General features: G+C 37.1%; 1 protein-coding gene and 3 long non-coding RNA genes across 4 annotated transcripts; 3 read left to right on the top strand and 1 right to left on the bottom strand.

Annotated features, from left to right (window-relative positions):
• Window positions 1-16,852: 16,852 nt before the first annotated feature.
• Window positions 16,853-37,360, top strand: LOC149769519 (uncharacterized). Its single transcript, XR_016419129.1, has 3 exons — window positions 16,853-17,010; window positions 36,200-36,301; window positions 36,786-37,360. It is a non-coding gene; the product is annotated as an uncharacterized LOC149769519 (long non-coding RNA).
• Window positions 37,361-39,941: 2,581 nt separating this feature from the next.
• Window positions 39,942-56,504, top strand: LOC149769518 (uncharacterized). Its single transcript, XM_089949858.1, has 2 exons — window positions 39,942-40,044; window positions 49,591-56,504. Exons 1-2 carry the CDS (start codon window positions 39,942-39,944, stop codon window positions 56,196-56,198), a joined length of 6,711 nt encoding a protein of 2,236 aa, XP_089805984.1. The 3' UTR covers window positions 56,199-56,504.
• A 2,186-nt stretch (window positions 56,505-58,690) lies between these two features.
• On the bottom strand, window positions 58,691-60,663 carry LOC149769517 (uncharacterized). The gene is made up of 2 exons (XR_016419127.1): window positions 59,541-60,663; window positions 58,691-59,381 (listed from the first exon to the last, which is right to left on the bottom strand). It is a non-coding gene; the product is annotated as an uncharacterized LOC149769517 (long non-coding RNA).
• A 34-nt stretch (window positions 60,664-60,697) lies between these two features.
• On the top strand, window positions 60,698-62,711 carry LOC149769516 (uncharacterized). The gene is made up of 2 exons (XR_016419126.1): window positions 60,698-61,219; window positions 61,278-62,711. It is a non-coding gene; the product is annotated as an uncharacterized LOC149769516 (long non-coding RNA).
• The last annotated feature ends 9,378 nt before the right edge of the window (window positions 62,712-72,089 follow it).

Below are 72,089 nucleotides of genomic sequence, written 5' to 3'. Positions count from 1 at the left end.
GAATATCCACCATCTGTGCAGCATGAAATGAGGGATTTCTCATAGGAGGGAGAATAAACCATTAACTGGTGGAAGTCAGATCGTGACTTGTAAGTTTCAGCATTTCGTGACATTTCAATCGATGTGCGCAACCTCAGTTCTGACGCCAAAACTTCACTACCCGTCAACGCAATTAAACAGAGTTGAAAAGGCAGTTGCCGTCGCCAGTAGATAGCGAAGGTACACCGAAAGAAGACAAACCACACTTGTTCATGATTTCTTGTGCGTTTCGATCTATTTCCACAAAATCGGACGGGATGATCTGTTTTCCATACAACTGAAAGGACTCCAGGAACTGTCACTCTCTTGTTGCTGCGAAGCATAGACTGACAACACCGTAACACGACATCTGTGCTAAGCGGCATAATCCTTCAGTGTAGTTGTTAGTTGAAGTCCCCATCTCTAACGTGAAGCAGTTGTTACATACATATGGTACTTTATCGTTTTCATAAAAGATATTCAATTTTTCTGCAGATAACTGCTCACAATTGGAATGATTCCATCGTTTGCAAGAGTCGCAAAGTATGCAGTCAGACGTACAATTTAAACGACTTGAACCGCAGGGCCAAAATGCTGCTCTTTTTGTAGCGATAATATTGCGGTTTTTCGAAGCCATTTTAGATTTCGAATTCTAGATTGAACTGATAAATATTTTAGTATATGAACCGACAGGCAGATCAGATATGAACTGCAATAAAATTAATGACGTTTATATACACACCAGGTAAAGACATGTTTATAATGAATGTATCTGAGCTAAGTAAGCACTTTTACGCGCAAGCAAAACAAACAAAAGAAACACCTTTTATACTTATTAATTAATTGTGCGGCTCATTAATCAAGCGGATTAATGCCAGGATATCGTCCATTATGTCCCATTACGGCATCCTTTTTAGTTCCCCTTAATACATTAATTGGCTTAAACTCCCCAAGCGAGTATTCAATAACACTGTAGCCATTAAGAAGATTAAATTCACGAGCCTTACAATTTGCCAAACAAATCACCTTTGATTTGCTATACATCTTTAATTTTGGTACTGATTAATGTAGTCAAAGAAAGGCACACCTTTTGGTTCTCCTTTAATTAGTTATTTAATTGGCATAGGTTTTGTTAACACAATAAAATAATTAAAAGATTATAAATGTAGCGCCCTTCGGATCTAATTATTAAGCGGACCACTGTTTGTCAGAGAAAAATATTTTTTTGAAACAAAAATTTGTAACCGATTTTTTTTTTTTTAATTGTATAAATGTATACTGGTTAGGTGAGAGTGTTTAGGGAGAGTCTTGGTGGTAGTCTCGGGGTGTCTTGGGGTCTTTCCGTTGACCATGAGCGACAAAAGAAAAACTCTACTGATGATATTCTATTTTTATACAATGCATAGTTATACTGATTACATTTTTATTTTATTTTTTTAATTGTATAAATGTATACTGGTTAGGTGATAGTGTTTAGGGAGAGTCTTGGGGTGTCTTTGGGTGTCTTGGGGTGATTAGTCGCTCCCGCGCAAAGGGCATTTATAGGAGTTTTTTGTCGGCCCAAAATGTCTTTGCCGGTTTGAAACAAGACATTTTTGCCCACTCTCAAGAAAGCTTCTTTGGGCTTTTGTTTGTCGATGATAATATTTTGGAGAAATATTTTGCCTTGCGTCAGTGCAGCATCTTTCAAAGCGTGCAATCCTCGTGTTACCATCGGTTTCAAAACCGGAGCTACCGAACGAAATTCCAGTTTTAAAATAACTCCTAAACCACGTCCTCGCTGTCCAGCGACTCATCGGTACACTGGATACATGACTTACAAGTCGTTAGACAATCGTTTTCGAAAATGGAGATTCACCGTGACTTTCCCTTTTGGAGAATAGAATAGTTTGTCCCTGATTTCTTTTTATAGCAATGTTGACAGTGTCGAAATACGACTTACTGACAGGCAAATAATGAGGATGTACAAATTCGCGGTCAACGTGATAGATGTTTCCACCATCCTCGTCAGTGGTCGTGCCAGAATACACTTTGAAAGGAATGACAAGCAGTAACGTTACGGAGGTGTGTCCCACTACATTGTACTCCACCACATTGGAATACACAAATATCATATTGAGTCCTACGTTCAGTTCTACCGGGGATCCAAACGCCATGTAAAAATCCATATTGTTGTTGATCTTCGGGCTCAAATTCTCTGTTACCATCTGTGGATGTCCACCCAAAATTTCAAACAAACTCCGATTAAACCTGATGGACAACGTTTCGGTATCCTGAAATCTCATCATTAGGAGACGAGCCAATTTATGGTACTCAATCTTAACACTTTTTTGACTCTGTTCAGGGCTTTGCCAAACGCTGCCTCGAACCTGTCACCAGTTGTGTCCACCAAATGTTGACAGCTAAAATAATAGCCTGACGGAATTAACAACGTTTGGATGGTTGATTTTGGATTGGTTGTTGGCTTTGTGTCACCTGAAAACCCGATTTTAGTCAGCAATTTTCTTGCAATTGGACATTCAGAATTTCGTGCTGGAAAGTGTTCTGATTTTCAGTGATGTTTTTGATTTGTGTAGGGTAAATCATTTCGACCGAAGCCACTTCCCAATTGGTTTCTTAATCCACTTGGAAGGCCTGAGGTAATTTTGGCCGTGAAACAGCACAGTGTTATTGGGAAACACCTCCATGGAACTGTCACTGGGTAACATTAAGTAAAATTGGTTGTTGTTGTTCATAATTCCAGAGTTTTACTGCTGTCCGAGGGGTCACTCGAAGTCAGAGGAGTGTCTATAAGAGGATTAATTTGTTGTTGTTGGGGTGGTGATTGATATTGGACGCAAGGCTCCCGTTGTTCCCATTCGAGGAGTATTTCAGGGAAGGATCGGGAAGAAGGTAACCGATGCAACTGCTCAATAAAATGGTCCACGATTGTTTGTCTCCTTGTTGCAAACTCAAATTGGCAATGGCAGTACCGATGACACAATACACCACATATTGGCAGAAAAAGACGATTTGCATTTCAGGCAGACGTTTTCCACACCACACCAACAAGGTTTGTTGTTGTAGATCTTGCAGAGAAGAACTCGATGAAGGAGTAGACACTGCGATGGTAGCGGTAGCTGAGGCTGTGTTGAAGGGCATGATGGTCACTTCTTTTTGTACTCGAAGCGTCGATCCAAGAATCAAAACTGGGGCGAAATCCTTTCCAACGCACTTTCACTTCTTTGACACGGCGTTTTCCCAGTTTACGTGTTCTTCGTTCGAGAATGCTTTCGATAACGTACACTTATTTTTCTTTTTCAGTCACGCGTTGTAAGTCCGGCAAGTAAAACGTTCCTTTTACCACTTCCCTGTTCATGTCTTCCAACTTGGTTTTGCCAATGTGCACACAATCTCCTGCTGCCAACACTCCACCTTTCTCGGGGACAGACACCGTCGGGGACGTACCAAACAGGCGCTCAAAAGCGGTCACGTCGTTGTCGGGGGTCACTTCCTGGGGGGCACGTGCGATGCTCGGATGGTAAGGTTGGTTGGTTGTACGCTTGAACCAAGTGCGGTAAGACGTCGATGTACTTGGGAACGTGTTAATATGTAAAATGTTTCCTCTTGCGTTCTTTTAAAGTACGTTGAAAACGTTCCACAATGCATGCTTTGGTTTCGGGATTATCGGTGGTGAAAAAATGAATGTCACATTTCTATAATTCTTTTTGGAAAGCTTAGCTCAGAAATTAGGTGTATTTGTCGGTTTGCCATCGAAGAGGGTGACAACCGCTTTGTTTCAACACCAGTTTGAGGGCTCACACTAAATCATTGCTCGATTTGGAGGTCAATGGCACGACCCAGGCAAATTTGGAAAAGACGCTTATAACACAAAACAAATATTTGTAGCCACGATTGTAGTTGGCCAAATAAGAGACATCGGCTAAATCGGCTTACCGTTGATAATCGATGCCCTCCACTTGGGTGCGACTTCAGGAAAATTTCGTCGAAATAGTTTGTACTAAGTGTACGAGTGTACATGACACTTGAGTGAAACGGAGACTTTTCAGACGGGTTTTGTCAGCACGATACAATTTATGAACTCCTCCGTAACCTGCAGGATGGGATGGATTGTAATAAATGCTGGCTAACACCTACATTTTTAATAAGTCACCCACTCTTTGATGATGCTACTTTGGATGGGGCGAAATGGTGGTTTGGACATGGCATTACGTGTCCGATTTTCCACGGAGTAGAAGTTGAGGGTAGTGGTGGTGGCGGTGGGTGATAATGGGATGCCTTTGGTCTTCTTTTCTTTTTCGCTTCTGGTTTCCCTTCTTTTTGATTTCTGTCTAGGGAGGAGTGGACATCATCTTTTTAACCCAAACTTTAAGTTCTTCTTGTTGGGGAGTGGGGGAAGGGTTCAACAAGGACTCTGCAATCTTACTAGGAATGGGAGCTGCTGACGGTGTTTGAAAGACTTTTCTCGTACCTCTTCTTCCTCAGGCATTCGTGGGGCTGCCTCCAGTGTGCGTGCTGGTGGTGATGATATTTTTATCAAGGTCTTAAAACCTTTAAGAGTTTGCAGCGCTGTTTCGTCTAAAGCTTATTGGTGAACGAGTTGCAGTTGTTGCAATAGTTGACCGTACTTTTGCGATTTTTGTTTTGTTTTGGACAAATCGTTGCGATCCATCAACGACTGCAATTTTGTTGTAACTGAGACATCTCGGTCAAATGAGGATTGGGAGGCAAATACGGGGTCCGTTTATCTTGCAAACGATGGTATTCCATCCATCGTGTGTAAGGCACTAAAGCCAGTTTTTGTCCTTCCATTCGATTTCAATGGTCACGTCTGAGATCTTTAGATTCCAGGGGTCAATCTTTATTTTCCTGGAAGCATGGATAAAACACTTCCCAAGAGCTCCACGGTGTGTCCTACTATTCCTTTGACAAGATTTCCTAAGAGGTGTAAAAATCCTCCGTGTTGGAAAACGTCTTTTTCTTGCAACGGATGCATATTAACTTTTGAACCATTTGGCGAAGAACGTGACGATGTTTGGCTAAGCATTTTTTATGGTGTTTAGACAAAGGTATCGTGCCTATCAAGACATTCAAACAACATTCGCACAATGTATCATTGATGTATTTGGAGGCTGTTTGAATGAGGTTTTTTTTTCTAATGGGTTGAGAAGCTTTGGACAGGAGGGACAACATGTCTCCATGTTTGACTAACCGAGGAGGAAGTCCTTTCCTTTTCTTTCCTTTGGGGAGTGAAGAAGGATGTTCTCGGGGGAAGAAGACATCTTTGTCGGTTCCGAGGCACACACCAAACAATACATTGACGTCGATGACTTGGAACACGCCCTTTTATCTTTCATTGACTATCGCTTCGTCAAGAAGGTGACGATATGTTTGCCGAAATCGCCAAAGTATCCTCACCTTCGGTTGCTCCTCTTTTTCTTTGTGGGTTGACGTCGAGGTTTTAGCAACGGACTAAATCGGGACAGTTCTTGATTGGACAAATCCAATAAATTCTGTAACATGCCTGATCGCTCTTGGACTTTGATTTTGGGAGCAGTTACTTTGTGATCAGCTGAAACTGCGGCTAAAGAGGAAGGTGTCACCTATTGTGGAGAAGTTCTTGGAGATGCGGGTTTCCATTTCTTTTACCAAATGAGGAAGAACGGGTGTCAAAATGGGTTTGGCAGACGTCACCAGCAACGGAGAAGTGGAAGAACCTGAGGCTACTGGAGACGCGTTCACCCTCGCAGCATGTCGTGGTTTGCGAATGTAAGATTGCGTCCTGGCCGAAGTGCCTCTCTTTCGGGTAGAATATGTTTCTGGGGACTTTTCGTTTTCTAGCGAATTTTGTTTTTCCTTTTGTGCGGGCTTTTCTTTTCTGGGGCTGTGACCTGGTCTTGACACCGTTGCTTTTTTCTTTTGGGTTCATTTGTCTTTTTTAGAATGTTTTTTTTCTTGGGGAGGACTTTTGGGGTATTAGGATCCCATTTTAAGAGGGAGGGAATTATGAGAACTCCTAGAGAATGGTTACCTCCAGGTTTCAAAATGATTTGCTTTTTAGTTTGAGTATCGATGCGAGGGTCGCCAAATGCGTCTAGGCTACTTCGTTTCTCTCAAACAAGCGTTTGGTTTGATGAGGAATGTGAATGTTGCCTTGTAGTAATTGACGTGCTGTCACCGTAAACCATCGTAAGATTTCTTTGAGACTGGCTTCTTAGACACGAGCACATATTTATGATTTTTTTCCCGACTGATGCCGTACATGGCACGAATAAAATTGACGGGAAGACTTAAGGGACGCCATGTTGACGCTGTATGAGACCGGCCCAAAGTGTCCGAGTTTTTTTTTATTTTATTTTTTTTAAGTCGACGACGGGGACGTGTACACGACAGGGCCTTCATATTGGCACCATTAGTGGAACAAATGGGTACGAAATCGCAAATAATCGGGGTGGGTGGGTTTTAAATCCACGAGTAAATAGGCGTGTGGGGTTTGAGTGGCATGGTTGTACGCACGAGTCAGCCAAGGCGTTCCTATCTGTTTGGCTAAGACTTGCATTTGCGATTTATCTCTAGAGCTTTTAAACAAGACCACATAATGAGCATTGAGACTAATGGTGCTATGGGCTTTACTTTGTTGAAACAAATTTGGGGTGATATAAATGACATAATTACGATGATACAATTTGCGCGTAAACCACAAATTATTTTCGTCTTCGTCTTCTCCTAACTTGTCGAAAATAACCAGATGGGTTTTACTGTGGTCAGACAAGATCCCGTCGTCTTCACCAGAAATGCTTTCCACAAACAAGATGGAATCGCCTTGACTTTCTTGCAAGAGGCTGTACGCAGATTGCCACTCTTTGTAACACCACACGATCCAACGTTTGACAAATTCGGTTTTGTCTGAACCGCTGGGTCCGGCAATTGACATGCTAAAGGGATGGCGAAGATACAAGGCTTCCCAACTGGCACGATCTAAGTGTTCGTTGATGACTTTGAAAGTTGAGGAAGAGGAAGCAGAGACCAGAGAGGCTGCCATAGGTTTGACACGCACATGGTAGGACTAGTGGTAGTAGTAGTCATAGCAAAGTTCCCATGATGTAATGCTGAAGTCGTTACAGCAAGGTTCCCATAATGCTTTAATGCATCGCTGAAGTCACAGCGTACGGCATCACTCTCATCGCAATGTACAGCATCGCACTCCACTTGAGAATCGCCGAACTTGAATGATGCCTGTTTAAAAGTATTCATCTTTCTCACTTGGTCCTTGTAGTTGCAATCAACTATCGGTCTTGGATATTGTCCCTTTTTATATGCTGACCAATATCGACGTGTCCGTATGGCAAAGTGAAGTGGTTGGGAAGTGGCACTCGCTTCTGGTACACGATTTGATACACTTTTTGCAAAGGTCGACTGACGATTTGGTGTCTGGGTAAACGTACATTCTTGTGCAGTTCGTAGGTGTTCACTTCAAAGTTTTCATCCCGTCCAGACTGCAAAGCTTCTTTCAGCACACCAAAGTTCACCACTCGACTGGTGCGAAAATTGAGAGTCAATCCTTTCACTTTGTACTCCGTGTGCACTTCTCCTTGATTGTCCCGGTATTCGTAGCCGTATTTGTTAGGACCGCCACTAGCAAAACTTAGAATCTTTTCGTCGGGGTGCTCGTCCGTCCAGTCTACTAAACGGTCTCCTTCGATTTAGGGTAACAGTGACCCAGGAGATCGATATAGATTCAACTGTCCGTGTCAAAGTACAGGACGCGATCTCCTAACAGTTCTAAAACTTCGTGCAATTTCAAGCGACCATTGGCTGTCACGTAAGCCGCAATGATGACATTTCCTAATTCGTCGGCTTCTACCAAGTCCAGTTCTTCATCGGAATTGACTAAGACCAAGTCCTCACAAACGATGTTCACGTGTTTCATGTATTTTCTTTTGTCGTGAATCATCTGGAAGTAGCGGGAAGGTTCTGTCAAATACTCTGTCTTGGGTGATCTCGGTCGTTGTGCCATCGTACCCCACAAGCAATTTAACATCACTTTGGCAAACGATCGCCTTCCTTCGTTTTTCTCGATGTGGTCTAAAGTGATGCCTTCCTGCTCCCAATATTTCTCTATGAATTTATTTTGGTCTTCGGGAGTGTGCCACCAGGAAGGATTGCCATTGGCTTCTTGTCTCAGTTTCATAAAGGAATCCACGTAAACTGCGAAAATGCCTTTCTGAGTCTGGTCACACTTTTGATTATTTTTCTGTTTCGGGAAAGTGGTAAATTTCGTACACTTCTAACAGTTGGTATCCCAGGTCGAGAGCTTTAAAGAATTCCACACTAACTCACATTCCCGTCAAGGTACGTTCTTCCTGGGTGTTATGACATGGTCGGTCTTGGTTGCACATTTACAACACTTGGTATCCTTGCTGTTGTAACTTCAAGCGCGGCTGACAAGTGGCCTCATACAAGTCGTCCATGGTACGTTGTAAAAATTCATTTTTAGTGTCACGTTGAGGGTAGAAAAGGGGACGTTCGTGAAATAATCATCCCTTAACCTCGTGCACGATCTTGGGGTTTTCTAAGTCCCATCCATCTACTGACTACGTTCTGATGGTCTTTTCGCCTCCTCCGTTTCGGGCATATTGAATCTATTTATCTACCTTCTTGCAGCAGTAATGTAACCAGCGTAGGCATTCGGCTCAAAGGCATGGCCAAGAAACTCATCGAATCTGTAAACTGCACTTGACTCACTTGCATGGAAATGATTTTGGCTCCGTTCAAAGTCACTTTAGGACGTGCGCTACTTTGTTCCGTATAGTATCTCAAAAGAAATCTTGAGAAAGTAACGTTCGATGTCCTCTTGGCTCAAAGTTTCGTCGATGGTGTTTAAGATCCATTGGGCGAAATTGGCTAGCGTGTTTGGCCCCTGAAAGATTTTTTCACGTCCTCCAGGAATCTTGCTGCAGTGAGGCCAATGACTAAAGAAAGGCTCTAGGATACTTTTCTCGCACGCCCGATGAGCCACACAGAAGTTAAGAATGTGGCTAGTCTCTAACATGTATTCCAAATAAAATAGACGAAATTGCCTTTCTTTTGGTCATCTTCCTCTTCTTGTTTGGAATGGTATTTTTGAGTGTAGCATTCGTGTTTTAAGTCCACGATTTGGTGACAAATGTGACATTGTTTCTTTCCTCGACAAACGTGTGTCTTGGCACTATTGCTACGTATGCCTTGTCCACAAGTAAGGCACAATCCCATGAGTTGACAAGCACTTTTTTGCTGGGAATCTTGCGTCTTCAGATGTTATTGGTAACAGGTTGGACTGACAAAAGTGCGCTGACAAGCTGGGCAATGCACTCGTTCTTGTCCTTCGTCAAGACAGGGTTGAGAGGCCAAACATCCCTCACATCTGGATCCACAATGCTTGTGTTGCTCTCGATTGTTGTAGCCATAGTCACATTTCTGAGTAATAACCGTATCCCAGAAATGCTGAGATACTGGTGATAGTATCGAAATGTCCATCGTGATAATATACGTGAATGTATTTTCCGTCTTTGAAAATTTTGCCTCGAAACAACAAATGTTCACGCACTTCTTCAGGGTGCACATTCAAGGTGTAACATGGAGCAAAGACGTCTTGCAATTTTTGCATTTCAGGAATGACACAGGGTGTGTCTTTGGATAGCTCTGTCTGCTGTAACAGGAGTTCTGCTTCTCTTTGTTGTTTGGTTCGATTCGATCGTCGAATGATCTCCAAGTCGCTTTTCTATTCTACCGTATCGTTCTTGTCGGCATTCGTTCATCCCATGACGATGGCACGGACTAAACACATGTGGTCATGAGTGTTGTTAATTTGAATGAGGCTACGCTTAATGCTACGAAGTTTGTCCACCAATAACACCTTTTTGCGTCCTGTCTCTTGGGGAAGAGACCTGTGTGGGTCATGAACAGTGTCGCTTTTACGTCGGTGATGTGAAACTTGTCGTTGGATTGTTGCACGTGTTGAATCTTGTCGATGACTTTGGAAGATGTAAGCTCGACCCAAACGGGAAACTTCAAACTGTCGTGATGAATGTAAAGTCTCAAGCGATCGTTGAGGAGATATATGACGTTTCTGCCTCTTACTGTCTTCTTCTTTCTGCACGAAATGATGCGATCGTTTCATCTTGACGGCAAAAAGTCAAATGGTTACATTTTATACGCTATGGGCCATATATCCATGTCAGAATAGTGTCTTCCCTATATAAAGGGTCAGTGTCTTCCCTCCAAGTATTCATTTCACTCTCAAACCGAGCAAGAACAATGGAAGACCCCACACAGCTCGAATTTCTGATCAGAGTTTTGCGAGGTGTGATACGAAAGTATTCTTCAGACAAGCCGACGGACTAATCCCCCCTATTTCGAGATAAAAGTCAAGATACTTGCTATATGTGGAAGAAGAAAGGGCATTGGGCTACACAGTGTCCAGACCGTCAAAAAAGCAAGACAGATGCCAGAAGAGACAAAAGTCAAGATACCTGTTATCATTGTCAAGATTAAGGACATTGGTCTTTAGAATGCCCTAAAACAAACAGAAGCAAGAGGACAAGAGGGGTTCAGAACAGGAAGAAAAGGAACCCTCCCAAAAGGAAGAACTCAGACATGTCCAGAAAGAGAAAAAAGAGAAGAAAAGGAGAGGAGGAGGAAAAACCTGCGAAAGTAACGAAATTAAAAAACAAATAACAGAGACAGTGAACAAGCACACAGTAGAAGTCTATACACTTTTTAAAGTGTTGTGTTGTGAACTGGACTGTAAAACTTGTACCAGAATAGACCAGACATAAAATGTAAGCTTTGACTATTTAGAATAAGGACATACACTCACGCATTCACACACGTACATCATGGACAGAAAAGAGATTTTGAGTTTTAATTGATTTTGGTGAAATGAATACTAGCTCTTTTCGAGAGAAGTGGGTGGCGCTGAAAAGGACCGTTGGGTGTTTGTTTGTTTTTTTAAATAAGAAACTCCGGAACTTGGACGTAATCTGCTTTAACTGCCTTAAGCCTTTGCCACGGCCAAAGTCTACTTCTAGACCTGCTCCTGTCGATGATTTGATAGAAATCGCTAAGGGTGGCTATCTAAGGCGTAATACCAGGGTTGGGCTGTTTGGCTTAGGAAGGTCTTTTTCTCTTTGGTCGTATCAAAGAAGCCTGATTCATTTGTTTCAGACTCCTTAACTCTGATAAAATATCTAATAATACCGTCACCGTTTGATTTTCACTGTCCTCCTTCTCTCTTAGATCTTGTTTATTCTCTGCTGCTGCTTCTTATTCCTGTCGTTTCCTTCTTGCCTCTTCTTCTCGTTGTTTCTGTTGAAGGATAAAAGCTTGTTCTGCTTCTTTCTGCTGCTGTAAAAATGTCTCCAATTTTTCTTTATGTCTCTGTTTAAAATCCTCGACGTTTGGCAAGGAAGGAGAAGGCTGCAAAGGTACTGGAACAGGAACGAATGCTTGCGAAGAAGAAAGAAAATTGACTAAATCCAAATAATTTTCGGTCTCTTCTGGAAGTAAGGCTGTGTTGACTTTGGTAGCCGCTGATATACCATCGCTTCTCGCCTCCACAGCCTGTGTACCCCATTTAATCGTCTTCTTAGTTTCCGTCATGTTTGAAAACTTTGCCACATTGATTCACTGCGCACAGACGTTAGTGGATCAATATAAGGAACGTGACGTCACAGGCAGCTCTTTTTGGATTGAAAGACAGTCTCCGAACTGTGACTGAATTTTGTATCGCATATTGATATTGGTAAAAAAACTCAATCCGTTTCGATCCGTTCTTCCACTATAAATAAACGCAGTTCATTTCATTCCCTTCACCTGTTCTCGTCACAAGATATGGACTAACGTTGAATCATCTACCCTCATATCGTCGATGCTGTTCCGTACGGACTTGCGATACGAGCGTTTGGAAAAGAATTTCTGTGGAGAGACACGGCTGTATGAAGCGAGTCCTCATCTACGGGCCAGAAGTCAGAAGAAGTTTGAGGAAGAGAAGAAGACCTACGCGATGCCCTCTGTGTGAACGTAATGATGTTAACATAAAAACTAAAGGCACTTTTCAATGCCACTCCATTGCCTCCAAAAGATTTGCTGTCTTGCCTAAAACATTTTTTTTAGTGTTGTACATGTGTTTTCCATGTATTTACCTAAGATAGCACCTATTCAATTCAGGTCAGCCACTTGCTACATTGTTGCCAATAGCTGGTACCGTGACGTCACCCACCTGTTCCATTCCTATTCTTCTTATACAGTCCCAATACATTTTTTGTCCCTCTGTAGTCCCACCCATGTTAAATTCCCCTTGTCACTATACGTTCCCAGGGTGATCTGAAAAGTCTTGTCCCTATGCGTTCCCATGGTGTTTTTCCTTAATTGTTCTCATTTGCCCTACGGTATCCCCATGAACTACTCATGAACTACCTAATAATAGTTTTTGTTCCTGATTGGAAACAAGGACCTATTATATTAAAAACAATGTTTGATATAAAAATAATATCTGTCACGGTTCGAATGAAAATCTCATGTCTCTCCACCCCCATTAAATAGTGGGTCTTTAATGAGTTATTCCACATTGGATTCATAACACAACATCAACCTAGCTATTGTCAGTCAGTTAAGTAATCTGTGCAATGGTGTTTGAGCTCTGACCGACTCTTGATCTTGCGTTTTAATCACCTAGAAGACAGTCTACTTTATAAAAAAAACAACGGTCCGAAAATGTTTTTCATGAGCGTTTGGCACGAATGCAGGTTTAGGACACTGATCATGGTGATTTTTACCTCTCTTTCTCGTAACTAAGCTGACTGAAAATCATATTTTTCAAAATATGACCGTGTCGGGAGTGGGGTAGGGGATGGGGGTGTGGGAACTCGAGTTTCTCACGTGACACATTCTGTTATATCAGATAGTTTTAAAATTATATCAGAGAGTTTTCAAATTTAGGACATTTGTCAGGAGGATTATATACTCTTCGTTGAAGTCCAAATGTGTGCTGTATATTAGGGAAAAGTTTCAGAATGAAAATGAAACATAATGGTTCCCAATTTGTTTTCTCTGAGCATTCTGGCAGTTTAAATATACAAATTGTGTTAAATTTTCTATTTCCTTGTGAAAAGTAACCAAATATAAACATCTTAACTCACATGTCTATCCACATTGCTATTTTCAACATTTACTTTTAAAAAGTTGGTCAGTTTCAATCAAGCATGACCAAAAATGTTCCTCTTATCATGCTTTACCAAACGTGACGGTTGGTTCCTCTAGTAACGGTGTTGTTTCCTCAGCAACAAAAATCTATATCTGCATGGTTCCCTTATCAACAATATTTCCGTTTTAGCGGCTAAACGACTTAATTAAAACTTGGTAGGAATATTTCTTGTGACGTCATTAATAAAAACATTGATAGTTTTAAAGCTACATATGGTCTTAACAAATTTTGTTTGCCTTTCAGGGATTTATCCCATTTCATTTAGAATTTTTTTTCCTAACAATAAAGACAAATTACTTTGAAATCGGATGTCAAACAACTAGTGGAAAAAGATAAGAGATAAGCATGGGTATGGGGTTAAAATATATGCGAAAATTTTTAAAATAACAAGAAACTAAAAATTACAATGATTCAGATTTTCTGTTATTCATAGAATTTAAGAAATTAATTATTTTTTGTATCAAATAAAATTGTCTTTTACTGATAAATAAACTTTTTGTAAGACTTTCTCTTAAACAATACTTCATTTGTTTTGGAAATGTAATATGATTCTGCCAAATGGCTGGAAATTAGACTGAGATGGATTTCTTTCAACCCTTGGTACCTGGCTTATTGACGCCTTTGACATTTAGACCAATCTTCGGAACGTGAGTGATAATAGATCTGCTTGGGCCTCTTGTGTTTATTACGCTGGTTCCTAAGATTAAGGACATCATTCACTCCTCTAATTAGTAGTTGGAGGTCTAGAATAAAATAAAATAAAACAAAACTAAAGAGCAAACAAAAAGAAAATCTGATACCCGAGGCCACTTCTGACATACGGGTTATCTTGTTTCTTGCTTTTAAACTTATCAGTCCTTCGGTACTTCCCGGTGTAAGGAGTTCGGAAGTCGTCTGCTACTACGGCACATCTATGTGTACGGAAGTTACATGAATAACTGATGCCTTTTTCCTGTGTACGGATGTAGTCTGATTCAGTAAGAGAAGTGTCCGGAGTTATGAAATCACCAGCTTCCAATAAGGTGAGATATCAGAGGGAATGATATTCAATACTCTGGCGTAGAGAAGTCACCAAACCAAATAGAAAGCTTCACTTTCCCGACGTAAGAAGAGTGCGGTTTTCATCTTGCGCTAGTAGATCTCGAATTGAAAATAAGATCTCGTTCGTCTGAGTCGAGTTGTGCGAATAAAGACTCACGTAAAGGTCATACCATGCGACCAGTCATTTCCCTATGCTCAGTCACCAGGCACTTCATAGTGAATTAAATAACGTGGAAGCAACGATATGTGACTTGTGACAGTTATAGAAGGTCTGTCATTGATCACAGAATAATGGGCTCTGGTCCCCAGCCACTGGCCCTTGGACACTGGTTACCAGACGATGTCCAAGGCGAAATTACTAATGTCTGTTACCGCACGGACTACCAGATATTTGATGAGGATAACCAAGCAGCGATCGGCGATCACTTGACATGGTGCATGGTGTTCATTGTTCGGTCTTGGTCTTGGGTCCACTTTCCCGACGTAAGAAGAGTGCCGTGGACCTGGGTTCGAATCTCCGTGGAGTACGAATTAAAAATTATCTAACCTGTTTGATAGTATTATTTGTTTTAACTATTAATTCTGCCTACTATTATCAAACATTCTTCTATAGAACCCAGGGATCAAACTAAGATGTGCAATTTACGTTATCCCCTTGATCAGTTTCTACGCCAGCATGGGTTACGTAATAAGGTCACATACTCTTTTGGGGTGGGACAAAGTTTGGTAGCGCGGGTATATTGTGTTATAATTATCCTAATAATTCTAGTTCAGCTTTCTTTTTTAAAGTTAATATAAAAGTTTTACGAAGAGTTTTGCTTCGTAAACTCTAAGGTAATCCGTTTCTCAATTCCGAGAGAGAGAGAGAGAGAGAGAGAAGAAAGGAAGGAAGTTCAAGTCATTTGATGTAGTGTCACTCGATGATGAAGACGTGACTACATTCTTGGGGAATTGAAGGTACTCGGGATCGAACTGCAAAAGACAGAACCTGCTTGAGCTTCTGGCCCGCAAAACTTTATTGAAATACTCAACATATAAACTTACATTTCAATATCAAACTACAACAAGCTCAATTTACGGATATAAAAAATACATGTAAAACTACGATATTCTTTCACTTACCAACATCATACTTGTATAATATCTGCCGTTTAGAATGTAATACAGATAATTAAATATCGAATAAATTCACGATAGCAAAAGAATCTAAAATTCAATATTTCAGACTAATACCGTAATTGAAATATATTTTTCTGAATTTATTCTAAAATGTCAATATATTAAACTCTATTATTTAAGAGTATTTTATTTCTAAATTAACTATTACTGAGTATGAAGTTGGTAGCGAACGTTGCTTTTACTATAATCAATAATATAATTATAAGTAAATATGAGTTCTTCAAACAATTAAACTTTCCGATACATTATATTAAAGAATAGCAAAGAAATATTAAAAGTATCTAATGTTTAAACATACTGATGTTAAGTTAGCATCTTAACACTAAAAATTCTTATAACACTAAAAATTCTTATGACACTAAAAATTCTTATAACACTAAAAAGTCTTATACTATGAAAAACTGTACATAGACGGTTATCTTACCTGCAAAAGACAGAGCCTGCTTGAGCTTCTGGCCCGCAAAACTGATGTCGACCCGCGGCTGGGCTTAATATACCCGCTTTCTTAAGACAACGCCAAATATGGCGTGTTCTTTAGCTCTTGCGTTTGGCCAGAATCTCAAAGCGAGGTTTCGTAGTCTCTTACAGATTATTGTCTAGGTCTATGTACATTATTACGTAAGTACTCCTGCAAGATCAGCACATTTGCCCTCCATAAGAATTTTTGGAATCTGTCTAGTTCGCTATTTTTATAACCTGATGAATGTACTCTCTTTCTGCTGAGTCTGAGATACAAGTAATGTTTTGTATAAGACGGTTCGTACTTGATCATAATAGCGTAATCATTATTGAATAGTAGTATATAATTGTAACACGAATAAATGGATTAAATCTCAATATATTTTAGTAGAGGATTACTTTCAGTATGATTTATCAATTTACTTCTAATACAATTTAATCAAACTTACTCTTAACACAATTTAGAGGAATTTTCAATCTTGTTACTTGTACTGAAAAATTCTGTCCTAATAAAAGCATACTACTCTCAAGATTAAAGATTTTAACCTGTGTGGTATCGACCCTTAAAAAACACCTGAAAATGCCTGATGTCAGTAAACACTTTCCATAGCCTATAAATAGGACCAATGCAGTTGATGGGAAGCAATATCAGAATAGCTATCTCCTCTAGACCCTCGATAAGAGAAGGACACAAGTCAAAGGTTTTCTAAATGTAAACATTTCACTCCGCCAATCTGACTTGTATAGTTAACTCTTCTACCTTTGCAATAATATAGTACAACGTAAAATAGAAGAGGCCCTGAAGGGGTCTTTGATTTATTTTGCTCCCATTTGGCAAGATAATATATCTTACAAAGTCCATTTATATGTGACATTCAACTTATCGCAGCATATGATACGTATCGTCTTTGAAGGACCGGAAATTGGACATGTTTTTATTTCTTTAAACTGACCATATTCAACATTGCAATAACGTGACCTGAGGGAACAAACCAACTAAGGAGTTGATTTTTACCCTGCTTTTCCATACCGCCACTAAGTTTCCGACAAGACAATATTCATGGGTTAAGGTACGTTCAACTAAATTCTCGCGGAGGAGAGACAAATAACTCAAATACAGGCAAGAGACATTATATATTTGTCTGTATACTATAAAATACAGGTTAAAAATGATCTCCAACATACAAGACAACACGCATGCTTACAAATTTTGTAAAAAGAATCGCAAATAACAATAATTTTACAGTGCTTTGCGGGTAAAGAAGCGAAATCAAGTTGGTTACTTATTTCTTATTCCTTATTCCCGATTCAATAAGGAATAAGTAACCAGTTACCTATTCCCCCTTCAAATATTTTCACGTACATTTGAATACTTATTCCTTATTCACACAGATTTGTTTATATTTATTCATTATTCCCAATTCAGTGTGTAATTGGTTACTACTTAGTTAATGCAGATGCAAGCATTTTAGGGCATGCATTGGTGTAATTGTAACCCGATTGGAGAAATACGAGTGCAATATAAAGCTGAATATAGACAGATCAAGGACTATATGTAGGAATGGTTTAGGATATTGATAGGAATACCTGTTTTGTAATAAGATACAGGATTAATTAGTTGTGTTAGGTTTTGGGTCCTGTCTTGTGATGCATGGCGTTAAGTATTAGTATTCGGGTTCGAAAGCTTACTAATGACTCAGGTAAAAGGGAAACCACAAAAAACATAGAAGTGTGAAATTGGGGATTTCTCTTGTTGGTCGTCATGTCCTTAGAGGAGAATTATGTGCAGTATTTACCAGTTTAAGAAGCCTTCAGTTGACTTGAATATTGTCTAGAAGTCCTTGGAACTTGGGAACTTAGCATACTTGTAACCGATTTCCAGAAATTGGGGTTATAAAGGGGAGTTAAAGGCGGGTAAAGTACATGCCGCAAGAAGATTATATCTTACTTATACAGTTTGGTCATTAAGTATCATCTTTAAAGAGATCTGACAAGGACCCTTCGTGAAATGTTACCTCTAGAGGATAGTGTAGTAACGAAAGAAGTCCTGACAAATTTCGTTGAGCCGATTTCGAGAAATCAGCTACTTGACAGAGGTCTTCGTACGACACATACCGTAAGATTATAACATAGGCCCTTCTTTGACATTTTATCTTTAGGTGATAGAGGTCCATCCACGAAAAATGTCCTGACGAATTTCGTCGAGAAGAAACAGCATAATAAGGGATGCCCTATGGGTACCTGGTATTACCTCTCCCCCACCACCGAAAAAACCCAACAAAAACAACAACACGCAAATATTAATATACTGTATCGATAGTTTGTACTAACTGAACACCTGCTAAGAGGATTTTGATTTCAACGTCTCCTGCATATTATCTAACTAGGTACGCCTTCTAAGAGTAGAATTTTTAAAAAAAAAAAATCGTCGAGGCGATTTTGAGTAATCCTACTGCTAGATGAATGTCCAGTAAGACAACGTGAGAACATTATATCTTTATAAAGTTTTGACATGGAACCTTCTTTGATATTTTATCTCTAGGGGATAGGGTCAACTCTCGAACGAAGTCCGGACGAATTTCGTCGATAACGATATAAGGGGCGTCCGATGGGTACCAGGTATGAAAAACACGCATAGATTAATAGACTGAATCAAGAGCTTGTACTAACTGAACTTCTGATTAGAGGATTTTGATTTCAACGACTGTTGGATATGGTAAGGCACCCGTGCTAAAATTAAAATTTAAAAAAAAATACGTTGAGTCGATTTCGAGAAAGTCGCGACCACATAAAGGCGGTCGGGTACAACACATTCCGTATGAAAATTGTATTTTACGTATATATTTGGGCCATTGAGTCCCTTCTTTATAGAGTTGACATAGACCCTTGTTGACATTTTATCTATAGGAGGATTGAGTCCATCCACGAAAGAAATCATGACGAATTTCGTCGAGAGGAAACAGGGGCATAAGAGACGCCAGATGGGTACCGAGTATGAAAAACACTCAATTGTTAATAGATTGTATCAATAGTTTGTACTAAATAACCCCTTACTTGGAGGATTCTGATTTCAACACCTCTCATAAAGTAGCTAAATAGGGCCCCATTCTAACGGCAGGAAAAGTTTGAAGACAATTCGCCGAGCCGATTTCGAGAAATTCGCTGCTAGAGAAAGGATGCGAGTACAACATCTACCGTTGTACAGTTGGGCCATTACGTCCCCTCTTTAGAGTTTTGATATAGACCCTTCTTTAATACTTTATCTCTAGGCGATAGAGTGCATCCACAAATTAAGTCCTGACGAATTTCATCGTGTGATAAGAGCGAAATAAGAGGTATCCGTGTGTGCAAAACATTTACATATTCAAAGATTGTATCAATGGAAGATCCACTTAGAGGATTTTGATTTAAACGCCTCTTGGACATTATCTAGCTATGGACCCGTTCTAACAGCAGGAAAATGCATAAAATATTGGTCGAGCTAAATTTGAGAAATTCGCGACTAGAGGAGATAGAGTACAACACATGCCGTAAGGTTATATCATACGTTACATTTGGGACACTACGTCACCTTTTCTTTGAGTTTTGACTTAGACACTTCTTTGATATTTTATATCCTGGGGATTGAGACCACCCACAAAGGATGTCCTGATGAATTTCGTCAAAAGGAAACAACCAAATAAGGGGCGCCCTATGGGTACCGGGTATGAAAAACATGCAAATGTTAATTGATTGTATCACTAGTTGGTAGTGATTGTACTCCGTCTAAGAGGATTTTGATTTCAACGTCCTTTGGACAGTATCTAAATAGGGACCCGTTCTTATTGTAGGAAAGGTGTAATGAAACTTCTGCTAGCCAATTTCGAGAAATTCGCAATTGGAGAAATATGATCGAGTACAACACATGCCGTCAGAAGAAGATGTCATACCTATCAGTTGGGCCATTACGTCCCATCTTAAGAGTTTTGACATGGACCAGTCTTTGATGTTTTATCTCTAGGTGAGAGATCCATCTACGATGGAGATCCTCACGAATTTCGTCAAGAGGAAACGACAAAAAAGGGGTGTCCGAAGAATATTGGGGTTGAAAACCACGCAAATGTTAATAGATTGTATCACTAGTTTGTACTGATTGCTCTCCAACTTAGAGGATTTTTATTTCAACGTATCTTAGACATTATCTAATTAGGGACCAGTTCTAACAGTAATCAAGGTTTGAAGAAAATTCGAAGAGCTAATTTCGCGAAACTAGCGGCTAGATATAGGAAGTCGAGCAGAACACATGCTGTAAGCCTATATCTTACGTTTACATATGGGCCATTACGTACCGTTTTCACTAAGTTTTGATATTTACTGCTAGGGGATAGCGACCACCAACGACGGAAGTCCTGATGTATTTCGTTGAGAGGAAACAGCTCAATACGGGGCGCCCTATAGGCCCCGTGTATGAAATACCTGCAAATGTTAATAGATTGTATCACTAATTTGTACTAAGAGTACTCCAACTTAGATGATTTTGATTTCAACGTTTCTTGGTCGGTATTTAAATGGGGACCCGTTCCAACAGTAGGAAAAGTTTGAAGAAAATTCGTCAAGCCGATTTTGAGAATTCTTCAGCTAGGTAGGGGAAGTCGTGTACAACACTTGCGGTCAGAAGATGAGATCATACATATATTGTTGGGTCATTACGTCCGCTTTTAAGAGTTTTTGCATGGACCTTTATTTGATATTTTATCTCTAGGGGATAGAGTCCATCCACGAAGGGAGTCCTGACGAATTCGTCAAGAGATAGGAACGAAATAAGGGGCGAACGGTAAGTAACGGGTATGAAAAACACGCAAATGTTAATAAATTGTATCACTAGTTTGTACTGATTGTGCTCCAACTAAGAGGATTTTGATTTCAACGTCTCTTAGATAGTATTAAATTAACGACCCGTTCTAACAGTTGGAAAGTTTTGAAGAAAATTCGTCAGGCTGATTTCGAGAAATTAGCGGTTTGATAAAGGAAGTCAAGCAGAACACATGCCTTAAGATTATATCTTACGTTTACTATTGGGACATTACATCACCTCTTTGTACTGTTTTGACATGGACCCTCCTTAGATATTCTTTCTGTAGAGGATAGAGTCCATCTAGGAAGGATATGTTGACGAATTTCGTCGAGAGAAAACAGTGCAATAAATGGCGCCTTATGTGTCCCGGGTATGAAAAACACTCAAATATTAATAGATGGTTTAGTTTTTATTAATTTTACTGCAACTTAGAGGATTTTGATTTCAACTGCTCCTGGACAGCGTCTAATTAGTGATCCGTTCTAAAAGTAGTAAAATTAGAAGAAATTTCGTCGATCCAATTTCGAGAAATTCGCGACTAGATGAAGGAGGTCGAATACAATACATGCCGTAAGAAGATGATATCGGACGTATTCAGTTGGGCTATTACTTCCCCTCTTAAGAGCTTTGACATGAGCCTTTTCTTCGATATGTTAATCTCTAGGGGATAGAGTCTATCCATGATGGAAGTCCTGACGAATTTTGTCTGGAGGAAACATGGAAATAATGGGCGTCCTATGGGTACTGGGTATGAAAAAGTCTCAAATCTTAATATCAATAGTTTGTACAATTGAGTTTCTACTCAGAGGATTTTGATTTCAACGCCTCTTAGACATTATCTAGTTAGGGGCCCGTTCTTGCAGTACGAATAATTTGAAGAAAATTCGTCGAGCCCAATTCGATAAATTTGCGGCTAGATGAAGGAGGCCGGGAACAACACATACCGTAAAGTGATTATATCTTATGAACACAGTTGGGTCATTACGTCCCCTCTTTAGAGTTTTGACATAGACCCTTCTATTATATTCTGCCTCAAGGGGATAGAGTACATCTACGAAGGAAGTCCTGACGAATTTCGTCGAGAGGAGTCATCGATATAAGGGGGAGTAGGTTATACGAATCGGGTATGAAAAAACGCAAACGTTTATTGATGGTATCAATAGTCTAATAATTGAACTCGAATTTAGAGGATTTATATTTGAACGTCTCTTGTACATTATCTAAATTGGGACCCGGTCTAACAGTCTGAAATGTTTGAAGAAACGTCTTCAAGCCGATTTCGATATTTCGTGGCTTGAGACAGGAGTTCGAGTGATATGTTGTATTTCGAGGATAAAGTCCACCAAAAAGGGAAGTCCTGACGAATTTCGTTGACAAGAAACAGCGATATAAGGGACGCACAGTGAGCGTCGTGTTTAAATAAAACGAACATGTTAATAAATTGTTTCAATAATTTGTTCTAATTTGTACTCCTACTTAGAGGATTTTGATTTCAGCGTCTCTAGGACAGTATCTAAATAGGTACCCGTCCTAGTGATACGAAAACTTTCATAAAGATTACTCGAGCCGATTTCGAGATATCAGCGGCTAGGTGAAGGAGGTCTGGTTCAATACATGCCGTAAGAAGATTATACCTTACGTTTACATTTTGGCCAATGCGTCCACTCATTCTAGACTTTTGACATACAACGTTCTTTGACATTGTATCTCTAGTGTATAGATTCCACCCACGAAGGAAGACCAGTTGAACTTTGTCGACAGTAATCAGCGAAATAATAGGCGCGCTATGGGTACATGGTATAAAAAACAAGAAAATGTTAATACATTGTATCAATAGGTTGTATCAATTGTACTCCTACTTAGCGGATTTTGATTTCAACGTCTCTTGGACATTAGGAAAGTAGTGATCCATTCTAACAGTAGGAAACATTAGAAAAAACTTTTTCCAGCCTATTTCTAGAAAATCGCGGCTAGATAAAGCAATTAGAACTCTACAGATGATGTAACATTATATCTTACGTTTCCATTTGAGCCATTACGTCCCCTCTTCATTCAGTTTTTACATGGACCCTTCTTTGATATTTTAACCCTAGAGTGTAAAGTCCACTAACCAAAGACGACCTCACATTTCTTCGAGAGAAAACTGCGAAATAACGGCGCATCATTGGTGTCGGGTATGAACAATAAGAAAAGGTTAATAGATCAATCATTTGTAATAACTGTACTCCTGATCAAAAGACTGATTTCGACGTCATTTGGACAGTATCTAATGAGGTACACGTCCTAGCAATAGGAAAATTTTCAACAAATATTCGTCTAGCCGATTTCGAGAAATTCGCGGCTAGATAAAGGGGTTCTTGTCGAACACATGCTGTGAGAAGATTATATCTTACGTATAATGTTGGGACATTACCTCCCCTCCTTAAAGAGTTTCGACATGAGCCCTTCATTGACATTTCATCTCTATTGAACCTAGGAAGCAAGTCCTGATGAATGTCAAGGAGAAGGACCATCCAAATATGTGGCATCCTAAAGATACAGGGTATGAACTTTTGTGGTATGGCAAGAGAACCAAGATTCTATCACCAGGCTGAAAGCTCCTTTACTTCGAGTTATTATCATATCTTGACTTCATTTTGGATTGAGTACAGCGCAGATTTGCTCTTGCGACCTCACAAGCCTTTGACAACTTATATTTAAAATTGGAAACATAATCAAGAAGATTAATTTCAGACTCTTCATTAGAAAGAAGTTTCTCTTTCAATAACTTCAATGGTCCACGCACAGTGTGTCCAAAAACCAGTTCAAAGGGACTGAAACCAAGAGATTCTTGAAACTGATTCCCTAACATCAAACAATAGTAAATGAATGCCTTCATCCCATTCTTTTCCCGTAGCAAAACAATATGATCGAATCATATTTTTCAAAGTCTGATGGAATCTTTCTAATGCCCCTTGGCTCTCAGGGTGATAGAAGATTTGAATTGTTGAATGCCTAATTCGTACATAACTTCCTCGAAATTTCCAGACATGAAATTTGAGCCTTGATCAGACTCGACAAAATTGGGAAGGCCACATTGAGTAAAAACCTTTATCAAAGCTTTCAATATTCTTTTAGATTTTATATTCCTCAAGGGAATTGCCTCTGGAAACCTTCTTGACGCACACATAATGGTCAACAGGTATTGATTACCTGAGTTGGTCTTAGGTAAGGGACCAACACAATCTGCCATAATTCTACTTAATGGTTCGTCAAAGGCAGGAATAGGTTGTAGATGAGCCTTAGGTATTTTCTGATTGGGTTTTCCTACCATTTGACAGGTATGACAAGATCTACAGTATTTACTAACATCAGTTTTGATTTCTGGCCAATAGAAGTGAGTCAAGATCTTGTGATACGTTTTATTAATCCCTAAATGACCAGCCAATGAAGTTTCATGGGCCAGACTACGTATTTCCTGTCTGTAAGGGGTTTTGGAACTAAAATTTGATAGTTCACTGGCCACTCATCACCAGCAGGTACCTCGGGAGGCCTCCATTTTCTCATAAGAATTCTATTTTTAATGAAATAACAGACAGGAACTTCAGAAGCTTCAGTTTCACTAATGGCCATTTGCAACAAACAGGAAATCGCAGAATCGTTTTCCTGTTCGACGACAAGTGATTATCGTTTATTATCCTGATTAGAATAAAGAGAATGTGTAGTTAAACAAGGATCACTGTGATCAATACCTTCTGATTCATCCAAACAAGGAGTGAAAGTGACCTCATCAAAAGCCTGGCCAATACATGTGTCATCTATAGGAATACGTTCCTTATCAACATCATTCTCAAGAGCTTTCTTTGCCATAGCTCTCTGGTAACTGCACAAGCTGGGAATAAATCAGGGAATTCTTTTTAAATTGGATCGACTTTCCAATCCAAACAATGCTTGTCAGTTACAGGTGGTTTAACCACAACCTTGTCTCTAGCTAGGGCATTGCCTAGTAATAAATGAATGTCATCAACGAATAAATCAAACACTTTTCCTACAGTCACTGGTCTTGCGACTAAGTCTGATGACAAATTTACACAATGGAAACGAACGTTAACAAAGCCGCACTCTTCTCCCTGACTAAGAACGCTTTCGTTAGAAGAAGACTTCTCAGAAAAAGGCAAAGTACTTGACAATAAAAGACTCTGAGAAGCTCCTGTGTCCTTAAAATTTTAATAGGAATAGGACTGGCCGAATCAACCAAGAGTAATATAGAACCCTTCGATATGAATGGTTCATAATTCTTCATAATAAAATCAGACTTGGGTTTATTAGACCCAACAAATGTATTGCTTTCAATACATGATCGTGACCTCGACCTCTTAGAAATAAGAGCATTTGGAACAGGTCTGTTCTCATTCTGATGCCTATTTTTCAACTTGTAGCAATCAGAAATAAAGTGTAATTTCTTCTTACAATAGGTACACGTAGGAAGATACAAGGATCCTTAATCAAGCTTATCTGAAGCTTCATTTTTAGAAGTTGTGCCAGTTTTAGAAAGGCTTGTATTAGACTGAAATACTTTTCTGCCAGAAGACTGTTGAGTACAAGTCTTATTTGCTAAAGGAACTTAATGAGTTAAAGAATACTCATCAGCAGCTCGAGCAGCATTTTCCAAGGTTTCAATCTGATGCTCGTCAAGATAAGACTTCATGCCACTATGGACACAGTTTTTTGAAATCTTCAAATAATAAAATTTGTTTGAGACTTTCATAATCTCGTTCAAACTTTCTTGACTAAGCACCATCTATCAAATAACTGCTCTTTTTCTCCAGCAAATTTGACACAAGAATTTGTCCAGCTTCTTCTCTATAGTTTCTGAATTTTTGCCGATAAGCTTCAGGGACTAACTCATAACCCCTTAAGATGCATTCTTTAACCACATCATAGTTACCACTTTGGTGAACTGACAGTGAATTATAAATAGCACTAGCCTTACCAGTGAGTACACATTGTAATAATTGAATCCAATGCTCCCTTGGCCATTTTAAATTTCAGCAGCTTTTTCAAAACGAGTAAAATATTTGTCTACTTCTTTTTCTCTGAAAGGGGGCACTAATCTAATATTCTATGCAAGATCAAAACTTAAATTTGTATTTGAAGTGGAAATATGATTTTCACTTGCCAGCTCCATTTATTTTATTCTAAATCGATATTCCCTCTCTTTCTCCCTTCTTTAATTGCATTTGCATTTGTTCTTTTTGTAATTGCATTTGTTTTTCTTTCTCTCTTTCCTTTCTCTCTCTCCTCTTTCTCATATTGTAACTGCATTTGTTTTTCTTGTAACTGCATTTGTCTTTCTTTCTCTTTTCTTCCATTGTACTTGCATTTGTTTTTCTCTTTCTTGTTTCTGAAGCTCCAGCTTCCTCAACTCCAATTACATGTTGTATTTTAATTCTAATTCCTTCACTTTTATGTCAGAGTCTGATACAGACTTACTGATCGAAAACAAAGCATTTTTATCCAAAAAAATTATTTTCTACCAAATACTGAACCAAAATATTTCCTATTTCTTGTTTCGTTAAGGAAGCCTTTACCTCAGAAAGATCGTATTTTCTGGCAAGTAGGATCAGTTCATCTTTTTGGAAAAGATCTAATTGTTCCTGGGTAGGATTTGAAATAAAGATTTCCACTTTTGATGACGTTTCATAAAAAGTTTCTCGATTTCACTAAGATTTCAAAAACATGGGGAATTCAAATTTAAAAAAAAAAGTTTCTGAAATATTTTAGCCAAAATTCAAAATCCCGGACGAGCTTCCAATTCTTATGTTACATGTTTAGGCTCGAATAAACAGCATAACATGAAAGAGTGAAAATAACAAGCATTGAAAAATTTAACAAATAATTTATTTCCCTGGAAAAATATTGTAAAATTAAAACAAATAAGAACTTACGGTTTCAAGAATCAAATCTAAAAAACAAACTCCAAGAATAATCCACGAATAAAATTTTAGAAGTCCTAATAATTAAATGTTCTAATGATTTCAAGTTCGAGTCCCGACGAGGAATCCAAGATGGAAGGCGATGACGTGTGCTGTATCCTGTTAAATGTTGTTGTCTACAGTTCCTTGTATAAACACACGAAATAATCCTCCGGTTTTTGAAATCCAAATTAAAAATTTTAAGAAATGTCATTGTTTAAGAATTCAGTATGAGCACAACAAATATTTCCAGAGAAACGAATTAATGTTTTAGAATCCAAATAATCTGAAGAAAAACTAACATATAATTAAAAGCTGAAACGACTTGACATCAAACGTTTTTAAGCCCCGACTGTGAGATCGATCTCTAAGCATCGCTGTTAAAACTAAGTAGTTCGCAATTTTCGAAATGCATACTTGTGAAATAGAGGATCACGTGATCATGTTTAGATATGAAATATCAAGTAGCCCCTGTATGTCCTTATTACTCCGAGGATAAAAGTTGTTTACTTCACTAAAAGCTATTTACAAATCGTGGGTCACATTCCAAAACAACCTCGATCTCAACCTTATTATTCCCACAATAAAAATAAATAAAAAATAACTTATTCACGTGGCTGTTACTAATTTTGAATTAAGGTCAGCCTTATGATTACAAAAATGAAGAGTCAAGATCAAACTATTTTCTGGAAAAAAATACTATTTCCTATTAAACGAAACTACATTATTTTGACATATAATGAAATTTTAAAAAATAAACGAAATTCGTCAGGACTTCCTTCGTAGGTGGACTCTATCTCCTAGAGATAAAATATACATGGAGGGTTCATGTCAAGACTGTATAAAGAGGGGACTAATGGCCCGCATGTATATAATCTTACGGCATGTGATCTGCTCGACTTCCTTTATTTAGTCGCGAGTTTCTCGAAATCGGCTCGACGAATTTTCTTTAAACTTTTTCTGCTGTTAGAAAGGGGTCTTATTTCGAAACAATATAAGAGGCGTTGAAATCAAAATTCACTAAGTAAGGTTTCCTTGAGTACAAACTATTGATACAGTTTATTAACATTTGCGTGTTTTTCATACCCGGTACCCCCTAAGGCGCCCCTTATTTTGCTGTTTTCGCCAAAATTTCACAGCTGCACTGTTTCTCCTTATTCCATTTCCGCTAAGTATCGGTAGGATTTAATGGTTTGAAAATATGCACTAAATCACCTAAACAGGGAACTATTTTACCAGAACTACCTCAGGCTAGTCAAATTATGCATTTAGGCCTCATTTCGCCTGTAACCTTCCACCATATCTACCATTATATGAACAACACAATACGTCTCCAGACAACAGAACCGTCCCGTCTGAATTACTCTATTGCACAATTTACCAGTCCCCCATCACGAATACTGCATATGCTCTCACATAATCGTTACATATAGTTAGGTTTCAATGGGGACTACTCATCTCAAGGGACACTTATGGTACTGTGACCTGAACTCACTATAAAATTAAACCATCCATCCTGGAATTTCGTCAACACTGCAATCTGTGATGTTTTGCCCTAGCAATTGGCTATTTAGTCGGGCTGAGGACACCGACTTCCCAAAATCAACCAAGTGATCTCTTAAATCTATGAAATCCTTAAAAAGGAGAGCTATATGCAAATGACCGATACTCCAAATTTATTACATCATCAAAGATGGGTCTGTGTAAAAACTGTATAAAGAGGCGACGTATTAGCTCAAATGTAATGTAATATAAAGTCTTACGTTATGTGTTGTGCTCGACTAACTTTATCTAGCCGAGAATTTCTCGAAACTGGCTCTTCGTGTTTTCTTCCACTTTTTCTTTCGGTTATTTACATAATATCCAAGAGGAGTTGTAATCGAAATCCTATTTGTAGAGGTTAACTTAGCGCAAAAGTTGGATACAATCTATGAACATTTTAGTGTTTTTCATACCCGGTACCCATCGTTGTTTCCTATCGACGATATTTGTCGGGACTTCCTTCGTGGGTTGACTCTGTCGCACAGAGATAAAATATCAAGGAAGGTCCATTGTCAGAACTCTCTAAAGAGGAGACGTAGAGGCCCAACTATATACGTAAGGTATAATATTCTGATCGCATGTGTTGTGCTCGACCTCTTTTATTTAAATCGTTGAAATCGTATCGACTAATTTTCTTTTAAGGTTTCCTATTGATGGGATTGGTTACTCTTTACCGACTGTCAAACAGGGGTTGAAATCAAAATTCTCCGAGTAAGGGTTCAAGCATCGCAAAGTTTGCTTGCAATCTGTTCATATATTATAACGGTTTTAAATACTGCTGTTATCCGTAAAGACCCTCTTATATTTTCCGCTTCCATTAGACAAACACCGTCAAAAATGCTTTTGGGAGTTAAATACGTATCTGTTTAGAAGATGTCGTACAATAATAAATACCAATATCGTTTTAGTGGTGAACTGTAGGAACCAGATATGGACTGGAGAGGTAATCTGCTAATGGACTTTGTTACAACCATCCGAGAGGCATTTAAATCGATATATTCTAGTTAGGGGTTCAATAATAACAATTTATTCAATCTACCAAATTGTGCGTCTTTTTCATACCCGGTGCCCATAGATTGCCCCTTTTCTCGCTGATTCCTCTCGATGAGATTCATCGGGACTTCTTTCTTGGCTCGACACTACCACCTAGAGATAAAATGTCAGTGAAAAGTCCATGTCAAAACTCTTTAAAGACGAGACGTATTGGCCCACCTGTAGAAGTAAGATATTATCTTCTTGCCGCATGCGCTGTACCCCCCCCCTTATATAGCTCCAGTTTCTGGAAATCGGTTAAACAAATTCTTTCAATGACCAATGACTTTGGCTTATGTTGGAACAGATTCCTGAATAGAAACTGTCCATCAGAAGTTGCAATCGAAATCATTATGGTACGGGTTTAATTCTCACTAAGCATTATTGGATTTGACACTGAGTGTGTTTCATACACCTACCCGTATGCTTGTTTACCCAGTTCCAAGGACTTCAAGACAACATTCGATGTCAACTGAAGGCTTCCTAAACCCTTAGATACTTGAAATAATTCTTCTCTAAGCACATTATGACTATATAAGAGAAATCTCCAATTTCACACTTGTATTGTTTTTTTGTGGTTTCACGTTTACTTGAGCCATTAGTAAGCTTTTCGAACACAAATACTAATATTTCGAGCCATGTACAACAGGACGCGACCCCAACATATAACACAACTAATTAATCCTATTTCAAATTACTAATTATGAATACCCACCAATATCCGAACCCCTTCCTCCACATAGTTTTTGATTTGTCTCTAGTCAGCTATATATAGCTTGCACCAAAGAACACTCTTATTTCTCTAACTGGGTTAGAATAACACCAATGCATGCCCCGAAGGGCTTTAATCTTCAATAAGTAAGTTATAACCAATTAGTTATGGAACTATAAATAAATAATGAATACCCAACTGGATGTAAATAAGGAATCAGTAACCAAGTGCATGCATAAATAGTTGAATTGGGAATACGTAACTGGTTACTTATTCCTTATTCAATCGGTAACTGGTTACTTATTCCTTATTCAATCGGGGATAAGGAATAAGGAATAAGTAACCAACCTGACGTCAATTCAAGCCTAACATATTTAGCCTTGTATCGAAAGCTGGGGGAAAAGAAGGTAGTATCGTGGTTAAGATTCCTGTACAGTTTCACGATATCAGAACAAAGGCAAGAAATATAAGTAACGCGTATGTAACTCATAACAGAAGCCTGAGCTGAATAGCATTGTCGTAGTTAGTTACAGTAGAACGATTTGCATGACTTTAAGAGCTATACCAGTAAATGCACTGTATTTTGGAATTATTAAACCTGATTCAAAACAAATATGAAAAATAAATCACGCGTATTGATACCGCGAACCCTCTATATCCTATTCTAGAATTAGACGTAATATAATATACATATTTTACATTGCTAGGGCAAGTGCCACATATATTTTTTCCTATCAATATATCCTCCCCAAAACCACCAAACATTTTTCAAAGATGTCAGTGAATACAATTTTTGTCAAATAGTTGCTCTGTAATCTATTGTTCATCATCCATTAGTGTGGAATAATATTATAGTTCCTCAAGCCAATGTTTATACATTGCTTACTTCCTTAAGTGATTTTTTTTATATTTCTGCAGAAATGTTGCATACAATATGTAAGTAAGAATGACTTTACGTTTTATAAATTAAACAATTACACCGATACAAAATAAGCTTAAAATTTAATTGTAAATTAGGATAGCACCTTCGCATCTAGGCATAACTTATCAAGTGAAAATATATTTAAATAATTCACGCTATTTGAGTTTTTTTCCTAAGTGCTTTAAATTGATCACATTTCCATGTACAGTTGTATGAATTTTGGAGGATATAATCTAACCATTGTACACAATCCAAGTGATGTTGCAGAATGATTTTGTTTCGATCAACAGTATTGTGGAATTTTACAATGGGCCATAGTTATTCCTATTACAACAGAATTGTGGAACTTTACAATGGGTCATATTTATTTCTATTACAATAGTATTGTGGAACTTTACGATGGGACATATTTATTTCTATTACAATAGTATTGTAGAACTTTACAATGGGCCATATTTATTTTTATTACAATAGTATTGTGGAATTTTACGATGGGCGATAGTTATTTGTATTACAACAATATTGTTGAACTTTACAATGGGCCATATTTATTTCTGTTACAATAGTATTGTGGAACTTTACAATGGGCCATATTTATTTCTATTACAATAGTATCGTGGAACTTTACGATGAGCCATATTTATTTCTATTACAAAAGCATCGTGGAACTTTACAATGGGCCATAGTTATTTCCATTACAACAGTATTGTGGAACTTTACAATGGGCCATATATATTTCTATTACAACAGAACCATTTAATGAAGAGTTCATGAAATTTTTATATAATACGTGACTCGATTCTTATCTTTGACACCCCATCCCCACCCCAAAAAACAAGATTAAATCAGTTTTCATGTAACGTAAGAGTCTCAGATTTAGGCAAGCAAGAATGGTTGAACTAATCGAAAACGTATTGAATACTTATTGATTTTAGTACCTGTGTTTCATGTTGATGTGTTTATCTGCTCTCATTACTTTTATTTCTTAAATATATTTTGTACAGGTTTGTTCCTTGATGTGCTTGACATCAATTAATTAGCTCTCACTACTTATGGTTAATTAAATCCCAAAAAGCTCACCCATCCACAAAAAAATAAACAAAATTAAAGATGATTGATTGGAATATCATATTTCTCATCTGTTCATTATAAATCCTTTCATTACTGGACCGCATTCCTTACAACAGCACACAAAATCAACATTGTCTCTTTACCAAGAGCACATACAACAAAAACTCATATTCACATTCTTAGACCGTACTAGACCAGTTTCTTTACTATTTAATTTCTGTTGAGGCGGTCATAAATTCAACAATGTCTTATTACCGAAGTCTCCGTACTATCTTCATCTCGAATCATGAATACTGCTTTAAATGGAGTTGGTAAGATGCTATAATTCTGGTGCCGGAAAAAAATCACCAAACAGAATGAAACGGAGCAATACACGATCCAAGCGTGGTCTATACAGATCATTTTAGGATTCAGCTGGATCGGGGAATAACAAAAGTAGGATTTCACGTTCTTGAACAGTTAAATGGTCATACATATCAATATAAACGTTTCAGCTAGGATACTAACAAAGCGAACAACACACAAATTTTAATAATGAAAAGAAAGATATTTTAAAAATAGGATTAAAATAATGAAAGGAAATATATTTTAAAAATGCAGTCAAACAAATAAAACAAATGAACCACCTGTGACAGGAAAGTGAAATATTTGTATTATAACTGATAAAAACGAATAATTGTCCGATTAATTCAGATGCCACCTTACCCCATACTTAGATAATATGTAACCGCTTCTTGATCTTCTCTCTCCCTTTGTTTGCATCTTAGAGTATTCGCTACAGGCTTTTCTTGAAAAAACAATCCTTGATTGTTGAGAAATTGAATCTGCACTTTCGCATGCATAATGCACAGGAAAGCACAGGGAACTAATCTTTACACGTGACTTGCAATTACAATAATAGTATCTGACCCTAAAAGCTGAACCACAGATACAAACGCTGCATGGTAAGTATTAAAGGTGAAAGAAAAACAAATAAAAATGTGATTGCGAACTAAGCGCTTTCAAGCAACATATTCAGCGAGAAAGGCGATAGAGTGGAATTAGTTTTGTGCAAAGTACATGCAATGAAAGCGTCATGACACAATGATATATAAATAGATAGGTTATATCAACCACCTTGTCTGTATAAATGAAAAAGTAAAGGTAAACCAAGAAGGCGATAGGTTTCAGGCACAGTCTGCATATAGAATCGTATGAAACTAGCAATAGATAATGCATGTCCGAATTGAGGACATGTAGGAAAAAATATCTGCGATATTTTCCTGTGAGGGTAGGTGGTTTCTATCCTATGTGCTACCAAGGGCAGCACATAATTTATGTACTGAATTGGACTTTGCACATGGTTATGAAAAATGAGAATTATACCTTTCTTTGATACATACTTAAAGATTCAGTATTAAAACATATAAAAGTATAGAAGGTAATGCTTTTTTTCTATGCAATTGAATCGACGCTAAATAGACCACGTAATCACCTAGATATACCATCATAATGCAACCTGGCAAGATGATGCACTTTTGGTTTAGCAGATGTCTCATACAATTACAGCTCAAAAAATAATTTGAAATAGCATAGGATATCTCGCTAAATGCGTATGAAATAGTTGAAAGCAAATATTTTATGGCATTTAGAGAGATAAAACAAGAAAAGATCAATAAGGTGGCATGTTGATTATGATGGAATGAAAGATTTATTCAGACTGGTGTTATGACGAGTAAGCAAACATTATGAAAAGAAATATGTCTGTAAAATGTACTATAACAAATCACAGCACAATGTGAACAACTCTGTATAAATCCTGCTTGAAAAAGGCCCATTTTGTCACTTTTAACAAAAAATACCATTATTACACATACTAAAACATTGTAATGATGCTATAACTCAAGTCAATATATTCAAGACAATAAAAACAACTGAGCACATATCATCAGGTTTCTGATATGTATATTTTAACAAAATTACCATCATCAATTCAATCTCCAATATGTCGTTTATTGGAACTTCGAAAATATCATCATTCCATATACGACCTGACGGTGTGAACTACAATAACTATGATTTAAAGATTTCAAAAATTATGTTGACTGATTTATCTTCCATGTTTTCCATCCTTTTCAATCCATCATTTAACCGCCATCTTGGTACGTTCGTTGCTTTATTCGACATATTTATTATCGCCTTCTATCAATCGCAATTCATATTCATAACTTTGACCTTTTCATTTTCTTCGCGATGTAAACAGCAAAGCAAATGACCGAAAGTGATAACGATTTTAAAACGATAGAGTATAAATATACTGAATAGGAATAACATGAATTCTGGACTGTAGGTCTGCCAGTTCAAACCAGAATTATTGTTCCTATAATTCTTGTTAATGGCTCTGATGAAAATACTTTAGTGTTGATATTAATTGTAAAATTATAAAATTGAAAAGACATGCTTACCAATCTGACACTGATGCTGTAGTGAATGGATATTGCAATTGCGAAAGATATATCAAATCAATAGACAGATTTGGTAATCCATTTGATTTAAAGATCGCTAAAAATCACGAGTTAATGCTTTTGTCACTTATCACAGTACCAAGAAAACCCGGGAATCTATTTTGTTCCAAAATTATAAGATGTGTATGTAACTAAAATAATTAGACCATTCGATAAAGAAGATTGCTTACACTTAGATGCAAAGAAATATCGGTAATTACTCGGGTTCCTACTTTCACCATAGCGTAAGAATATCAACATAGTTTTAAAGTTTAGCGACAAATAAGAAACGGAAGAGCCCATCGAATGTCATTTGCATATACATGTTCCTATCAAATAACCAATAATAGTACTCAATAAAATAGAAGTGCAAAAAGACAACACTAATGCCATTCTCCAACACCTCTTCCTAATCCACCTACTTCTACTATAACCCTTTGTATTCCTGTCGCAACTGTTACTTCTCCAATCCCATATACTTCAGTCCAATCGTTTTGTTTTGAAATGATGAAAAAACCATGAAAACTTTAGAATTTTGTTTGGTTTAGACAAAAGAAAAGCAATCTCATTACATAGCATTAATGGAATTGCGATAGGCTGGTTATTAAATAATACTGGAAAACCAGTCTGCGTAATTTCTGAACACGTTATCATATATATCTTGTTGGTTTCATACTCACAACTTTATTCACGGACGTCGTCGGCGATCGCGGCTTTATTTGGTTTAGCAAATGTAAACATATGTTGAAGTCTTAGATTCTATAGCATTTTTCCATGAAAGTTTGTTTGTTCATGCATCCCGAGGAATGGTACGCCACCATACTAAAAATACATATCTGCGACCTGCTTTTCAAATAGTTGTGATAATGAACACCTTTTATGATTAGGACAGCTCTGGAACAGTGATGCTGCAGAGTCCTGAAAACAGCTCTTTAGATAGAGCTTGAGGTGTACTAGATCAAAGTACTAAAATTTTCACGCTTCACAAACATAGCTTGTATAGCTTTAATATCTGATATGTGGATGCATTTAACAAATAGTACACCATGCGTCAAAAGGTAGGTCACCACATCCTATCCTTAACACTTCAGTGAATATACACATCATTGATGCTTGAGCGACTTTCTTTGACCTTGAACAGTGATAATACTAGATATGAGCATACATCCTGCCAGAAGAACATTATCAAAATATGAACGAAAAAAGTAGCCTATTGACTTAAATGTATCAGTACTCAGTATGGATCACCCTTGTGAACTCGCAAATATAAAACTCTTGTGTCTGAACAAATATGAATAGACGAGCTTTGATGCTATTTGGAACTCTCATATCTTTGTATAAGGAGCCTTCAACTTGTTTCTCTTCATAATCTCAGGTAAGATAGACGACTGCATGCTAGCATGGTTAGAAAAACAAAATCAGGATATCCTTTTCCCTTACTTGGAAATTGTCGATGTCATTGACTAAAGTGACAAAATGAATCTTAAAAAAATACTTGTGGACAGTCGATCTTTAATCATATCCCCCAAATCTAGCCTGCCGTCAAGGCGTATCACTATTTTATATGTCACATGACCGTGCCACTGCAATGATATTATTTAGTGTTTTGCAAGCTGGGTTAGCTGCAATATCAGATCCCAAAGGTACTTATTAAAATCCCACATGTAATTGCCGTAAACAACTGGATTTATTAATATCATTTATTCCAGCACAAAGACGAGAAATGCAAGGCACATATGCCAACAAGCGTGTCATTTCTGGATGCAAAACGTATCTTGATGGTAATCTGACTTCACTGTGACAGCAATCAGGTAAGAGATTAATACATCACTGTGTGTCCTATCGTAATATATCAACGGAACTATAGGAATAAATAAAACAATTTTCGAACGAATTCCTTTTATTCTAGAATTTGATTTCACATTTTCTAATAAATCTTAGTATTTAATCTTTTACTCACTTACTAATTATAAGAGGCGTACCATTAATATATAGGATTCTGAAGCTTTATGTTTTAAATTTAAATAGCTAGTCAAACCTAATTTCAGCCAACCAGATGTCTGGCATTTATTATTAAATTCTTTTGGCAAAATCAGGCCTCTCTCACCATACATAATTCATTTGATTCATCTAAATAAAGGTGATTCGAGGATTCCGTATAAATATATCTATGCAAAAGCTAAAGTTGACGTCTGTACTTCTTCCATTAATATATTGGATATAAAATGTTATTGGTAAAGTAATTAAGTATAGCTGTGATTGATAGCAACATAATAATAATATATTTTTTCCAAGACAATCCACGAACATGGCATCCACCATTATATTTACGAATGAAAGAACCAACTTTTCACGCACGTGTTGGATTGTAGTTGATGTGTTTAGAGACATCCTCTGGCGTGTGCTAACCGATGAAATTTCTCCCGCTGATTTGCCAAGTAAAGTTCTGTCCAATCAGCATAAACTTGGGAATCTTAATAAGGATATACGATCGTGGTTGTGTCCCGGCAGCTCTGCCACTCCCATTATCCCTGCCTCAAAAGACTTTGACGTCACTTCACTTTACACGCTTATTAGAAACTTTTGCAAAAGGGTCCCGGTTCCAACAAATGGGTGGGGCCAAGAGCCTCCCCCTATTGGAGGGAACCTAGGTGATGAGGTAGAGCGGGTAAGGGTGTTCAGAAACTCTGTTTATGGGCATGCAAAGGAAGGTCATATCAACACTATAGAGTATAGTGACTTATGCAGAGAAATGAAAACGTTCGTTACGCGTTTCGACATATTCTTTGGCGGCAATTGCGACTTTGTGGGAAGGATAGATTCCATTCTTACATGCGACATGGATAAAGCTCTACAAGACACATATCTTGACAAAATGCAGGAAATATCCAAATTATCAGGTACGTGAATACATTTGATTTACAATAACGTATATTAATATATTTCGCTAGTTTTCTTCCTTTAAGTTTTCATGAGCAAGATGAATCCGACATCCCCAATGGAATGTAAAGCAGAATATGTACATTTAAATATAAAATCTGTAGTCATATTTTTTTCTGGATGAAAGATCTAGCAGTCAAACAGTATATTTATTTTCTGGCCTATATGCTAAATGACAGTTTAGTTGTATATTGCAGCCATGCTTAAATCCACGAGGATAACAAAAGCGATTATAAAATATATTACTAAAGGTTACAGGTGAATTAAAAGAATCAGTCTTATTCATTGACTGATTCTTGTCGTAAATGAATTGCAATTTCACAAAATACCTTTATCCTTGGAATGTTCTGAACATGTGAAGATTTGTTAAATACAAAATAATGTGATGTAACATCTTTACTTTGCAAATTATAAAATGTAATCATATGTACTCAATATTTTCTTCCTAGTATGAGCAATTTATTTTAAACTTGAAAAAATCCATTTGAACACATTATTATTTAAATTTGGTAAAGATGGAAATTACCTGTTTAAACTGTTAACATTGTCATGTTGCTTTAAAGTCATTTTTGCGACACTAGTCCTATATAATCCCTTCTTATAGTGTTTGTTACATTAGCATGTCTATTAATATCACTCTTTCTATGGAATTCCACGTAGTAGAACCCAACTGAATTTTAACTCTCGGTAAGATCTTAGCACTATATTGTATTTCCTCCTTAAAGTGAGAATTTTACAAACTTAAAAAAATTTACGAAAAGGAACAAAACTGATTAAATGTCATGTCTAAACTTAAAATACTGGAACCTTTTAATACACAACGTGTATGCATGACTACTGTGACTATGCGAACTTACAAGACAAATGATGTGTATTATCATGATTGGTCTAGGTTACGGTATGCAAAGGAGCTATTCTCGTTCGAAAATGAATATGTGTTGCAGATTTACCGATGGCCAAATTATTTGCTGTAAGGTGGCATGATACTAATTCCAAACAACATATCTGCTTAAAACACAAGCACATGATAGACTATTTTTATGTATATTGTACAGAGACTTTTCCACTGTAATCCCATGCGGAATACAGACAAATATATCAATGGAATTTTCTGTATCTTTTTGTGTTCTGAAAACAAAATTTAAGGTTTATATTATTTATTCGGTTTACCGATTTCATAAATCTTTTCCTAAACTGTTTGTAAATGAATTTGTACTTTAATAACAATCAGAAGCTTCAAAGACTATTTTGTGTTGAAGCATTAGAAAAGTACTTTCCCTATGACACACTAAGGCAACTGACCTGGGGTAATCATGGCAGGAAACATGCTCAGTCATGCATGGTAATAATTTTGTCTCTTGTCTATTCATGAATATTTTCTAAAGACTACCCTTCTATTTTAATTCTTCTATAGATTGCCTTTAAACTTGAAAAAAATCCTTTCGTTCCCAAGGAAAGGTTGAGCCATGCTTTTGTCAATTTTTGCAGAAAAATGTAATCCCAGCCCATTCTGGTTCATCTGGTTTTGGTTTAGTTTCATTTGTTATACATGACTTCTTAAATTTAAACATATTCTGGGTAGATCTTCATTTGTTACAATCAACACAATGATACAAAACTTAATGGTTCCATTCACACTCCTCATTTTAATTGGTTTTGCTAAATGTTCATGTCACACTGTATATTCCATATGAATTTACTGATTCTTAGTTACCGAAATAAAAAATGTGGTTAGTAAAGATGTTCAATTATTTACATGGAAAATTATTCATTTCAATTAAGTAAATTTCATTTCTGTAAATATTTGTGTAATGACTTTTTTAATAGGAGCTCTTAACTGTGTCACAGAACAACGATAAGGAGTTGTACTTGTTCATTTTTACGTTAATATTATTTGCTTCAAAACGATTCTGAGACCATGACCTAGAATAGGAAGACAGACGTTGATAGTATGTGATTAAGGTTTTTAAGCATGCACTCACGCATGGTGCGGTACAATAATTTATTGTGATTTTTATAATGTTGAAAATACCTCTTTGTGTTATTATGATTTAAAGCTCACAGCTGGGCTCAACCATACCTTAAGAGTTGAATACTATTTAGAGCTTGCAAAACGTAAATTAATTGTGGGTCGATAAACATATTCCATACTTCTAGCGTTGATCATAGGTAGTTTTCGATTGCACGTAAACAATAGGCGATTATTTGGGGACATTTATCATTGCCTAGTTAATTATTGGTGACCTTGCCAGCTCTTTAAATGCTGCAGTAAAATGTTGATGTTTATGTATGTATATTTTAAAAAACAAAGAAACATTTGTCATCAGAGACCTCGGAAAGACCTATTATTCTCGCAATTTCTTTAGATTGTTTCAATTTCCATACATTTTCAACGTGTACATCTCAGTTGAAGTTTATAAATATGTTAATACTTTTATCTGTGTTTCCATGAAACATCAGACAGAAAATAAATTAAACAATAGCAAACATGTGTTATCCTTTGCAGACGAAATGTCAAAAGTAAAACAGCGAGTTGGCAGGACAGAAAAAGACTTAAGAGACGCTGTTGCAAATTTAGAAACCCTAGAAGGCAGGGTTGAAAGTTTGGAAAAAGGTAATTTCGGTAGATCAGCTAAGTAATGTTTTGAATCAGCAATCAAGAAACAATGACCAATCTTAAAATATTTATTTTAACTTCGAGAGGACAAAAGAAAGAGAGAAACTTTGATATTCCTTTCAGTGTTTTTAATTTGGCTGGATTTATTGGTAAATGAATTTGTTTCTAAATGTCCTGATTCTACCCGTCTTTCAGCCGAACTATCTTTCAGCTTTCATTATGCCTCTGACAGAAATGTTTGTAAAACGTGCTCGTCCGTGTTGTCATCTATCCGTATCTCAGTTCACACGTACGTGTTGTCATCTATTCGTCTCTCAGTTCACACGTCCGTGTTGTCATATATCCGTCTCTGAGTTCACACGTCCGTGTTATCATCTATCCGTCTCTGAGTTCACACGTAAGTGTTGTCATCTATCCGTCTCTCAGTTCACACGTCCGTGTTGTCATCTATCCGTCTCTCATTTCACACGTCCGTGATGTCATCTACCCGTCTCTCGGTTCACACGTCCGTCCTGCTTATGAAAATGTTATTTTTCTTAAGTCACTGCCTGCAGATTTTCTAAAATTAACCACGCATGTGATCTGATGAAATAACGTTGTTTCTGTTGGAAAGTATACAACGTTCAACAATGTAACGTTTCCTTTAAGGTCGATTTTCCGACATTGCTTTCTTATTCAACATAACAACTACAGTTTAGTTTCACCTATCATTATAAACATTTTAATAGCCGTTTCAAACCAAGATATAAGTAAAGTGGTGATCATGCATTGTGTGTTGTTGACACGTAGAATATTATTATGTCAAACATGCACGCTCGTATTTTGTACTGCAATACATAGAAGGCCCTTATCAATGTTTATGTAAATTGTCAAAGATATAGAATTTTATTTCAATAAAGCCTATTTCTTATTCGATTTTTATTTGTCACAGGATTCTAAATGAAGTCGCAAGACTTCATCTGAATAGCGCTAAATATATAGCATAACCTAGCTGCGATATAGATATGAAAACAAGACTTGTTTTCATTATCATAGCAAAAATGAAATATTTGCTACAACATAGTTCAATGGCACATGCTCGGTCCATATGTTTAGACAGGAAAACTTTACAATGAATACTTGAAAGCAGAATATTCATTGAGAATTATGACCTTATATGTTAAGCAACGAAATTACAGGCTGCGACAGTGTTCATTAAATCCATACGTATTCATTTGGACATATGTTCAATATGTGACCGATATTCATACGAAACTCAACAGAGATTGATACCAAGAAATATTGCATAAACCACATATTTTTGTAAAATGATTTTATCGTATTCACAATAAGAGTAATGAATTAAACATTTGTTTGTTGCCAGATCAAAATATGATAAAGTATCTGCAATATATTTCACCACAGCGAAAAAGATAAAAATGACATTTTCACTGAATCCTTCCTGAATGACACGTACGCAAAACAAAAAGTATTCCCGTACGCAAAAGGTGGTTACAGTTCAGAGCTTAACATTTGTTATTTAGCTGGTGGCTCATATCTACCATTGGCAGAGAATACAATCTCTACCTATAACCGTTTTCTATTCAGATAAACCAATATCTGCAACTAATATATAATTATGCATATATCGATTTAATTAAAATGTTTTATCAAGTTAAAAACGAAATATGAAATGATTAGTTTGTGAAAGATTATGTATATGATTGTATGGATTTCATTCGCGGAGTACTGTTAAAGCAATGTTTGACTTTTCAATTTTTGTTTTGAAGCACACAAGTGCAAACGTTTTATTCATCGCATATATGACGTGTAATTTACGCGCTTTTTCTGATCATTTCTTTCTCCTACAGTTTTCATTGCAAACTTTTAAAATGTTATGGACTGTCTTATATAGATGTGAAAAAAAGATAATATCCATATTGTGGAAATCGTAAATAACGAGTAATTTTGCATCAGAAGAAAAACGTAAATGTGTTTTTTCCTTGCCGCATTCTTTATTTCATGTTTTTATTTAACCTCTGTTTTTAGAGCCTATTGAAGCAAAAAAAGAGTGGGACAGTCTGCGTAAGTCATTTCCATGGACGAAATTCGTTAGTCTCTTGAGAGAATCTTTAAAGTGTTGTGATTTTTCTCAACTATGCACCATTCAATTTCTTGTCAAAGTATTCACAAAATGTAGAGATTTACCAAATAAATCTTATCATGATGTATGAAGATGTACGCTGAAAAGCTGCATAGATTTAAGTGACGAAAGTAAAATGCACGTTTAGTTATGATTGATAACTAATTATGATTTATCTCCCTTTTGATGATGATTGGATGCAGATGATAGTTTTAATTCTTCCAAAACCCAGTTAAGGTGATTCGGAAAAGAAACTAGTATCATACAAGAGATCAATTCCGAAATATACAGATATAGTTTTCTCTTAGGATATTGGCGTTTATTGCTATATTGCATTATATGAGTGTATGGATGCAAGAAGTGCTTCATTTAAACACGCTCTATAAAATGAAATTATACCACAACGATGCAACTTTTTATCCGATGACGTGAAACTTAAATACAAATACAAGACGGTCTATTTCAACACTTACCATTCTCCTCTGTTCGCTTTGTTGCAGCAAAAGAAAGAAAAACTGTCATTAACAAGATGGAACAACAAAGGATTATTGGTACTATCTGATTTCTCTGCAAATTCTAATGCTATGTAAAACATATATACTAAACATAATTACACAAGTAATACTACTACTACTGCTACTACTACTACTAATAATGATAATAATACTTGTAATATTTATTATCATACCATCAATAAATACGAATCAAGGTCATATGAATTGTAGCAACATAAACCTAAATATAACCAAACAGATGTATATACTCTCTCTCTCTCTCTCTCTCTCTCTGTATATGCAGTTTAAATATTTTCTTGCCTGACACTAACCACTTTCATAAGGAAATAGATTTCCGTATAAATATAAGCACTGCTACATCAGAAAAAATCCATTCCCCAACGTTGTCATGTACTGTTGAAATGAGTTAGTGAGGTGTGTTTAAAGCGCTTCTATTTCATAGTAGAGAATTCGTAGCTGGCGAATACTTTGGGTTTCATATCATGCTACAATTGCAAACTATACTGTAGTATACGGGCACATGAGTGACACAAACATACAAAACTAACCACGAATTGTTTTGGCTATGATCAGTCTATTAAATGCCTGTAAATAAAAGCCCAACGAACAACAATAAAAGGTTTGTCTACGCGCTATTGTGTGCGCAATCTCGCGACCTAGCGCCATTTTCTTTAACACAAGTGCATCACTGGGTACTATTCGATTAAATTACTTGCAATAAAAAGTTTTACCGTGTTAAGTTCCATGATTTCTTATGTAGCCTTGAAATATCTGTTTGACCCGGTGACCTTCCCGAAATTTAAATTTTAAACCGTTTACACTGGTCAACAGTGAAATCATTACTGACTTGAAAAGGCCCTAATCTGTAGTATTTTGGTGTGCCGAACACGAATATAACCGTGAAAAATTTGTATTGGCTCTCGTTTTGAAGATATTCATATACCTCATTTTCTATGTTTCACTGTGTAAATTTCTCCAGTAGGACTGCAGCAACATCCGGAATAATGATGTAACATTGCATACTACCATCATGCTCACATCATCCACAGTTGATTGCATCATTTTCTGATGCAATGCAATACTAATGCCATGCGGCTGCTGAAGTAAGTTGACGTCAGCAGTGTACTATACATGTGTAGGCCTATTATACTAATGCCAGGCGGCTGCTGAAGCTGACGTAAGCAGTGTACTATATAAAGCCCAATCAGATAGGTTCAGCATTTAAAATATTTTAGACGTTGTGCGAGACAGTTCAAGCTACTGTTACATAAAACTTATTATTTTATCCATTTACGTACAATAAAGAACAGTAATGCCTCGAAAGTGTGTTAATACCGCGGACAATTTTTGCTATATTTGTGGGGAAGTGACATTTGCCAACCAGAAGAAAAGTATCAATTCTCAAGTGAAGAAGGCATGTCATCTTTACTTCGGATGCAAGGTTGGTGACCAAGACAAGCCTTGGGCTCCGCATATATGCTGTGCTACATGTACAACACAGCTTTCACAGTGGTTGAATTGCAAAAGGTCATCAATGCCGTTTGCAGTCCCAATGGTGTGGAGAGAGCCAAGCAACCACCTAAATGACTGTTACTTCTGCTTGGTTCCTCCTCTTTCCGGCGGAATAACGAAGCGAAAGAAGTCGAGAATAGTCTACCCAAACATTCCGTCTGCATTGAGACCAGTTCCACATGGTGAGGGACTTCCTATTCCAGAACCTCCAGCAGAATATTCTCTTGATTCATCTGACGAAGACAAAGGTGAGTCGACCTGTTCTTCTCCTGGTCCATCAGCATGCAGTGATCCAGATTTTCACTGTGGTGCATCATCAACCCCACACAGAATAACACAGGAAGAACTAAATGACCTGATTCGTGATTTGGACTTATCAAAGAACAAGGCAGAATTGCTAGGATCAAGACTCCAACAATGGAATCTTCTAGAAGAAGATGTCACAATTACTGCATATCGAAAGCGCCACCAGCAATTGGAGCCTTTCTTCAGAAAGGAAAGTAATCTGATATTCTGTTCCGATATTGAGGGCCTCATGAATGCTTTAAAAATCACTCATGACCCACAATAATGGAGACTATTTGTGGACTCTTCGAAACTGAGTCTCAAGGCTGTGCTTTTGCACAATGGAAACATTCTTCCATCTATTCCAGTAGCGTATGCTGTCCACATGAAAGAGACATACGATAACTTAAGGCAGCTACTGAATTCCATTGAGTATAACAAGTACAGCTGGCACCTCTGTGGTGATTTGAAGGTAGTTGCCCTTTTAATGGGACTGCAGCAAGGATATACAAAATACATGTGTTTCTTATGCGAGTGGGATAGCCGAGCAAGGGAAATGCACTACATGAGGAAGGAATGGACTCACAGGCAGAATGTAGCCATTGGAGAGAAGAATATCCAACACCCAGCTCTGGTTGAGGCTCAGAAAATCTTGCTACCACCCCTTCACATCAAACTAGGTTTGATGAAGAACTTCGTGAAAGCCATTGACCGGACTTTGCCAGCATTCCGATACCTGCATGAAAAATTCCCTCGACTCAGCGAAGCAAAGATTAAAGAGGGAGTTTTTGTGGGTCCTCAGATTCGAGAGCTTTTCAAAGATGACCGGTTCAACAACTTGCTGGAAGGTGACGCGAAACAAGCATGGAATGCTTTTCGCCTAGTTTCTACAAACTTCCTCGGAAATGTTAGGGCAGAAAACTATAAGGAACTAGTAGAAGACATGTTGATGAAGTATAAGAAACTTGGCTGCAATATGTCTCTAAAGATTCACTTCCTTCATTCCCATTTGGATTTCTTTCCTAGCAACTGTGGTATTGTTAGTGATGAACACGGCGAACGTTTTCATCAAGATATCGCAACAATGGAACAAAGATACCAGGGAAAATGGTCCACTACAATGCTGGCTGACTACTGCTGGACACTCCTCAGAGATGCTCCCGAACAGCTGTACAAGAGACAGGCGAAGAAATCTAAGATGTAGTCAATGACTTGATTTTTTATAGGTAGGCTATTACAGTTGACCTTTTACTATTGGAATGCATTTCGTTATGTAAACATTAATTTCTTGCAGATTACAAAATAACTAGAGCCAATTTTGCAATTTGACTGTCATATTCGTGTTCAGCACATAAAAATTGATAAGAATTGACTAATTTTATTTCAGTAACATGACTTTTGTAAAAATTTGTTGTCCAGTGTTATCTGGAACTCTGACTCCAAATACAATAAGTCAACCTTTCCTTCAAAATGTTGACGAGACAATAACAGATATGTAGCATTGATTCACCTGAAGCTTGTCGCAAAAAATCATTCTGTGTAAGCGTTGTTTTCAAATTGTGTGGTTCATGAAAGAGCATATTATAACAAGCATAGCTATTGGCTTTGATAAGATGCTAAATAAAATAACGTATAAATTCAATTCTTATACTTAAATTGTAATTCTTAATTAAATTGTATAAAAAAGCCACAGTAAAATGAAGTTATTCAAAAACTTATTCGTGAAAACTTTTTTGGGGCAAAAGCCATCTTAAATAAAACTACATGCGAAGTTTGCATAGATAAGATTTGGAAAGGGAGAAGGGAGCACAGTTACACATGTAACTGGTAACTTTGTGCAAATCAAGTCCTTAATACATAACAGTTAACACTATTATTCTCTGCTGTCAGTAAGACGGCCACTGTACGAGTATTTAGGTAAGTCAGTTTGACGGCAGAAACCATGGATATATGATTATAATATTGACATAAAAGAAAATTTTCACTCTTTCTGTTATTTGTTGTTCTGCCTCCGGTCATGTTAAAGTCTCTGTTGTACAAATGTAAAAAAATAATACAGTGGCATACATTTGGTTAATATCACTATTCCTTCGGTTCCACTTGTATCCTTTAGTTTACAAGACAAAAGTTATTAATAGTTCGTAGATAAAAATGAAATATAGCACCAATAGCCCTGTTCGGTAAGTGCATCTTGAAATTACGTCCCTTGACGTGCTCTCCATTGCCGACGATAAGAAAAGTATAAACCACCACTTCCAGGGAGCAATTTCCAACAATAGCTAGGATACTTCTTGAATAGATTGCCATTTCTTTTATGTGCTCTGTGGATAGATGGACCCACAGGAACACATGGCATACATCGCTATTTAAAGAGGAGGTGGGGTTGGGGTAAAGCAATATGAGTTGCATGCTTTCTCAGTTGCAACCATGGGTAATAATTATCAATCTCCTGAGCACAAAACTCCAAATCAAGACTAAAATTTTCAGATTGTATAAATTTTATATAAATGGATGCTTGGATACAATATGTCAATACTGGTATGAACTTTATGTCAGGCTATTGTGGAAATAATCATGAAAAATTAGAAAAGATATGCACATAACTTTGATTTAATTTATACGTAAAATGTAGTATTATGAATATCCCTCTTTAAAGTTACTTAAAAAAGATGTATTGAAGTAGTACTTAGTTTATACTAGTTTTTAATACAATGCACACATACATTTATTCTAGAAATCACAATTTAAGGGAATATAAATTGAACAGCATACAAAATCTGAAAATACTATTTCAGTTCGTCTTTTCTTTTCTTTTAAAAGTATCCAACTAACACAGACGTTGATTGTTTTGACACTACTGATTTATGCATCACCTAATGGTTTTAAATCTTTCCCACTTTAAATATGTCTAGTAAAAAGTTCAGGGACAAGTACATGGAGGTAAATCTCATTCAATATGGTGACTATACAATTACCCTTTTGACTTGCTTCTCGCATCACGTTTAATGATCAGCAAAAAAAAATAATTACTTAATTAGAAACGACCAAGTAAACGATATAAGTATTGCACATATTGTGGTTAAATTTGCATATGAATAATGAATGAATCATTGGAAAATCACTGTGGCTTTTGTATCGCTGTATCGTTGCTTACAATTTAACCATGTGGCAAGTACTAAGTGGTTTATAGCTCTGTACAAGATTCATTCGAAAACATGTTTATATTAAGAAAAAGGAAAGGTATAATTAGAATGTTCAGTTGCATAATTTCTCAAAATGGAAATATTAAAGTCGTTATCTCATTTGCCTGTATCTAATTGACCGTGCGCAATTTCATCTATATAGTTGTCGCCAAGATGGCAAAAACCAGTCAAAGTTTGGTATTTCCCCAACAGGTTCATATATATTTTATTTCAATCTTAATATATATTAGTTTTCTTCGATGTACTTACATAAATTCGAAACCCATATTTCTTCACAAGCTTGCTATGTTGTTGTTGTTGTTATGGATAATTTGTATTTTCAAGTTTTAGTTATTCATTACCAAAAAGGAAGGATAAGTGCTTTGGTAAATTTATAAATGACACTTGTTTCTCTGTTTCTCCCGCATATTTAAAATTTACGGACCTTCAAGTTTATGCAAACTTTCCATCATTTGAAACAAAACTAGGGTAAACATTTATGTAAGCAAACAAACTACACATACAATTCTACTAAAATACACTTTAAATCTAGTTCAAAGTTTCATGTTATTAAGCGTGAAGTCCAAATTGTTTGAACGTGATCCAGTTTGATAGCAATAAATTATTATGTTTCATTGCAACTGACTCACTTATAACTCTTAAACTAAGAGCAAATAAAACATTTTACAATTTATTTCCTGCTGAAAGACTATTTCAAAAGCATCAGAGGTTTTAAATCAGTCGACGTTTCACGATTCAAGTAAAGAATGGTATTTTTCAGAGTATTTATGTTACGTACTTGTAACGTTTAAATTTGATGGATCGCCTTTTCCTTTCTTTAAATCTATTGCTACAATGCTCCCCGGAAGTAATTAATGTACGCACATTGCAAGAATGATAACTCTGCAGTTATTATTTAAGGGAGGTAAATAATGTTATCAAACTGTATCGAACTGGGCTATAGGCAGTGTTAAACTAAAATGTTTCAGTTCACGCAATCAGAAACTTAAGTACGTAATGGTTTCCAGCCATTTTACATGAATCCTTTATTTTCCTTTCATTTTATACGGGTGTATATCGCACATTTACATTGAAATAAATCAAGTTTTACATTTAATCACTGACACTTTGATATTATCATTTAAATATTTGACAGCTTAAAATATCTTTTTTAAATGTAGTTCTTTCTTCAATGTTGAATCATATTTGTGACTTTCTCGCTCTTCTAACAATCTTATCAAACATTTATCGACTTATTTTGAATATGTGCATAAGGTCTGTGGATTCTGTATAATTATTGACCAGTAACTGTATATTTACACTGAAAGGGGTGAAATCTTTAGCACTCACTGCAATTAAAATTAAGACTGCTTCCGTTGTATAAGGAAATTTGCCATGTTTCAGGAAAATAGGCTAATACTCGGAGAATGTCAAAAAAGGCAATGGAATAATTACCATGATTATTCTAAGTCTTATCATAAAATGTTTTATGAAGATGTTGAGTTTATTAGGGACTCTTCGGGAATTAGTTACCTCATACTTTTGATGACTTTTTAGAGTCTGACCCTTACAAACGATTTCGTTCTCAGCAGAGCAGTAACGATACTGATTTCTAAGCTTTTCGTTCTCTACAGTTTCAATGTAAACTAAACGTACTGGTTTCGTAGGTCCTTGATCTATATTCTTAACAATTCAGCCATCACAGTCCTTGAACGTAAATTGCACTTTGCATATATTAAATCTATAATTTTGAAACATTGCCCTAATATGGTGTTCTGATTCTGTTGCATATGGTGCTCGTAGTTATGTTTTCCTTTTTATTTCTCTTTGATTTTTAAAACTTTCTTGAAATACTTTTGTTCGTTTAGAAGAAGACTTGACGCACAAGGATGTTGCTTATGTGTAAAATTATTTCTACCTTTTTCAGATTCAAGCCAAAGGATATTACAACAACATAGGGCTCATGCTGAGAAAAACTTTGTTGAAACTCGAGCATACATACATGCAAATGAAATGCTGCGGCAACACAGTAGACTGATAATAGCAGGTAAATCAGGACAAGGTAAATCCTACATGGCCCATCAGCTCTTGATGAAAATCATCACCGACGACCCAAATATAAAACCTCTGATTCTATCTACTGTCGAGCAATGGAAAAGCCTAGTAGATTCATCAGTCAGATTTGGTATAATTGTTGATGACATGTGTGGGAAGATTTCCTTGAACGAAGGAGAATTAATGAAATGGAGTGAGGAATCTAAATATATGCAAAGTCTTATAGAAAATAGAAAACATGTCGTAATTTTTACAATGAAATCTTATTTCAATGAGAACATATTAGTGACCATGCAATCTCGTCCATTGTTTTCCACACAATTCATCCTGAACTTGGACAATATTAGATTAAAATTTGCAGAAAAAAACGAATTCGCTAAAACATACCTCAAAGAGTATGCTTTGAGCGCTGTTGAGGTATCAACTATATGTAAAACAGGTGAAGCAACGGTGGGATTTCCCCAGCTCTGCAAAGCTGCAGAGATGATTAAAGATAAGTCAAGATTATTCGACCTGTTTTCCAAACCTCACGAAATGATACTCGAGCAAATCAATCATTTCCGCCTGCATGACAATATGACCTATGGTTGCCTCGTTCTTGTGCTGTTGTCCAGAGGAAGACTTAACCTTCATTCAATCAGGGAGCATGCAAATGACCGTAAAAAGAAGGAAAACATAGCCTTTTCGATTTTTAGTTCATGTGGTATTCCTGATGTAGTACCTCTTAAAGTCTTACACACTCTCAGCTCTTTACAAGATACATACCTTTCATTTGATCCAAGTGACGAATCATATTCTTTTGGTCATGATTCCATTGAGGATGCTGTATTTTGTTCATATTTAGACTTCTTTCCTGAACAAACATTGCTTTACTGCCCATTGCAACTCATTTGCAAACGGTGCACAATCAAGTATGATTCTAAAGATATACAGACAACACCACAAGACAATACACTAATTTTGCAACCATATTGTCAAGCGCATCTAATCAATAGAATCACAACAGCGTTGAGGGAATGCATTCCATCGGATTTTAGAATTGTTTCGGAGGCAAATATTTGGACTTGCAAAAACTTTAGAAAAGCTTTTTTTGCAAAATTTAAAGAAATACATTTTATCGCTGACAAAGAAAACAATTCTCTTCTGGTGCATGCAGCAAATGCTAATAATCATGATCTTGTCGATGAGCTTCTACACGAATTGGACAATATTCCAGAGGATAAAAAGAAAAACATTGCTCAATTTCTTAATAAAAGTGCCCAAGCATCATGTGCCCACAAGGATACATATTTAATTGAGAAAATATGTAAACATGGTCGTGTGGATGTCACTGATATTCTTCCCAACTCCATTCAAAACGGATCTATAGATGCAGTAGAATTTCTATTGAAAAGTGGAGCTGATATTCAATACAGATCCAAAAAAGGAGAAAACCTGCTTCATATTGCATGCCTTCATGGAAGACTTGACCTTGTCAAATTTCTTCATTCAAAACATCCAAATCTTGTGAACGAATTCGACGGTGATGACCGAAGTGTCGGCCTATCGGTTGCTGCTGGGGGACGTGTTGACATTCTGGAATTTCTTTTAACATTGGGTTTAAATCCCATGTACACTGATCGAACAGGTTGGAACCTTCTGCATTATGCTTGTTGGCATGCGAACAAGGCTATGGCCGAACACTTAGCAGACAAATATCCCAAACTGCTCTACAGTGAAACAAAAGAGGGGTTATCTATCCTTATGTGTGCAGCATTTGGAGGAAGTATAAATATCTTTTTAAAAATCTATCAATTAATGGAAAACTCGTTAAAAGGTGAAACAAGTTCATATACAAATATGACCAATGACATCGGATATCTGACACGGAAAACAAACGATCAACAAACACTACTGCATATGTCATGCCTAAGAGGTCACCTAGAAATGGCGAAGTACTTGGCACAAACATATCCTACAATGCTCCATGAGGTGGACAACATGAAGAGAACACCGGCTCATAACGCTGCACACAGCGGCAATATCGCTGTATTAAGCTATCTAATTGATTGTGGCACAGATCCGTGGTGTAAAACCTCTGAGGAAGAGAACCTGCTTCACAGAGCATGCCTTAGTGGTCAGTTAGAAATGAGCAAACACTTGGTACAAACTTATCCTACAATGCTCCATGAGGTGGACAACATGAAGACAACACCGGCTCATAACGCTGCACACAGCGGCAATATCGCTGTATTAAGCTATCTAATTGATTGTGGCACAGATCCGTGGTGCAAAACCTCTCGGGAAGAGAACCTGCTTCACAGAGCATGCCTTAATGGTCAGATAGAAATGAGCAAACACTTGGTACAAACTTATCCTACAATGCTCCATGAGGTGGACAACATGAAGAGAACACCGGCTCATAACGCTGCACAGAGCGGCAATATCGCTGTATTAAGCTATCTAATTGATTGTGGCACAGATCCGTGGTGTAAAACCTCTGAGGAAGAGAACCTGCTTCACAGAGCATGCCTTAATGGTCAGATAGAAATGAGCAAACACTTGGTACAAACTTATCCTACAATGCTCCATGAGGTGGACAACATGAAGAGAACACCGGCTCATTACGCTGCACAGAGCGGCAATATCGCTGTATTACGCTATCTAATTGATTGTGGCACAGATCCGTGGTGTAAAACCTCTCGGGAAGAGAACCTGCTTCACAGAGCATGCCTTAATGGTCAGATAGAAATGAGCAAACACTTGGTACAAACTTATCCTACAATGCTCCATGAGGTGGACAACATGAAGAGAACACCGGCTCATTACGCTGCACAGAGCGGCAATATCGCTGTATTAAGCTATCTAATTGATTGTGGCACAGATCCGTGGTGTAAAACCTCTCGGGAAGAGAACCTGCTTCACAGAGCATGCCTTAATGGTCAGATAGAAATGAGCAAACACTTGGTACAAACTTATCCTACAATGCTCCATGAGGTGGACAACATGAAGAGAACACCGGCTCATTACGCTGCACAGAGCGGCAATATCGCTGTATTAAGCTATCTAATTGATTGTGGCACAGATCCGTGGTGTAAAACCTCTGAGGAAGAGAACCTGCTTCACAGAGCATGCCTTAATGGTCAGTTAGAAATGAGCAAACACTTGGTACAAACTTATCCTACAATGCTCCATGAGGTGGACAACATGAAAACAACACCGGCTCATAAGGCTGCACAGAGCGGCAATATCGCTGTATTAAGCTATCTAATTGATTGTGGCACAGATCCGTGGTGTAAAACCTCTGAGGAAGAGAACCTGCTTCACAGAGCATGCCTTAGTGGTCAGTTAGAAATGAGCAAACACTTGGTACAAACTTATCCTACAATGCTCCATGAGGTGGACAACATGAAGACAACACCGGCTCATAACGCTGCACAGAGCGGCAATATCGCTGTATTAAGCTATCTAATTGATTGTGGCACAGATCCGTGGTGTAAAACCTCTCGGGAAGAGAACCTGCTTCACAGAACATGCCTTAATGGTCAGATAGAAATGAGCAAACACTTGGTACAAACTTATCCTACAATGCTCCATGAGGTGGACAACATGAAGAGAACAACGGCTCATAAGGCTGCACAGAGCGGCAATATCGCTGTATTAAGCTATCTAATTGATTGTGGCACAGATCCGTGGTGTAAAACCTCTGAGGAAGAGAACCTGCTTCACAGAGCATGCCTTAGTGGTCAGTTAGAAATGAGCAAACACTTGGTACAAACTTATCCTACAATGCTCCATGAGGTGGACAACATGAAGAGAACACCGGCTCATAAGGCTGCACACAGCGGCAATATCGCTGTATTAAGCTATCTAATTGATTGTGGCACAGATCCGTGGTGTAAAACCTCTCGGGAAGAGAACCTGCTTCACAGAGCATGCCTTAATGGTCAGATAGAAATGAGCAAACACTTGGTACAAACTTATCCTACAATGCTCCATGAGGTGGACAACATGAAGAGAACACCGGCTCATTACGCTGCACAGAGCGGCAATATCGCTGTATTAAGCTATCTAATTGATTGTGGCACAGGTCCGTGGTGTAAAACCTCTCGGGAAGAGAACCTGCTTCACAGAGCATGCCTTAATGGTCAGATAGAAATGAGCAAACACTTGGTACAAACTTATCCTACAATGCTCCATGAGGTGGACAACAAGAAGAGAACACCGGCTCATTACGCTGCAAACAGCGGCAATATCGCTGTATTAAGCTATCTAATTGATTGTGGCACAGATCCGTGGTGTAAAACCTCTGAGGAAGAGAACCTGCTTCACAGAGCATGCCTTAATGGTCAGTTAGAAATGAGTAAACACTTGGTACAAACTTATCCTACAATGCTCCATGAGGTGGACAACATGAAAACAACACCGGCTCATAAGGCTGCACAGAGCGGCAATATCGCTGTATTAAGCTATCTAATTGATTGTGGCACAGATCCGTGGTGTAAAACCTCTGAGGAAGAGAACCTGCTTCACAGAGCATGCCTTAGTGGTCAGTTAGAAATGAGCAAACACTTGGTACAAACTTATCCTACAATGCTCCATGAGGTGGACAACATGAAGACAACACCGGCTCATAACGCTGCACACAGCGGCAATATCGCTGTATTAAGCTATCTAATTGATTGTGGCACAGATCCGTGGTGTAAAACCTCTGAGGAAGAGAACCTGCTTCACAGAGCATGCCTTAGTGGTCAGTTAGAAATGAGCAAACACTTGGTACAAACTTATCCTACAATGCTCCATGAGGTGGACAACATGAAGAGAACACCGGCTCATTACGCTGCACAGAGCGGCAATATCGCTGTATTAAGCTATCTAATTGATTGTGGCACAGATCCGTGGTTTAAAACCTCTGAGGAAGAGAACCTGCTTCACAGAGCATGCCTTAGTGGTCAGTTAGAAATGAGCAAACACTTGGTACAAACTTATCCTACAATGCTCCATGAGGTGGACAACATGAAGACAACACCGGCTCATAACGCTGCACACAGCGGCAATATCGCTGTATTAAGCTATCTAATTGATTGTGGCACAGATCCGTGGTGTAAAACCTCTCGGGAAGAGAACCTGCTTCACAGAGCATGCCTTAATGGTCAGTTAGAAATGAGCAAACACTTGGTACAAACTTATCCTACAATGCTCCATGAGATGGACAACATGAAGAGAACACCGGCTCATAAGGCTGCACACAGCGGCAATATCGCTGTATTAAGCTATCTAATTGATTGTGGCACAGATCCGTGGTGTAAAACCTCTGAGGAAGAGAACCTGCTTCACAGAGCATGCCTTAGTGGTCAGTTAGAAATGAGCAAACACTTGGTACAAACTTATCCTACAATGCTCCATGAGGTGGACAACATGAAGACAACACCGGCTCATAACGCTGCACAGAGCGGCAATATCGCTGTATTAAGCTATCTAATTGATTGTGGCACAGATCCGTGGTGTAAAACCTCTCGGGAAGAGAACCTGCTTCACAGAGCATGCCTTAATGGTCAGATAGAAATGAGCAAACACTTGGTACAAACTTATCCTACAATGCTCCATGAGATGGACAACATGAAGAGAACACCGGCTCATAAGGCTGCACAGAGCGGCAATATCGCTGTATTAAGCTATCTAATTGATTGTGGCACAGATCCGTGGTGTAAAACCTCTGAGGAAGAGAACCTGCTTCACAGAGCATGCCTTAGTGGTCAGTTAGAAATGAGCAAACACTTGGTACAAACTTATCCTACAATGCTCCATGAGGTGGACAACATGAAGAGAACACCGGCTCATTACGCTGCACAGAGCGGCAATATCGCTGTATTAAGCTATCTAATTGATTGTGGCACAGATCCGTGGTGTAAAACCTCTGATGGAGGGACCTTGCTGCACATAGCATGCCTTAGTGGTCAGTTAGAAATGAGCAAACACTTGGTACAAACTTATCCTACAATGCTCCATGAGGTGGACAACATGAAGAGAACACCGGCTCATTACGCTGCACAGAGCGGCAATATCGCTGTATTAAGCTATCTAATTGATTGTGGCACAGATCCGTGGTGTAAAACCTCTGATGGAGGGACCTTGCTGCACATAGCATGCCTTAGTGGTCAGTTAGAAATGAGCAAACACTTGGTACAAACTTATCCTACAATGCTCCATGAGGTGGACAACATGAAGAGAACACCGGCTCATAAGGCTGCACAGAGCGGCAATATCGCTGTATTAAGCTGTCTAATTGATTGTGGCACAGATCCGTGGTGTAAAACCTCTGATGGAGGGACCTTGCTGCACATAGCATGCCTTAGTGGTCAGTTAGAAATGAGCAAGCACTTGGTACAAACTTATCCTACAATGCTCCATGAGGTGGACCACATGAAGAAAACACCGGCTCAGTGTGCTGCAGTTAGTGGCAGCGCCTTTCATTTATGGTATTTAAGTGACTCTCCCTAAAATAAGGGCTCAGATGTATCTCTGGAGAGGAGAAAAGAAAGGAGAGAAAGAGGAAATGATAAACGTTGCCAACTGATGTAAAAAGAAAGCATGATACTTTGATGTTACTTCAGTCCGTTAATAAATCAGTCGTTCTGGTTTGATGACTGTTTCTCGAAATCTGTAGATCCAGAAAGCCAAGAACATTTAGGCTGGATCATATAGGGTAGTCGACTAATAAGACTAGATGAATTTAATTTGATCTGTACACCGTGTTCCAGTTATTTGTTGTTGTTCTTTTAATCTCCTGATTAAGGATGTACTGTTTGCTGGAGAGAAATAGTAATATATATATATATATATATATATATATATATATATATATATATATATATATATATATATATATATATATATATATATATATATATATATATATATATATATTCGGGACTAAAACACACTAAAAAATATTTGCTTAGTTTGTTAACGTATTATTACTCCAGCGCTTAGCGTTCGCTTTTAACATTACAGCTAACACAATGCAAAATAATTTCCAGAAACAGATGTAACGAATTAAAAAATCACGTGCTTCTGAGGAACGATTTATCGTCCCTACTTGTGGGTGTACTAATTGCTCTGACAGTACTGTTTGGGGACAGATTTTAATTATCGCAACGTTTATGCGAATAGTGAGTATATTATCATTGGTCTTATGGATCTTTCGGTCTGTGTGTCTGACCAGGATTTGAATGAATCTTTGTAGGATAGGTACGTACTTGATGCAAATGCATACCTTGGTTGGATTTATTTGATCTGACACAATCTGGGGACAGTTCTTTAACAATAGTCAAGAAGGGGGATAATGTGTAACTTCAGTTATTCGTCGCTTCTTTTGTTACTTTGGTCACAGGATTGTATTGAAATTTTAGTGGTACGAGTCTATAGTGGTAAAGTAAGAAACAAGAAAGAGCAAAAGCAACATATTTTGTATACTTAATATATAATTTATTTCCTTAAAACACGATGTGCAAAAGTAAAAAGAACTTACTGTATTGTGAATGAAATCCTAAAGTTCCAAATGTTCTATCAATTCCAAACGTATCGAGTAATCCGAATGAGTTCCCAAGGTATTCTGACTTATGTTCTGCGGTGTAATGATGTATCAACAGTACATAATAATCGCTACGATATATTCCCAAAATGACTTCAAATGAGTTCACAGTAATTCCGTGACAGCTATAAATACACAAATTGTCTTTAAATGAATTTATAGTAATTCTCCTGGCAGCTATTAAATATTCAAATGGCCGTAAGTGAATCCACAGCATTTCGTGACAGCTATTATTCAAGTTAATCTGAATATTTCGAACACCGTAACTCTATCAAATTAAATAAATTTGTCTCAATAATTGAATATATTTTAAGACGGGTGGTACTATTAAACATGCCTAATTCTACATGATAATTATGTTAGATAGGTTACTAATATGCAATAGGTAGTGCCGCACATTCATAATCTCAACCGTAAACAGATCAGTTCTTTTAACACTGACTAATCATATATTAGGTCATCCTGGCCTGCAGTCAGATCACGTTATGTTTGCTTCATTAATAGTACATCTTAACCTTGAAACTCATGAATTAATTTACCCACGTGACACCTGACTCATATTTAAAGTGCGAACTTACGATCGATAAGAAATGTAATACTTAAAATATTATTAATTAAATAACCCTTGCAAACCATAATCATGAATGATAATATATATAATATAGGTATACATAACAATAGTCTAGATAAGTTATTGGTGTACATGAGCAATACAGTTTAATTCTTTTTCCTCTGACTCACCGTTTGTAAATATCTTTCAAATTATTACAGGCTAATGTCATATTCGTAACTGAGTTTGTCATTAGTTCTACGCATGCGCTGCCTTTAGAATTGCATTAAAACTTTGTGCACATATGGTTTTATAGATGTTCAATAATGTTTTAGTTTATCCCTCTGTGCCATCTTTGGGCATTGTTTAGAATAATATTGTCGATAAAATGTGAATTTCGAGATTGAAGCTTATTGTTGAGAAACGGAAATTTTGAGGATTCGTTTCTTTTTAATATTTATGCAGCCATAGACAATATTATTTATGGAAATTTAAACAAGTGTGGAAATAACTCTAATCTTTGATTGTGCCAAAGTTTTTGAGCAATTGGAAACATGTATTGTTTGGCATATATAAAATTATGTCCAGAAGGAAATGCCTGATGAGCGGAAATCAGCATGTTTGTTACTAATGTAGGTCAAGTATAAATCAATGTACATAGACTGTAGACCAAGAGCTCTGTTCTTTCATATTAAGATATATCTCAGGCAAGGAGAAATGTGAAGATCTTAGTTTCTTATCCAGTTAATGTTTGAGGGTTTGGCTGTCATACTTTAAAATCAGTAAGCACTGCCATTTCATGTTCATGCACTGTACCATCCCTCAGTAAGCACTGCCCTTTCATGTTCATTCACTGTACTATCCCTCAGTAAGCACTGCCCTTTCATGTTCATGCACTGTACCATCCCTCATTAAGTACTGCCCTTTCATGTTCATGCACTGTACTATCCCTCAGTAAGCACTGCCCTTTCATGTTCATGCACTGTACCATCCCTCTGATCTTCAGGCACGGTCAAAGTCATTTGAAAGTGAAAACATACGTGTAACTGCATCAGAGACAGAGAGAAAGAAGCACGGGTGACATAATATTCCTTTGAATTACTTGTGCATTAGATAATATTCAAATAACAAACAACACATACATCAATATATGTGAGCAAACATTCGATTTGCAAAGAAGTTACTCCTAGAAGCTTGGCTTAGGATTCTCAAATGCGCTCAGTGATATATACGAACGCAATTTTGTTGTGTCACGTCAATAGAATGGCTTTATTTCATTCTATATGACTTCACAATTGAGAATATAACCGCTCCGGTTGCCTAGAGATTATAGCGTCCACCTTGGATGCGGGAGGTCGTGGGTTCGATCCCCGGCCGAGTCATACCAAAGACTTACAAAAATGACACTGACAGCTGCCTCGCTTGGCGCTCAGTATTAAGAGGTTAATGTTAGGACTGGTCGGCCTGGATAATGTGACTGGGTGGGACATCATGCTACATGTCTGCGGCATGATGCCCCAGTGCTAGACATCACTGTAAACTGCCACACTGCAGACATCGTAGCGATGTGACTGAAACATTGTAAGAAGCTACGTTAAAAATCCAAATCACACACACACACACACACACACACACACACACACACACACACACAATTGAGAATCATAGCTGAGCTGCAGTCAAATAATGTATGTAGAACCCGTCCAAGAGGAATGGTACTGTAATAGCCAAAGTGCTACAAATGAAAACGTTATTTAGTCACAGCAATTATCTAAATGTTATTAATCTGAAAATAGAAGAATTACCCCATCTAGTTACTCAGAAACAAAATATTTAACAAAATTGTCGGTGTAAAAATACGATAATAGAGCAAGTCGCGCATACATTACACAATTTCCTAACATCGTGCATGAGAGTTAGTGAGAGATGGATGAATAACAAGTTGTCTATCATATATCCTCTAATACTAACACGCAAATAACAGAGATCTACAAGACGAAGATGAAAATACTTCACATATGTGTTGATGAAAGCATCATAATGTTAAAACACTGTCATGGTACATTAGGAGGTTGATTCTAATACTACTATTACAGAGACTAATTTTAGTTCATGATCAACGTTAGCGGCGGCCCAATATTTCCCAATATAAGTCTAAGCCAATATTGTTATTTAATATTTAACTTATCTATTATTTTCTTCCATTAGACAGGCATTAAAAATAGTCTGTGCAGAAGGGCCTGAAAGTGCAATAATGGTAATGTTTCAATGTGCAAAGAGCGGTTGTTTGGTTGTCTTTTTCTTACAAATGGTGTAATAAATCTAATTACAATATTCTTGGCACAGTATTAAATATATCATCGTCAAGTACGATAAACAGCGTTCTGTACACATAAAGAATACACATGCATTTACTTAGGTCTATGTTTACTTGAGCTATCTTGATTTATATAAATACAATTATTTCATTCTAAGTTCGAAAACAGTAACCATTGAGATGTAAATTTTCTTGGAACATAAAGCACATATAATCTACTCTTGCGCTGCAATGGTCGCTTTGTTCATATGACCAAATTGGTTTAATTTTACTTTACAAGAAGATGATGCTTGTATTTAACACAGTCGACCTTTACATGCAACGATAACTTACATGTTAGAGAATTTTAACTCGTATTTTACGTAAACGACACCCATCCCATTACCTCTATGCGCCGTCCCCTAAGCACTATATGTTCTGTTTGGCATATGTTTTGTAATCATATATATATATATATATATATATATATATATATATATATATATATATATATATATATATATATATATATATATATATATATATATATATATAATTTTTCATATCAGATATTGCATTATTTTGCATAGACCTACAATGCATTTCCTGTAAATGCAAATAAGTACTGTGCTTATGTTATTTTATATAATTTTTATTGTGAAGATAGACTTGATTATGATTACCAAGCTTGCAAAAGAAAAGCGGAGTTAGCTGTGTAGTCATAAGAACCAGATTAAATATGAATTATTTCCTTTTATCTTTTCGCACTCGTCATCTCTTTTATGGGATGGGATAATTAAATATTATTGTGATCAAATTTATATTTTTTATAACAGTGATATAAACAATATATGATGTGGTATGAAATAAGCCCCAAATCGATGAAATATTGATATATACCATCACATATGTACTTTTAATTGATCTTGAGATTTATTGTAATATATTAATGTTACAAATGGTTTTGAATTGCTGGGAGTTTCTGTTCCTATAGCCTTTAATTTTGACTTGTACAAACGCTATTTTGATCCTTTCATCTATTTCATTTTTACTATTTGTTGTAGGTAGGTAGGCAATGGTAGGTAGGCAATGGTAGGCAGGCAATGGTTGGTAGGTCGGCAATGGTAGGTAGGTTGGTAGGTAGGCAATGGTTGGTAGGTAGGCAATGGTAGGTAGGTAACCTGTTCAACAGTTTCTACCCGTAGCTTTACAAACCGTAATTGTTACTGACATATGACAACCAATCCACTTGAAATATAGAGCCTCTAGGATACGTTACATGCATTGATGTGGCATTGGGAACTTATGCTCGAGGGTAATAATTCTGAGGAAAGAGGTAGGCTAAATCATACTGCATGCCATAAAATTCTGCCCAACCCTAAACACAACCCTTCAATAGTGAGTTTCACTGGCCCACGCTGGTAATGGTTTGGAATACTTTGTCAGGGTGATTAGGCAATCAAATTTGGTTAATGTTTTAATGTATCAATATAGATAGCATTATTACATGAAAAGTTGGCATCAATAATGAAACAACAGAAATATATTTTACTTTGATCTTGCATGTAATATTCATTTATAGACAAATGCATAATTGAAACTGAAGAATTATTAAGTTTTCTCCGCTGGCTACTTCATGTGTAGTAATGGTGAATATAACAGAATTACTGTATGTTATGTATATTTGATTTAATTATATCTGATTTACTATATATTTATTTCAATGTATTGTTTGTCAGTTTTACATTTTAATTTTTTTAATATATGATATTGCAATGTAAATTTATTCACTAGAGATGAATCTTTTTTTCAGAAAATAGTTTGACCTTGACTGTTAGTTTATAAATACCAGGTGTTGATCTAAATCCTGACCTTGTTTCAAAATTTGTGGCAATCACGTAAACAAGGTCTATTTTATTTTAAAAGGATTGGTTGTTGTCGAGGTCATGATGGGTCTTCGTCTGTAAGATGTAAACTATTTTTTTTTATTTTTTATCTCTTAGAGTAAAATGATTGGTTTTCGTCAGGGACACACTGGGTATACAAGTACTTAAATTTCTATAAGCTTCCAGAAGATGATCACGTGACCCCTTGTTTACGTTTTTGGAAACGATATAATCTGTTTTGGAGACTTATTTTCAGTAGAAGCTGGGCTCTTAAACTGGAAGTTGTATGTTGTGCTGTTTGGAGTTATTTCAAATTACTTGGATTCAAAAGGATTAATTCTGTTATTTTTCTGGAAAATACATGTGCTCATGTGAAATTCTTAATCAAAGACAGTTCTTATAAGACATTCATTTAACTTTCCAAAACCGGAGTGATAATTCTTGTTTCTACAATAAACTGTAGACTTCAACACTACAGATTGCAGCATACGTCATCGTCTTCCATCTTGAATTCTTCGTCGGGATTCGAACTTGAAATCAGTAGAACATTTTTTATTAGGACTTCAAAAAATTGTATTCGTCAATTATTCATGGATTATTTTTGGATTTTATTCTATAAAACCTCAGTTCATATTTTTTCATTTTTACAGAATTTTTCCAGGGAAATAAATTATTGTATTTTTTCAAAGTTTGTTGTTTTCACTCTTTCTTATGTTGCTGTTTATTCGAGCCTAAACGCGTGACATAAGATGTATATGGTGTTGACTTGAGCAGACATTGTCATAGCATATATGCCTCTAAAGAGGACTTTACATGGTTGGGAATTTAAGGGTGAAAAATGATATATTAGATGTTTACAAAGTGAAGCATTAATGGTAGTGTCCGACTGAGGTTTTAATCCATCGACTGATTCAGTCCACACCCCTGAAATAATTGATATTGCTAAAATTTCTATTCCTCTACAACAGAGGTGGTCAAAATTGGTGCCCTCATAACATTTCTGTCCGACTCACAAAACGTTTTAAAATAAGAATTACCTGCTGCGATAAGCTTTGGATAAGCGCATGCGCATAATCAGCAAATAGTTATTAGTGTATTTACTTTGTTTTTGGACAATAGATCATGATCCAATTTAATTAATATAATATAGTCCCGTGACGACTTACTAATATTCGTGGATCTCCCACCTGCTTTACAACGAAGACTTTCTTCCGATGGATTATACTCGTAACAATATTATTATAATGATTATTATTATTATTGCATAAGTACGTAATGCCTTGACATGCAGCATCCGGTTTCGACGTGCCATTTAAGTAATGTCATGATGGAGGTTACGATAGTTTATCCCCCATGAAGTTTGGTCATCTTGGTAATAAATCAATTGAGTATGCGCACACCCAAGGATTATAATCAGTCAAAGTGACCAATAATAATACAAGAGAACAGCCATGGGGGATACAAGGTGGTGATTTATAGCAGCAACCACTACAAAATTATCGCTACGGTTAACGTCTTCGAGGTTGTTTATTATTATAATGATTTGCATGTTGAAGTTTTAAGTCAAGCTTATAGAACAAATTTCTGTACTGCTGCAAATAGGATTATTGATTGTCACTACACCGTGTGGATATTTTCTGTATAATACACGGGCAAAGAATGTTTGCATTAAAGAATTACCATGGTATATAGTGGCGAAAACTTCAGAAAGATGTTTATAGTACTTTGAGAGAATTTATGAAAATATCTAATAGTGGCATTAATATTTCAGTAGATTGGAGTGTGTGTAATATTAAAAAAGAGTAAACCGCTGTTTCCTTTTAATGCATCATACAGATTTATCAAAATGGCCAAAAATATGTTATATTCGTTTCCAAATATAAATCGGAACAAATTGATAAATATTTCGAGAAAAACCTGACAAGTCATTATTTGAGATTGCGCAAGACAATGTAAAGGCGCTAACGTTGCGTACAGCTTAATGCTACAATTACGATGATAACCAAGAGTTTTTGTATAATTGAAATATACCTTTATTTCATTAAAATACAAAGTGAAAGAATTGAAAATAACTTACGGTGGTTAATGAATTCCTAAAATTCTAAATGTTCTATCAATTCTAATAGATCCAAGTAATCCGAATAAGTTCCAAAGATATTCCGAACGATAGCTGTAATGTCCGTATGTGCTAACACCACAGAAGAATTAATGTTTTAAATATAATGTCCTTTAACTGATTCAAAGTAAAATCCAGTAGAGATATAATTCCAAAAATGTAATTGAATGTTTCATGGTCAATTCGTACTGCTATTAATTTATCAAAATGTCTCAGAATAAATGTTACAGCGCTTTAGTTCCAACAAATGATATTAAATAAATGAATCCATCAACGCAATGTGTCTCTTCCAAGAGCAATAATAGTTTAAGAAGGAATGATTCCGCGTACTAAATCACTTTTATAAAAAGATAATACGCAGTAGAAAACGAGACTTTATAATGAATCATTCTTATTTATAAATATTTTGCACTAAACAAAATCAGCTTTTCTGATTCTAGCCAATCACGAACTAGGTCAGTCTGACCTTTAAATAATACTAATATCCTGGTTGGATTACCTGATGTAAAGAGCAGAGACCATGGAATTTATGAACGAAATAGTATTACGAATTATACATTACCATTAAAATGTAATTAAGTAAAAGACCCTTACTAAAATCATAATTTTGAAAAAAATATACATAATATAGATGTACATAACACCTTCCCTCAAGGAAAGAAAGATTTATACAAGGAAACCTTGTTGTGGCATATTAGTCAAATATGCATGTAATTAATATTGCAGAAGAAGATGAAATAGACACCATGTATGTAAAATAATGCAATATAGTACTTTGAAACACGTGAAAGTGCGTCTGCACCCAAATTTTGCTTTCAGTTTGATGTGCATAACATCAATACAGTATGACTCTAACCTCCACTATTGCTTAAGTCTTTGATTCTTTTTTTTTTAATTTTATTAATGAAAGTAAAGGGGTTGTGATCGCTGAACACAGCAGTCAGAGACGGAGAGGCACTAAAACACTTCAAAATGTTGTAAGGCCAACATCAAAACTAAACATTCCTTCTGAATCGTGGAATAATGTATCTGGTGCTTATTCAATTTTCTTGAAAAATAACACACTGGATGATATACACCAATGTTGTCTTCCTGTACCAATATTCCACCAACCACAAAATAACTTGCTTCCCCAGTTTCAATGATTTAATAAAATCTGCCGCTGTAAAAACTTGTGCACTCTTGAGTATGGAATAATGAGACCACAATTTCCGTTAACATCTAGCAATACTCAATAATTGCATCAGTTGCTTTTTTATTGATAAGCACAGGGAATTCAGAGATAGCCTTAAACGTATCTTCTGTAGGTTTTATTTGGCCGTGTCCCAAAACATGTCCTAAAAAGTAACACAAGCACGGCAAAACTCAGTTTTACTTAAGCTGATTGTTAGATTTACTTCACTAGTCGATTGAAGCACGTCGGGATGGTTACCAAGTGGCCTTTTCCGGTGTTCTTGTATATCATGACATCAACGATGTAAGCGTCGACATTTTATATACTAGAAGTAATCATATTCGCCAAACATTATTAGGTACTGGGGAACCTTTCATCCCGAACGGCATAACCTTATAATGGTAAAGTCCATCTTTAGTCACGAATGTTGAAATTTCCTTCGCCCTTTCCGTAAGTGGAATTTGCCAGAATCCATGAAGAGGTCTAGCTTGGTGACATATTTGACATTTCCGATTCTGTCAATGCAGTCATCAATTCTGGGTATTCGAAAAGAATCTGAAATAGCGAAACTTTTCTTTAATCAGTACACATACTTCAACATCAGTACGGTCCTATTTTACATCTTCGGTCATGTCCTCAGTGTGTGGAACTAATACAACGAAATTAATTTAATAATTTATATCGTTATCTCTGTCAACATACTTTTTAACGTCTTTATGTGGTAAAGATGCTTTGCTATCTTCTACCGTGAGTATTTATAATGTTTTGTAATGCACTCATTTTCTTTACAATGGCATAAGGACCAAAATACTTAGCCTGACAAGGATTATTAGGTATGGGTAAAACAGCCAAAACTTTATCACCTGGTTTAACACTCCTATCCTTTGTATGTTGGACATACGGTAATTTCTTTCTTGACTGAACAGACTCAAGATTAGTTCTTGCTACCTCAAGAAGAGTAATTTCTGACACTTCATACGAAAAGAGTTTCTCTTTTAATAACTTCAATGGTCCTTGGACCGTATATCCTAAAACTAGTTCAAAATGGCTAAAACGTAAAGACTTATGAAATGATTCCCTAACAGCAAACAACAAATGAACACGCTCGTCCCAATCTTTACCTGTGTCAAAGCAATATGAACTAATCATATTCTTTCAAGTCTAATGAAATCTTTTCAAAGAGTCTTGACTCTCAGGGTGAGGGGGAGAGAATATGTAAACTGTTGGATATCTAATTCGTGCAAGACTAGCTGGAAAACTCCAGACATAAAATTTGACCCTTGATCAGATTGGAACGATTTGCGAAGGCCAAAAAGTGTGAAACACGTTACCAACGCTTTTACTATTATCTTAGTTTTAAAATTCGTTAGTATTAAAATTTAAAAGAATAGCTACTGAAAATGTTTCTGAGATAAATGTGAACAAGTATTGGTTGTGTAACTTGATCTTAGCTAAAGGGTCGACACACTCTGCCTTTATTCTACTAAATGGTTAATCAAATGCAGGAATAGTTATACAGATGAGCATTATGTATATTCTGTTATGGTTTTCCTACCATTTGACAAGTATGACGCGATCTACAGTATTCAGAAACATCAATTTTAATTTTCGGCCAATAAAAATGATTATGATTTAAGATCATGTGATAAGTCTTACTAACTCCTAAATGGCCAGACAACGAGTTTCATGGGTTAATCGCAAGGACCCCATTTTTCACAAAATATCAAGTTGGTACTTGTTTGGCCTCAGTTTCGCTAATGGTACTCTGAATAAACTGGAGATCTCAGGATCATGTTCCTGTGAAACAACTAGTGATTGGTTTTTGTCACACTGATTGGATTTTAGAGAATGAGTAGCCAAAGGAATATCACTGTAATCGATACCTCTTGATTGATCCAAACGAGGGAGCAAAAGTGTCCTCATTAAAATATTGACCAATAAAAGTGTCACCTTAAGGAATTATATCCTGGTCAACGTCATAGCTCTAGTACTAGCTGAGCAAGCTGGATATAAACCATGGATTTCAATTTCAATAGGGTCAACTCTTTGTGCCATACAAGGTTTGTCAGTTACAAGTGGAATAACCACTACCTTATCTCCAGCTAGGACATTACCTAGTAATATTACAACACCCAATGAACAAAGAGGCTACAGCTCCTATGATCACTGGTCCCGAGAATACTCCTGGTGACACATTAACGCACAGTAGAGGAACATTAAGAAAGCTATGCTCTACCCCTTGAAAAAGAACAGTTTCACTAGAGGAAGACTACTGACAAAAAGGCAAAGTACTTGACAATAAAAGACTCCGATAAACTCATGTATCTCTTAATATCCCTATAGAAAAAGAGTGGGCATACTCATCAGCATGTGTTACATAACCTTTCGACATGAATGGTTCGTAATACCCCATAAAAACGTCAGACCGGGGTTTGCTAACCCAACAAATGTATTTCTCTGAATACGTGGACGTGCCCTTGAACACTTAGAAACAATATCATTTGGAACAGCTCTGTTATTACTGTGTTGCCTAAATTTAAACCTATATCAGTCAAAAATAGCGTGCCCATTCGTCTTACAATAATTGCACGTGGAATGAGAAAAATATTTCTGACCATTATTATCAGAAATTTTACTAATACCAGTTGCACCAGTTCGAAACTTGGAAGTACTCGCATCAGACTGAAATGGCTTTATTGACAATAGCCTGTCGAAAGGGTGATTTATTTACAAATGGAACCTTGTGAGTCAAAGAATAAGTATCAGGTTACAAGCCGCCTTATCTTACGTTTCAATCTGTTTCTCGTCAAAGTAGGTTATGACGTCACTTTTGACACAATTCCAGAACTCTTTAGCAATATGAGCTGTCTAAGCTTATCGTAATCTTTGTCAACTTTCTTGGCTGTATACCATCTATTAAACAATCGTTCTTTTTCCCATGCAAATTCAGGATGAATCTGAGTAGTCCCTTTTCTACATTTTCGAAACCTTTGACGATAGGCCTCAGGCAACATCTTATAAGCCTTTAAGACACACTCTATGATCACATCATAATCCCCACATTGTTCGGATGAGAGTGAAATGTAGACTTCAGTAACTTTGCCAGTAAGCACATTTTAGACAGAAAAATTACAGCATAATGCACCCACAATGCAAGTAAACAATACATTGTTTTCGTATATGCTGTTTACCTGTCACGTATAAAGGATACCTAATAAAATGATTCAAGGTCCCTCTCAGTGAGGGGCCGATAATCTTTTTTAGTTTTGATAATGAACAGAATCCATCCCGAAATAATGTCCGCCGAATTATCAGTGGAACCCTTAATATATAGGAAAAGACGATTCTGAACTTTCTTCTCCTTTGAAATGCTAAATAAAACCTGATAAAACTTGAAGGCCTGAACTGGGCAAAGAGTCTATTTTGATCATCCCTAGCAAATATACGACTATGAAACAGTGGGTGACTAAGAAGTCAAACCTAATGATGAACCGTAAACGAACAAGTTTCCACTGATAAGCCATGAAGCTCACTCCTTCTCAATGCCGCCAAGAAGAATATGAAAACAGCCGTAAGGGTAAGGTTCTGAAAGTAAGCTTCAATCAAAGGTTCATAAGGGATTCTGACAATGCCCGAGTAACACGTGAAAGATTACATCTAAATATTACAGTACAAGATACCAGTTTGAATCTCAGAACACCTGATGAGATCAGAAATATTACGGTCCGACACAATGCCGGAATTCCTAGAGAATTCGAGAGGGTCTGAAAGAGCTGCCTTATAACCTTCAATAGTGGATCCATGGAAGTGAAGAGCAGAAACTATGCCTCTGAGCTCATAGGATGACAACCAGGATCAACGCGTTTCCTACTTAAAAAAGAGTCTCCCCTTTGCATCGTAAATCCTGAAATCATGTTGCCTTCTTGCCTGGACGATCCATTTGGCAACTTTTCCCGAAATCTTGTACAGGTTGATTGACACCTTGTGATGAGACAAGCATGAAAGTGAAAACTGTAAGCTGTTGTTGACTCGAGCACACCTGCGCTGTGATAGTAAGTTCTTCCTCTGTGATAACCTCCTGGGGTCGTATATCAGCAAGTCGAATAGGTCGCTGAGTTGTGACTGACGGGGATGGTGGGGACTAACATTATGAGTCAAGCAGTGGGGACCATAACCTACTAAGCAGCTCGGAATTATTTTGAAAGGTGGAAAGACGTGTGCATACAGACGATCACACTTTAAGCCAACGCCCTTTGGCTTGGTACTGGTGAGACATAAAAGGTGAACTTGTTCAATCTCGTAGCAAACAAGTCTACCAAGAGTCTCTCCCACAATTCGTAAAATGAGTGGTACCAACAGATGTAGAAACCATTCAGTGAAGACTGCACGAATCCCTCGGAACAGATGGTCCGCCAGAATATTCGTCTTTCCCGGAATATGGCGGACATGGAAAGTGATGAAACGTGCCTCTCCCCCCCCCCCCCAACACGAATGTTCGTTTTAGCTCCCGGGGTTCACTTAAGGGTGTGTGTGTGTGTGTGTGTGTGTGTGTGTGTGTGTGTGTGTGTGTGTGTGTTTGCTTGATTAAAAATTAACAATTAAAAGTTTTACCTGGACAGCCCCCTGAACCTGCTAGGATGTCATTTGGCAACCTATGTGTTCGCCGGTGTGTGTGCTCACGCACAGGGAAAATTAAGAAATTACCCGTGAAATAGTATATGAAACATCATTCAGTTGGGCGTGGTCATCTCCTTTTGCTATTTTTGCTATACAAGGCTCGGATTGGCATATGGCCACAAAAAAGTCAACATTTTTTTGGGCCGGATTACAGCAATGAGGCCTTGTTTGCTGGTGGTAAATTTGTATCATTTTTGTCGCTGACTATCATCAATTTGTTTAGGCCAGATTACAGCAATGAGGCCTTGATGGCGGGAGGGGGCAGGTCGACGACACGTTTCTTTGGCGACCGCCTCCCTAAGCTGCTTGTTGAAGGTAGTCCTACAATGTAAGACATCTACCCTGATATTTATGTTTTGAGCGTTGACTATTTCCATACATATGATGTAATTCAATACAATGTCATACCTCTATATTCTTCTAGTCTTGTGGATCTCGCATTAATTATAATCAAGAAAATTATAACGTTGCAGAATTGGTGGTGTTAACTTTGTTGAAAGATTTTGAGAAATTTAATACTTAATTTGATCATTACGCTCTTCATTGTTTTTACTTGCAAACAATAATATTAAAATCATCGGGCCATCAATTTGCAACCTGTTTGATCAATTCCGCTATAATTTACGAAATTTAGTTTTCATTTCCCAGTTTACTGTATAATGCTATTATAGAACACGTAAAGTCCATAATTTCATCCGAATTACCCATGGTCCCAGTCACTCAGTATTATTAGTTGTATCATTATGCCTTATGGGATCGACTTGCACATATATTACACAATATAAATGCATTATGTTATGTTATTTTGTTTTATATGTCCATATTTGTTTATTTTATTTTATTTTATTGTTGATACGAGACATACAGGATGCAAGAGCGTCCTCCTTATTCAAGTTGTTCTTTTGGAGGTTGTGTTGGGGGCTGCTTTTTTTCTTTAATTTTGCATCAAGATAATTTTGGGGCTGTTTTTAATTCAATACAAAAGCATTTCCTTGTTGGACTGTCTTTCTCAGCCGTATACAAAAAGATACATTGTAGCAAGAACAAAATTTGATGAAAAACTGCATGAAAAATTAAATTCAAAATAATATGACACTTGAGTTCTTCTCAGTAGGTATGCAACTGCAGTACAACAACAAAATTTTATCATTTGAGAACAACTTTAAATCACCAGATAGCAGCAGGTCTGTTACGTTTTTGTGATGCTAGTGGTGCTAATTACAGCTATACTTATTATCTGAATATTGTACAAGGAATTTACTCAAGTACAGTAAAGAAATAATACTTTTAAAGTGTTTGTTATTCCTGGCCAAATTCTTTTCTGTAAATTGCAGAACGGTGTACCAGTCAGGATACGATGAAACCAGAACATGTGCCAGACAATATAGGACTGTCTTTCGCACTGTGATGCAGAACAAAGCAAAGTTACAATATTGCCAGTGTTTCCCTTAACCCTCATTTGCGCTTCAGAAACCCAAACATTTTTAATTTGACCCCCAGTTTTGATACCAAAGTTTGTTTGTTACTCAGTCTGACCCCCAGTTTTAGACACCTAAGAGATGTTTCTCTCTCAGTCTACTACCCCTAGGGGATACACTGATAGTATAGTGTACTCCTCTCCCACGAAGTAAAATAGTAGTGTAGACGATACAAATCAATATTTCGATTGGAACATTGCTCGGCTATTTGAACTTTCATGACCTGACGGAAATTACCAATGAATAAAGAGTTGTGGTTGCCCACATCGACACTATTGATGGCAATTACTATATTTTTTGCACAGAATTAAATAGAAAAGCTTGTCCAATCAATAATTTAAAGACAAGAAAACAAAATTGGAAAAATGTGCAAAATTAGACGTACTTGTTTATTTATCGTGTGCAGTGCATGCCTAACCATTTATCAGCACCATCATCAGCAACGTGCAGAGCCTGCAGTCCACCGGGGAACTTTGTCAGCGGACATTTGTTCACAATGTGTGACCTGGTCTGCAGAGCTCCACAGCTACAGGCCTGGCCCCATCGAACAAAGTTGACTGCACAATGCCCCTGTCCTGTCTGGAAAGGGTTCAGCGTGGTCCACAGATGTCGTGGAAAGTT

The sequence above is a fragment of the Sinohyriopsis cumingii genome, unplaced genomic scaffold (assembly GCF_028554795.1).
Source record: "Sinohyriopsis cumingii isolate HCF-2022 unplaced genomic scaffold, ASM2855479v2 utg003604l, whole genome shotgun sequence".
NCBI lineage: Eukaryota > Metazoa > Mollusca > Bivalvia > Unionida > Unionidae > Sinohyriopsis > Sinohyriopsis cumingii.
Note: the sequence above shows the minus strand (reverse complement) of the source record. Positions and strands in the feature narration are given on the sequence as shown.

Excerpts from the sequence above, each read along its gene's own strand:
- LOC149769518 (XM_089949858.1), top strand. The coding sequence starts at position 39,942 with ATGTCAAAAGTAAAACAGCGAGTTGGCAGGACAGAAAAAGACTTAAGA. Across the intron at positions 40,045-49,590 it reads GGTTGAAAGTTTGGAAAAAG|ATTCAAGCCAAAGGATATTA; the intron begins GTAATTTCGGTA and ends TACCTTTTTCAG.